Source organism: Hippocampus bargibanti, linkage group LG07 (genome assembly GCF_051943395.1).
Source record: "Hippocampus bargibanti isolate YZ-2025 linkage group LG07, ASM5194339v1, whole genome shotgun sequence".
Taxonomy (NCBI): domain Eukaryota; kingdom Metazoa; phylum Chordata; class Actinopteri; order Syngnathiformes; family Syngnathidae; genus Hippocampus; species Hippocampus bargibanti.
Window position 1 is genome coordinate 21,592,543 of NC_142740.1, and position 70,077 is coordinate 21,662,619.

Genomic DNA, 70,077 nt, shown 5'->3' on the forward strand with positions numbered 1-70,077 from the left:
TTCCCCCAGTCTTCTTTTCCCCGTCACGTCTCTTCTACGGACGTGAGAGATGGCGTCTCTGGATGAAGGGAGACCAGATTGAATAGACATCACCTCACGTCACTCAATATGAAACTGTTAAGGGAATTTACTCCAGGAACACATTGTAAATCCCCTTTTATTTTCTTAAACCTCTGTTTCATTATACATCCGGTCAAGGCGTCACATCCGCTGAGCTTAATAAAAGCTCTCCCAGCTGCTACGGCGCTCTCTCTCGCCCCTAACACGACTGCGGGAGCCGGGCTGTGATTCCCGCTTGATTTTTCTATCAATAAACAAACCTCACAGAAACGTTGGTTGTTTTATTTCCACAATCACATTAAGTTGTTGATGAAAACATGGACTGTTTTCGTGGTGGTTAAACTTTTACGATAGTGTAACTTGATGATCATTCTGTCCCCATATCAACTCTTGACGCATGCTTGTCATGTTCGCACCTTTCCAAATACTGTATAACCTCATTCTTTTAAAATTAAAGGACAACCGACGTGTCCGGACAAGTTGTGTCCATAATTTGTAAAATGGCTTTGAATGACTTCTACTGAGCGTATTTTACAAAGATTCCGAACGTTTTAAGACTCGCGCTGAATACTCCGGAAGTCTTGTTTTTGAGTTGGTGACGAGTCCGTATGTGACGTCACTAAAGGACCGTAAAAAAGATGCATTCTCGCGGCCCTTCCATCACGGCAATGTATTTTGCTGTACTTGTTTGGTCTGAGGACCTCGTGTTGCACCCAAAATCCGCCAGAAGGCCAGAGGAGGGCATCCAAGCGCCATATAAGGAAGTTATCAGCCTGTGGAAACGGAGGTGGCCACAGGAGTTCGCCATTTTGTGCCTCCTTTTTTGGTTGAGAGATTTACCCCCAATGTTGCCTCAAAATGGCACCAATAAATTCTTTATTCGCTTGCAAACGTATGCTTTTCTCTTATCTATTCATAACTGGATGTGTAACAAGAAAGCATATTCTCCGAATCTGAAGCCATTGTTTTGATTCTCAAGCAATGCAAGACGTCTTGGCGTGATGTCACGAACTGGGGGCGGGACTTTCTGAAAATGCCCAATTCGCAGCTCAATTTTTTGCAGATTTTGGACACTTTAAGTCATTTTTATTGGTGTTTTGCATTTGACTAAAAATATCATACTGCGTGTTTTGGGTATTTTAGATGCTATAAAACGTTTTTCTGATGTCAGTTAAAAAACAAAAAAGTGATGTCGGTTGTCCTTTAAGGTTTTTATTCTTTTTGGACTTCTGTTGTGCCTATTTTACTGTTCTTTTTGTTGCTGTCACATGACTTTATTCTTGTTAAATGCAGTTTTTCACTGGGATGTTAATCTGTGTTTCAATTAAAAAAATGTATGTGACAACTTCATTTAAATGAAATTGACTTTGGAAAACGACACTTTTCCTTCTAATATTATAATCTCTATTGGTAATATTTTAAGGTTAATCCTTGCCACCCTTCCTGTTTGTATTTAATTTACTACTGCTACTAGTCGTAGTAGTAGTCTGTTGTCTGTTTTGCTGCTCAAAATGCTGATTGTGCTGAGCATCACCACCTCTAAACAAGATAAAAAGCGTAAGAAGCAAAGGCTCCCTTGACAGATCTGTTAAGCTTTTTATTTTTTTTCTTAAATAAATCTAATAACTTTTACGAATACTTTTGTTGTTTGGTTTCCCTGGACAAGACTTTCCAAGGAGAAGCAGAAAAAAAATGTTCCACAATGAGGATGCTAAACAGCTGAACGGCACATCTGGAACAGTGGCAACAAGCCTGAAAGCTGCTGGAAAAAGGTGGAATGCAAATGGCTCCAGGTTGAAATGATCCAGAAGGATCACATAATCATAACGTGTGCCAAAGTACAAGAACAATAAATATGTTCATAGCGCGAGCTTGATTGTTTGGATTCTCAGCAGCAAGCAGCTTCAGAACACAGTTGAGACTTTGCAATTGACTGTGGACAAATCTTGCCTTATGATCGACATTCTCCTGTGCACTGCAGAAACAACATACACCACTAACTACTACTAACTAGCAAAATCTAGAGGGAGGTGGACGGCGATACAATGGACACACGTACCAAAGGTTGTGTGCAATTAGTACTAACTTTGTCAAGGGATGACAATTGCAAGCGTTGATGTAAGTCAGCTTCGGACTCCCAACGTCGTTTTATGGAGAGGAACATCTCATGTGGTGGTCCTTTATTCCTCCACAGGCGAGCACACCGCAAACTTTCTGGAAAAAAAGCAGAACAAGGCGAGAGCTTGTGTGCGTGTACGTGTGTAGGCCGACACACATTACAATCAAACATCTTTGCCCAAAAATCCTTTTCCCTCTGTCTGTCCAAACAACAGTTACATGGCCCCCACCTCCTACGAGCAAAATGGATATTTAACCTCTATTTCTTTGCTTTATTAAAGAGCATACATGAAAAGCCAACACATTGCTGTTCAAATGTGAGGTTTGGGTTATGTTTAAAAAAAAACAAATATTGTACAACTGTTTTTTTTTCCCACAATTGACATGATCTGTAAAACTATTTTTTTTCCTGGCAGTTTTTCATAACAGGATGTGGCATTTAAGAAATCAACCAATCACATTCAGGAAACAAAGAGAGTAATCATATAAGCCAGGGGTCAACCAATAAACCAATGGCTCGCGAGCCATATATGTCTCTTCTGAAAATTCCATCTGGCTCGCTGATAAAACTAAATATATATTCTTGCTTTTTCGCTGTTCATTTCTTGTTTGGGCGGCAGTTGGCGGGAAGTGCCATTTTGATTGGTTGATACTGACCTAAGGTTGATGTTCAAAGAACAATTTTGATTGGATGATACTGACCTAGTTGCCGTTCATGTCAAACCAGGTAAACGGCTCCTTTAAAAAAAGTTGACGAGCATCATACACTTCAGGTTGAATGGGACCGAAGGATTCACCTTTGTGGAGAGAAAATGTTCTGCCGTGGTTCTAATTTGCAAAGAAACAATACCATGAATGACACAGTCGAATCGATGAAACAGTCGAATGTCAGTGGCACTTTGACAAGCCCCATGCTAACGTTAGCATCAATATACTTCTGCATGTAAGCTAATGAGCTGTGTGCAGTTAGCAGTAACTTCGCATATGGACTCGGCAAATTGACTTTCATTCCGATCTTTTGGCTGGATTTTTACCATTCACGTGGAACGGAAAAAAACAATATTAATGGCGAGTGTTATCACAAAGTTATTTTAAATAATACATTCTGACATTTTGTTGAAATCATGTGTGTGTTTGCGTGCGTGTTTGCATGTGGCTCTCACTGAAAAACATTTCTAAATACTTTACTTTTATGGCTCTCTTAGTCAAAAAGGTTCCCGACCCCTTTAAGAAAAGCTTATAATATACTGTAAGCTTTTTTAAAGGGATGGGGAACCTGATATTCTAAGCTTTTTTTAAAGCCCTCTGCTTATCCGAGGCCCGGGGGTTGGGGACTGCTGTTGTATGGTGTGACAAAAAAAAAACATTGAATATTGGCTGTTAAAAAGTTCAACGTTGGTTTCATTGAGCGATTACAAATGTCGCAAACACAGGGTCACAAGTTACAGAAAGGAATACACGGTTGAGGACTCACATGACTTTAGTTGGTTTTACTTGCGTTCTCAAACAGATGACAAAATACACCCCATTTCGGCGCTGGAGCTCATCGGACATATTGCTGGCACATTTGTGGACAATTATTTCCATCCACAAAGTTATTTGAAATGATACATACTTAGCGACTTTCAATTCAATACAAAAAGTCACGCGAACATTTTGTTTTTTTTGGACATAATACAAGTATGATATGATATGGTCGGGCGGTTATTTTTTCACAAAAGGGACTATATGGCTGTGCTTCACACTCATGAAGTAACACAATTCATCAGTTTGTGTACTTAAATATACAGTGTTACCTCGGCTTACGAACGCTTTGGTTCCCGAACTTTTCCACTGACGAACATTAAATTTGCGAGAATACAATCTTGGCATACAAACTAGTTTTCGGCGGACGAACCAAACCACACAGCGCCACCCACGGTGGCTGGCGGACTAGGTTTCGGCGGATGAACACCAAACCACGGGTCGAACAGCGCCACGGTGGCTGGTGGACTAGTTTTCCACACCCCAGTGCAGATGTGGTTTGTTATCGAGTGGAGTACTTTTGCTATTATGGGACCGAAAAAGACCCCACCACAGGCTCGTGTTAAGCCGAAGATGACATTAAAGAAAATTACGGATGAGCAGAAGGAGATCATCGAAAAAAAAAACAGTATGCTAAGTTGACCATTGCTACGTGTAGCTAAGGGTGTTTCTGTGTTTAAGCAACAGTGTCAGGCAATAGAATAGGTTGAAAAACTGTTGATTTGGATTAACGAAAAGCAGCTAGCAAGGGACAATGAGTGTTGGTATCATCGCTGAGAAAGCACAGCAACTCCACTCAGATATCATCAAGAGGCAACTACATCAATGACCATCACAAACGTAAATGAATGACTTTGTTATACAGTACAATTTATTTCTTTAATTACAATACAATAACACATTTATTATACATAAAACAAGGTATATTTTGTGTAGTTTTAAGGCTTATTTAGTAGAAAATTGTTTTATGAGGACCTGGGAACGGATTATTCAAATTTTTAATGGTGTCTTATGGGAAATAAATATTCGGCATACAAACTTTTTGCCTTACACACCCTTTCTGGGAACCAATTACGTTCATAAGCTGAGGTATCACTGAATTGAAGTCCAGCTATAATGTTGCTAATGATATACAATGACATACATGTTAAAAAGAACAAAAGAATACACACAAATTCCATTCAAGTACCGGTGAACAATGTCAACATTTGTGTATAGTGTGTGTATGTATCTCTCTCTTGCTCACACACACAAACACACACACGCACGCACACACGCATACAAACATGTTTTTTTTAAATCCCAACTTGTTTCATTTTCAATGGAACACAACAAGGACATAAACATGTATGAGACTAGCACAAAAGATTGGAATCTGACTTTTGACAATTTGACAAAAATATGCCAAACAGAGACATTTTTTCTTTCTTTTTTTTCTAGTCAGACTTCATGTTGCAATGATAAACGCTCACTTAAAAGCGTCGGTCGTAGCCCTTTTCAAGACGACAAATCAAACTAAATGACATAAAATGAATTTCAAATGTGTGGACAATATCATGTCTAGAAGTTGAATGCTTTTGTCATCTTACACACACCCGCGCGCGCACACACACACACACACACACACACACACACACACACACACACACACACACACACACACACACACACACACACACACACACACACACACACACACACACACACGCGCTTGTACATACACACACGTCTTACCCTGAGGTAAACACTGGTGGTCACGTAAGACAATCTGATTTGTGCAAATTAAAAGTTTGGAAAAAAAGGTCCAACGTAGGAGTCAAATATAAAAGCGATTTTCTCGGTGAGCCGAAGGAGCTCATCAGGTTTCAACAGCCTACCTTTCACTTGCTTGATTTAAGGTCGGCATCCAACGCTGGGCCTTCACTTTCATGCTCAACCTATGCTTACAAGCAGGCATTGCCGAGTCCAAAGAATTCCATTTGATGTCAAACATTGGAATCAAACGGAAAGGGCCACCGAGCAGTCCATCGTCAAGGTCTCTGGGGATCGTAGTGCTTGTAGCGATTCAGCTTGTCCGGGTCGTTGGAGGCCATGTGGGTAAAGTCCTGGAAGATGTCCTGGTAGGTTTCATCTCCTGCCGCAAGTAAAACACAAACAATTGCCTTCAAAGAATGCAGAAATAATGTCACGTTTTATGTTGTCATATGTGGAATATCTGGATCGAGATATCTATTGACAACGACATGGTTGTGGCTTACCACATGGATAAATGTAAGTGCATCTATATATTTCAATATGGACATGAATAAACGAATGGAACAGAGACACAACACAAAAGACTCAAGAAATGAAAAAAACTATATCAAAGTAAATGCCACAAATAAATATATATGTATATTGAGAAACAAATGATGAATAATGACTGACTGACAGCTACAATTTAGGACTACGCATCCTGAAAAAAAGCTATGGCCGTTAACCCAATGCCCTAAAACCCACTTGGTAGCACCCTGCGTGTAAGGTGTCTGATTTGCCATCAAATATTGGCTACGTAAAGCATCATGTCTCACTCCCTGAGGCAAATTTGAAAACAGAATACACTCTAAAGATCAGTTTCAAGGCTTTTTTGGGGCGAGGATCTATTGTGACAAGCCCTTTGAGGGACTTCAACCAAAGGAGTCCGAAGGATCAGGTCATGTCAAATCGCATATAATGTTGATGATGTATGAAATTTAGAATTTGAAACAAAACTGCCCATATCCTACCCTCGAGTGCCTCTTGTAAAAACGTTGCCATTAAAAGCCATTGCAACAAAGTTTGAACGTTTAAGTAAGAAAATATCACTCAAAGTTAATATTTTTTAAATTGTGAGTTAATCTTCCAAACTTTCCTCACAAAGTCAACCATCAAAGTGAAAAGAAAATAGATGGTTTGAAAGTGGAGTCACTAAATTGCCATGGTGGTGTGAGGTTTAATTGGGATCGTGCTGACAACACACTTGTGAGCTTGTTACCACATAGGCTTAATCATGCTGATGCGGTGATACCAGAGCTAGTGGAGCAATCAGGCCAGTCATAGACCATAATCAGTAAGGACAATAGAAGTAATCAGTGGAATAGTCCTCTGTCCCCCCCCCCCAACCTTAGAGCAGGGAACTATCATAGCAGAGGGACCTATCATAGCAGAGGTCTGGCACCACCACCTCTGGATCGATCGATCGATCGATCAATCACTCTATGCATCAATCAATGCATCAATCACTCTATGCATCAATCAATGCACCAATCACTCTATGCGTCAATCAATGCATCAATCACTCTATGCATCAATCAATGCACCAATCACTCTATGCATCAATCAATGCATCAATCACTCTATGCATAAATCAATGCATGAATGCATCCATCAATCACTCTATGCATCCATCAATGCATGAATCCATCCAACAATGCACGAATGCATCCATCAATGCACGAATGCATCCATCAATGCACAAATGCATGCATCAATGCACGAATGCATGCATCAATGCACGAATGCATTCATCAATGCACGAAAGCATCCATCAATGCACGAATGCACGCATCAATGCACGGGTGCACGCATCAATGCACGGGTGCACGCATCAATGCACGGGTGCATCCATCAATGCACGGGTGCATCCATCAATGCACAGGTGCATCAATCAATCAATGCACGAATGCATCTCTCTATACACGGGTGCATCAATCAATGCACGAATGCATCTCTCTATGCACGGGTGCATCAATCAATGCAAGAATGCATCTCTCTATGCACGGGTGCACCAATCAATGCATGAATGCATCTCTATGTCCCTCCCTCCCCCTCCCTCTCATATATATATAGGGCCAGTGGTGCCAGCAAAATTTTAGTTCGCTGACGAAACCGCTTGGATGAGAAGCGAAACGTCTGACACCTTCAGAGAAGTACAGATGACGGCTGAAGAAACCTTTTCATCGATATATCTATAATATATCACATCAAAGTGAAAATGACATGACATGAAAAAATGATCAGACAGCAAAGTAGATGGGGGGGACAAAAGAGTCATAATTTAGACGAAGCGGGAGGGAAAAGAAGAGTCAGCCATACCTGTCAGAGCACCAGCGTGGCTGCACATATGAAAGTGAAAGCAGGCCCAGAGAGCACAAAAAATGGAGCAGAAGAAGCAAGAAGCAAGCAGACACTCACACATAAGAAGTTAGCTTATTGTTTTAAAAACTGTATTGAGTTTAAAGTGCAAGCTTATATTGACAACAAATACATTTGGGGTATCACACCAAAAAACAAAAAGGCACAAATTCCAGAGTGGGATTTTACACCAATTGAAACAACCAAAAGCTCTTTCGCCATTCAAAAGCATTTTGCCCCCCAAAAGGAACTATTTCTCAAGTTGAAACCATATTGACTTTGATATAGGTTCAAATGTGTTGATTGCAGATGAAGGTGAGCAGACAAAAGAAGTGATGAGACGGCTTGTCTCTAATGAGCAGCGTCGTTCATCATCTGATTGAGCGATTGGCGAGGAGGCCCTCATCTAGCGAATGAGGAAATGAGGATGATGGCATCAAATCACTTGTTGGTCTCCCCTTTTGCGTGATTGCCCACTGCTCTTGAGATGTGCAAGCACCAACAGTCAGGAGTCAGAAATCAGCAATCAGCACTCATTTTGTATTTTTAACAGCTCACGCTAAGACATGACTTGGCTTCTGTCGGGTCACAAGTCCAAAAACTGCTTCTCCCCAAAATGACACGATTGCTTACCTAATTCACTGCCATTTTATTCGGGAATTGAAAATATGACGTAGAGCGCCATTCCTGAATTTGTTCGGGTTTTGTTTTTTCATGCTTGGGTGACGATGAAGCGCTGGCCATGGCAATGTTTTTTTTTCTTTTCCACAAGGGGCAGCGTTCCCCTTTTTTCCATGTTAGCTCTTTGTTCCAGCTTCAGCTGTTGTTAAAGCGCTATATAAACCAATACGTCTGAATTCAAGTGACAATGACAAAAACCTTGGCACTGGAGTGGACACATTTTTGCACAGTGCAAAGGCATTCAACAGTGCAGTACCACAGGGCGCTGCAGCATTATCATCAACTAAAGGGCCAATGTGTCGAAGTTGGGGAGGTCCTCGTGCAACAGTCATTATTTTTTATTACTGTGCAATATTTGAAAGAAAGGATCATTTGACTGACAAAGCAACTAAAAGCATAATGAGGACAGCCACTATAGATACGTAAATGGACACTTCAACGCCATATAAAGCAAACAATAATCAAGTTTTCTGATGCCGAATCAAAATGCATACCTATGCCAGTTCATCAACAGAGGACAACCCCCCCCCACCCCAGAACAGACTTGGAGGCTTAACAAAATGTTCACACATTTCTGTCATTTGGGGGAAAAAGATTTACAGACAATAATTTGTGTGTGTGTGTGTGTGTGTGTGTGTGTGGAGGGGGGGGGCATCCAGCATCCTACACGCTGCTCCTTTAATCAAAGTGCTTGTGCGCTATCCAAATATTTGAAGCTGCATGGAACAGCAACAACAGATGAAAACGGGGTCCATCTCTTGTAACTGTTGTGTGCCGCCATCATTTTTCACTATCAAAAGCTTAATTAACTCCTGATTAGCATGAAAAGCAACAATCGTGACTATCAGTCATTTTTTACAATTCTGGATTTCCTGCCATAATATTTGGATTAGCACAAAGAAACGCTTCAGATTTTCGACGCTGTCATATCATCACAATCAGTGAAACTTTGGTTCAACATTCGTTTTTTTCCTGTTCAATGGCAAGCATAAAAGATATTTGTTTCCATGTTTGAAATGTTTATACACAACAGAATTGTTGGAAAGAAAATAAGAGATTGCTGCACATCAAAGTCGCAACAGAAAGATGCTTCTTGTATGGACATTCAACAACAAAGTAGCATTGGGAGATTAACTCATTCACTGCATTCCCAAATGTATTCGGGAATTGAAAAACGTGACATGGAGTGCCATTAGACTCCAACTGGAGTGCCACTGGAGTGGACACATTTTTGCAAGACTGGCAGTGAATGAGTGAAAAGACATGTTGAGTCGCAAGCAAACAAACAAAGAGGAACTCTCACTTAAAAAAATAATGCCCTAGTATATACTATAATTGCACTACAGTACTAAAATGGAGACGTATTTGCCGAAAGACTGAGGTGACCATGTCTCTTGTGGGGAGAGACGGAGCAGGAAATGTAAAGAAGTAATCATGGAAAATCAGAAACTGTGACCTCCTCGAATTTAAAGGGAAGATGCAGGCAACCTCCATGTAATATTTGAGAAAAGCTTTTCATAATGTTGCCACCAGGATGTATTTCATCACAATGAGCGTTCTGCGTTGAAACAAAACAGTGCGGCACTGCCACTGATGCTGAACCATCCCAAGGCACAGGCACTGACTATTGTCCATTAATTGCAAGTGTCTCAACAAGCAAAATCCCTCCAATTTGTACAAAGCATCTGAAGAAAGAATTCAGTTATTGAAAACTCAAACTGCGACTCCTCAGAAAAATATCTTCGAAGTAGGCCCTGTATCTCCTGGTAAGCCCTCCCCACCCAATCCAATCCCATTTTTTGTGACACACTAGTACTGTGCATTAGGTATCATCCAGCTGCAGACTGATAAACTCCTGCATACACCTCCTGTACTGCATCTCAGTAGGGCCATTGGTGTTATATTGACCTGTCTGGCTGTAGGGACCCTCCGCTTCGCGCATCTCCTCATTCATCTTGGCCAATCGCAGCCTGCGGAGCAAGAAGAAAGGAAAGTTAATGGCATGAGAAGGATTCTGATCTGTGATCAACATTCAAGTTTCAGGCAGCTCAGCTTTGCGTATGAGAGCTGATTCTGACTCTGACCATATAGTGACACCTTGTGGTAGATTCATGGCGATAAGGAAACGGACAAGAGATTAAAATGTGCAAGTGCACGAAATTGGTTTGAGGTAATGACGGTTAAGACTCATCCAGCTGTACTTTTTCAACTTTGCTTGTCTTCATGAGGGTTGCGGGTGAGCTGGAGGCTCTCCCCCATAACCAAGGGCTTAGAGGCAAGTTTGTCATCAGACCAGTTCACCTCTACGATACACCTCATGATTTGGCACCTTTAGATTTTAGTGGTAACAACCAGCTCACAGTGAGTCGCAGTTCATTGCAATGATGGAAAGAGAACCCAGAAAATCATGTGTGGTGTTCTCACGGTTAAACAAAACGAATTAGATTTTAATGCAGTTAATGGAAAATATAAGGACTGTGGTGAAAGTAAAAAACTCACAAAGTAACGATGTCTGCGTTAGCCGCTTCCACTGCGATGGCCAGCGGGGTTTTTTCTTCAATGTCTGCAGCGTTTTGATTGGCCCCTCTCTTCAAGAATAAACACACTTGCCTGAAAGGGAGACGAAGTCAATGCATACTGTGCCATTGTGTTTCATTGATGAGACGGAGAGTGCCGATGACCAACCCTGTGCGTCCCAGCATGGTGGCGTGGTGAAGAGGTCCTCGACCTTGAGCATCCTGCTGATTTACATTGGCGGCGTTTTGGAGCAAAAACTCGCAGGTCACCAATGAGCCCTGGAATGAAACATCAGTCAAACTGTATTTGTTCAGAAAAAGACTGTATATTATGCATAGTATCTCTATTTATTGTATGTATACAACACACACACATACTATTTATTAGTTGTTAATTTATTTGCTAATTCAGATGTCAGACTCAAATTGTAGTTCAACGGGTTGGTAAAGCCTGCTTACCCCTCGCACGGCCATGATGAGCGGTGTTCTCTTGTCGTCTTCGGTGTTGACCCAGTTGACTTGGGCTCCGTGGGCCAGTGCCTCAGCCATGTCAGGTAGACTGCGAGCACATGAAGCCCAGTAGAGCTGAAGACCTGAACTGTACTCCTTGGGTTCGTAGAACACTGTCTCCTTACAAGGAGATGGCGGCGGCAAGGTGGCTGGCATGGGCATGGGCGGAGTCTCAGCAACATCTTAATAATAAAGGTAGTAGATCAACATTGACCCTTTTCAAACTGAATGAATGACCACATCGTATGGCAGACAATTCTATTTTCTAGCCAAAGTACCATATTTTCTGGTGTATAATGTGCACCAAAGTATAATGTGCACTCCCACTGAATGGTGGATTTTCAAACTTTTTCCATATGCAGTACTGCATAAGGCACACTGGAGTATAAGGCGCACCTTCAATGAATGTAAATACAATTTATAAATACAAATAATATAAATATGTAAACGTTTTCCAAATATAATGCGCACCACATTATAAGGCGCTTCTGTAGAGGCTGGGGGTTATGCACTACTTCTACGGGGAGAAATGGGGTCGATGGCTGCTAACAGTAGTTGAGAGACCTGTTGTGCCTCAATATTACTTCACATAAAAGCCGCACCTGCGCATAAAGGACAGGGTCATTTTTTGAAGAAAATGAAAGCTTTTGGGCGTGCCTTATACACCGGAAAACACGGTTGATGACACAGATTTTAATAAAAGCTTTTCACCCCACAATTGGATGTTTGTAAAAATTGAAACCACCAAACATAACTTTTTGCTTTCTTAAAGTTCAAGTGGATATGGCTCTAGTTTCGGTTCGAGATGATGAATCCGTTTATCAGAAGACTGCATTTTATTTATTTATTTTCACCTGTCTCGGCCAAACTACTATTGGAGGGGGTGGTGGCCAGCATCTCCCTGCTGCCATCAGCACTATGCTGGATTCCACTGTCGGCGCTTTTGACTGCGGAGAAAGAAATAGACCATCAATGTATGTAAAACAACTTAAAAAGTTAGATTTGATTTACCTAATTTTTAATGTAATGACTTGTTAGAACTTGCTAGAATACCCATCATATTTTGTACCTCTGTTTTTAAGACAGACTGAGTTTTACCGCAATAAAAAATGGTTTGTTGAGTAATATGATGCTGAATACTCGCTTGACATATGTGCTAATTGAGTCGCGATTTTATGATTAGTCATCTTGTGTAATCATAGGTACCTATGAATAAAACTGTGTACATTATTCTAGATATTACAATTGTAACATGCACAGGAAACATAAGATGTGTGAGGACACATTTCAATAATTCGGTTTCTAGATACAATACAGATTGATTTATATTGCGCTTTAACAACAAGCGCTTAGATCACATCAACATAAAAGACACAGTGTATATTAATCTGCGAACCACCGCCGTGTGTGAGATCATTCCCTCCCCCAGGAAAAAGACAACATGGAATAATTTTCTTCCCACAAAGAAATCCTCAATTAGTAGAGTCTGGGAGAAGGAGGACAAGGCAAAAGGGTGAAGGGTTGTTAGGATAACAGCCTCCAATTTAGCGAAAGTCAAATGGACAGATGGGATGGAGAAGCAGGCCAGACTATAACACTGAATACTTACGGCTCCTGAGCTTGTTGGAGTTGTCAAAGTAGGAGAAGAGTGAATGAAGCTCGTCAGGACAGAAGAGAGAGTCCCGCCGGGCCTCCGAGCCACTGGCAACAGCTATGCAAGGGATGATGGAATTTGGGGCATGGGATATTTGGTAGCACAGGTTGAAGGAGGGCAGTTGGGCATGGGAACGGCGATTTGAGGAAAGGCAGTGGAGCAGGGATTAGTCCAGTAGCAGAGAACAACGAACGAGAGAGAGAGAGAGAGAGAGAATCAGAGAAAGGCAGAAATAGTTAAGAGTAGCTGCTCAGCTGACACTGGAGGAGTCAGACTCGAAAGAGGCAATGGGAGGCAAACACAGCTGAGACATATGCTGTTCACAGGGAATATACACTATGCCAAAAGGCTTGTTCACAGCAGTGCAAAAAAAGCACACAGATTGCAGGGAAATGGGACAGGCTGCGATGAGGGAAGGAAGAGTGACTCTTAAAATGTGGTGTCATCATTTCTCTCACCCACAAAACCGTCACGACACTCAAATCGCCAAGTTTGACAAAAGGCTTCAGAAACAAGTGGTAATACACTCCCTCCAAGTATGAGTCGCCGCTTTCAACTCGTGATTCCACTGACCTGATTGTCGAGATGTGTTGGAACCAGGTCGCAGTTTGGGGGTAGGCGGCGGCGGTCTTGGGGGAAGGTGCTCAGAACTGCTGCTAAGTCTCTTCTCTTGTTTGCTGAGGGACACCACCTTTCTCTGAAGCTCCTCATCAGACGGCCTGCGCACGAACCTACGATCCACATACTTGGCTTTGATGTAGGCCTCGACTTCATGTCTGGGAAAGGAGAATAGCAAATGACACAATTGGGAATCCTTCAAAATTTGGTTAAAACTGGCTGGTGTGTGCTGTATCATTGGTTAATACAGCCTGAAATATAATAGTGACCCATAAATATTATCCAAATATGCACTCTAAGGAACTTTGATCAGCATAATGTTTGTCTTAAAAGATAGTTACATTCAATATTTTAATTTCACCTAAGTACAGAATGGGATTATTTTTCATTTTGTTAAAAAAAATATTAATGCATAATTCTTTCCCAAGCAAACTATACCTTGGGTCTCCTGGCTGTGGTTTTCTTGCTCCCAGTTCCTCTCGCCGAGCATCATATATCTGGTTAATAACTCCATTTCCAAGTTCACACATTAGCTGTGAAAGATGGGTTAAAAGAGAGAGAAGGAAAACACACTTTAGGGTTGAACAGATCCTGCAGACACTTGAAGAAAGAAAAAAAAAAAGAATGAAAAGCAAGCAAGAAAGAAAGCTGATTGAAAATGCATGCAAAGTAGTTAATGCAAAGTAGGAACGGTGTATGGTAAAAGGGTATTAAGCATTTGTTGATGAACACTGTCCTTAAAATACCTTAAGCAGTTCTGGCTCCCATGAATCCAAAGTCAGTGACCGGACCTTTGAGAAATGAACTCCCAGACTTCTGCACATGAAAAAAATTGACACCAAGTGATTACCTCTGTTTGTATGTTGAAACTTCATTGGTATGAAGTCTAACACGCCTAATAATACAGTTAATGTGATGCTCTACTACTACTACTTCTTTAGTTCACATTAATAATACTTGTAAGCAACTAAATGGGCTCCCTCCAAACGCCATCTTTTGGTATGATTAAGTTTTATATTTGCCGTCATTCACTCCAGAAAAACCTTTAAAATGTCTGTATTGTGATATTGTTACCTGTGAATTCCAGAGCATTGGATACAAAGTGTGATGCCGAGATTGATGCTGGCCCAACGTGGATCTGGTTGGCCGCAGTCACAACAACAAGCGTTGCCTGGAATGGTGATAACTTTCTGCAGGGCGCTCTCCCCTTTTAGTGATCTTTCCTTGGGTTCCCCGCTCGAGTCTAAGCTCCCAGTTGATGTGGAAGACTTCCTGTCCAGCTTCTGTGTCAGTCACACAGCAAAGAAACAGTTATCTTATTTGTTGAAACAGTCCTCACCGAATCATGACACTTCAAAATTGGTGGTACACAAATGAACAATTATGCAAATGAACACACGCTATTATGAGGAATATCTTAAATTTGAGAAGTACAGATTAGTCAATAAAATGTGCTATTGATATTATTCCAACATTTTCCATTCCACCCAATGTCAGCCAGGTGTATTTTAAAAAAAGCAAATGTTCCATGCAGTCTGCCTTTGTGTTTGTGCGTGTTTACCTCTGTGTCATCACCCTTGTCGCGGAAGGCAGTGGCGATGCTGTTCTGGACTGCTTTGATCCACGCCTGTCGCAGCTTCTCAGAATCTGCTTGCATCATGCAGCTCCTATTGAGGAAAAGCAAGCGACGCATAACTACTACCTGCTTCATGTGCACGGGCGTGTGTGTCAGTGTGTGCATGTCTTGTGGTAGGATGTTGGTACATTACTGATTTTACATACTCCTGTGCTCATTATTATTGACAAAGTAACCACATGTACCTCATTAGTTAATGTGGCGGTGCAGTCTTTGTGTTCTGTGCATTTTATTGTGTGCACTTACTTGGTGGGTGACACCACTTCGAAACAAAAGCGGCGCTCTAAATCCTCACAATGTTTGACCGTGCATAGCCTCAGGTCTTCCACGACCACCGTTGGGTTGTCCTGGAGTAACATCAAAAACAGTGGGTCCTCCAAATGTATATTTATTTCACTTGATAAAGACGCCCTGGTTGAATCTATAAAAGTCACGTGCAGTGATTTGATGATCTGTCACACCCATGCTAAAATTCAAAAAGGGCAATGTTATTCTCCCTTCACATGAAACCTATAGGTGATAAATGTGACCGGTCACACAAACTGCCAGTTTGGAATGGTATGTAACATCGATTTAGTGCTGAAAGATTCTGTTAGTCTAGAAAAATGATGTGTATATGTACTTGATGAGGTGGGCCAGCGGGGAGTCACTTGACATACCTTGAATTTCTTCTGGTAAACCAGCTGATTGTTTTGGATGGAGAACCACCGTCTGAAAGATTATCACAAAAATGTTAGCAGACTGAAATCCATAAGGTACTTGATCGGTTTGCTCTCTTTTTAAAAACAAAGGCAAATTAATGTCAATACCGTTTGGGTTAATTTGGCCCTTATATGATCAATATCAACACCCCCCTAAAACATAAATAAGCCTCGTCTCACATCCCTGATTCATTACTATGTGTCCATATTCGTATGATCTGAATTGGTCCCGTCATACCGATTCCATGTCTTGAAGGCATTGCTGGCCCTCTTAAAAAGATAACCCTCCATGGCGATGCCATTCTCTGCATCCACGTTGTATTCCAACTTGGTGTCGTCAGTTGAAAAGTCCTACACGAGGCGGGGGTTGGGAAAGGGAAATGATTAATTAAAATCAATGCAAATTAAGAAAATTAAACACAACAATAAGACACAATCGGGGGAAACACTGGTGGAACCGATTGCTTTCAGGTGATGAGTGAGGCTGCATTCTTCCCAAAGACAATCAAGAAGTGTATTGAGTTGAGTTACCCCCGAATGTTGAGTGGTGTTGATGGTCACATCGACCACAACACACACACACACACATACACACATCTTGTTTTGAAGTAAAAAATGTCAGGTCTAAATTTGATCCCTTTGATTTGCCTTTAAATGCACTCTTTCTCTCTGAGGTGTGAAACAATTATAACTCAACACTACATTGTTGGCACAAAATATGGACCAAAGTATACACCTGCAGATGGCATAATTAGAGAAAAACAAATGACAAAACTAAATCCGAAACTCTCAGCCGTTGTTATTGCTATGCAATTCATGGCACAGTCAGATGCAGCCAACCAAAAACAATCGGCTGTGTGGTCAAGGGTTCGTATGACTATCTCAGTGCTCTTTTGTTACACAGTGATACAACCCCTCCAGCTTCATGCGCTTCAAATGACACTGAACACTGGCATGCATGCATTGTGTGTGATTATGCGCATCCTGGAGGACTCAGTTTCCATCAAGGGCAAGCGACCTGTCAGCCGATCACGGCTATGACAAGCTACACAACTCATGGACAGAAATAAACCTGGCCGTGACATCTACCTGAAGTTAAGACTTAGGGGGAAATATGGAGTAAGTCTCGCATCTGGAGCGTACATACCAGCATTTACTTTCCATTGTTGGAGCAAATACTAATAATCAGGGATTTCCTACAAAATGTTGGATTCAAGTGTGACGAATGTATATCACCACCAATTCTTTCAATTTATATTGAGACCTCGCAGTGAGTGGTGCAATTGCTGGAAGATAATTCCATGAAAGTAACGTATAATTAGCGCAGAAGTGAATATCATGGTCCGCATGACACACAAGAAACAATTCAGGTTTATTATTGGGTGCACAATAAAGGACAGCAATGGGAAAAGAACTACATCCATTCAACCTGCCAGCTCTTGCTTAAGATGAGACACAAACTCAGCAGGTGGACCATGACTGAAACGTAAAGTTGGTCTGAGTGAGGAGGCTACTCAAAAAGTAACGTCAAAGTAAGTTTTAGCCACGTACACACGTACTTGGATGCACATATCACTAATAATTGAGATTAACAAAATAAAGGCATGAAGTGCAACACTACTTCTTACTTCAATCCAATGACATGGGTTCACAACAGCATGGCAAAAAAAGATGCATCATAACAAAATGCCAAATGAAGACATGATTACTTGGAGTACTCTTCAATGAAAGGGCAGTCGTGGGTGCAATCAGGTAGACAAACACTGCAATGCAGTCTTGGCTGGTTAGTAGGGCCACAGTGAGAAGATGCCAAAATGACACGTTACAAAATGAAACCACACAGAAATCAATGCGGTGATACTACGTACGGAGGATGACCTCCAAGCACAAAAGTTTCGGTGGTCTGAGTCGAACTCCATCATCTCCTAAATGTCACACAGAATAAAGAAAAGAAAAAATGTACTTCTTGGCCCAGTTAAATAAAGATTTGTCGATAGAAGAGATAATCCAGGTTGAATGTAAGAAACAAATATATCAACAGTAATGGACACAAACAGGCTCAGAATCAAATGTGAACAAATATGTACACAAATGCACATTGTAGCCTGACTCACCAGATCCCAAACATAGTAGAACCGACTGAAAATCTTCATTTTCAACAGTCCTGTCAAGTATGGAACATCTTTTGCTACATCCTCATGGGCTCAAAATGTCTTGTGCATCAAAAGCCTTCTTTTAAGTGGAGCATCTCTGTGCAGTACAGTATAACAATTTCTGAAGCAAATATAACTCCTCCTTTGGCTGTGTGTGTGTGTATCAAAGCCTGCGCCAGCCACTGCTACTGATCCTCCTCTTGAGGCCTGATGCTCTCAAGGTCACTTGTGCGCCTGTTTGTGTGTTTCTGTGTGCGTGGGTGTGTTGGAGATCCGATATTAAAGGGGACAGTGCTAAACAGCTCTGTCATCAAACATTTATATGCTATTGAGGTTAGTTGCTACACAGGCAGCCTTTCCTCAGTACAAGCCGTGAAAAGCCCTCATGAAAGCAGTCATGCTATTTCCCCTGTGGCCATAATGTCTTGGGTGAGTAATGCACACAGTGGGAATGATTCAGAAAATAGTGGAAGTCCCTTATTTGAACTTTTCATTATTGAAATATTTGGAAATAAAACAAAGGCACTTGGGTAGTGATAAATATAATATATTTCGGGTATGCACGAACTGTTTAAAGTGGAAGTCAACTCAAACATGTTCTTTACATTAGCATGTTTATGCAGCCCCACTAGCCAAAACACGGAATTCAAATTACTATTGTGTTTGTGGAATATGTAGGCAGCAAAACCTGTCCACTCGCTTTTATCCATCTCAGTGGTTAGCTATTTTGCTACTCGGTGCTGACTGAAAATGTTATTAGTTCGCTGACAAAGCCTCTCAGATGAGAAGTAAAAGATTAAAAAAAAGATAAAGATAAAAAAAAATAAAGATGACGGCTGAAGAAACCTTTTTATCGCTGACTGAAAATGGTATCTCAGATGCTCAGGGCTCTGATAAACGAATCACGGCTCACCTATTTTCTGAGCGACATTTAAAGCTAAACTCTGATTGGTTGTGACCAAAACCTTGAGCAACTGTCCTGAGACGGATAGAAACATTGTGTAAAACATGCTGTAGTAGAAATGTCCTAAAAAATGAATCAAATTTGGTAATAAAATGATAAAAATATGAATTGCAGATGTGTTCTGTTGATGCCTGTGGTCTACATTTTAGAAATTAAGGCAAGGATGACCAAGCATTGCTTACCTGTAAAGCAGCCTGAAGCAAGAAGAAGAAATTGAGGAAAAAGAGGATCGGACATTTGGTTAGAAGGGTAGAGGTAGTGTGTTGGCAGACGGATAGCATTTAAAATGGTAAAACGAGGAGGAGAGATGTTAGGGTACAAATATAACCTGGCAGAAGAAGAAAAAGTGGACAACACACCATTTCGAAGAGGACACATTTCATTCATGTTGCAATTATTTCACTGCTGTTTCGGTTACTGAAGTCTATGGTTGAATGAAATCTTGACACCTCGTTGGACAACAAATCTGTACCTTTTGCTGGATAGTGGAGTGTTTTTGCTCCATGTCCCGCTTCTCTTTGGCAGCATCCACAACCAGCTGGTCCAACTGCAAAGGACAACAAACAGATTAGTCAGGCATGTTCAACCACCATCACACTCAACACAAAAAAAAAAAAAAAAATCACTGAGATTTCACAAAAATGACCAATATATTTTTCACAGCTAATTGTCTAATGTTCAACACAAAACATTTGAAAATAATTTCAACGAAACACATATTCCCTTGAGATTCTCCAGATTGCAGTACTGTACTGTATTAGCTAGATAGCATAATCCCTCTAAGAAACAAAACCAACCCGAGAGCAACTGAGTCATCTTGTGTGAAATCAGGTGGGAAATGAATGATTTTCTTCAATCCTTCAACCCTGCATGTCGATATCGTCATTTTCACAGAAAGGAACAAATGTCTGCTTTCATAGCGAATGCCACAAATGTGCCAGTTTGCCTGAAGTCGTTGAGGTTCAAGTCTATTCATAATTTGTTGCCACACTGTGACCTAAATCAGAAGGCAAGACAAATATATATATATATATATATATATATATGTTCTCTTGTCACAGGTCAATAACAGGGCAAAATAAAGAAAATGTGAAAAAGTGACATGTGAGATATAAGAATTGTTTGACAGCAGTCATTAATATCCTGTTTCTTTTACAAAAATAAAAATTTTGGAGAAAAGAACAACAATTGCCCTCAGAATGGTAATCCGAAAGTTAGACACTAAAAAACGGAAATTCAAGTCGAAAATTGGCTTTACGATAAAATGTTATATGCTCGCCCACGAGTCTCAACATAACATTCTGATTATTAGGTTTGTGGCATACTAACTGTCAGACATTTTTATTTGGCTCAAACTCAAGGAACATATGAATCGGACATCAACGGACAGTTAGGACGGCGGAAAAAATCATTGGCACCGCCCTACCCACTCTCGAGGACTTGCACACTGCAAGAATCCAAACTAGGGCGCGGAAAATCCTACTGGACCCTCCGCACCCTGCCCACCACCTTTTCCAGCTACTCCCCTCAGGCAGGCGCTACCTATCCATGCGCACCAAATCCAGCAGACATTTAAACAGCTTCTTCCCCCAAGCCATTAACTCTTTGAACTCTTTCAACAGTAGCCAAAATGGAACTGTATAGTGCCACTTAGCAGTTTTTTTGACGACGATACTAGTGCAGCGTGTTCTACCGGAAACAAATTCCTTGTGTGTTCTACATACTTGGCAATAAAGATGATTCTGATCGTGCCTGGCCAAATCGGAGTCATTTTCAATCAACAGCTTGAGGCAAAAAGACCGATGGAACAGACAGATGGAATTTACTGCTTAAATTCTTATTTCTGAAATGCACGATTAATCAGAATAGCATTTGTAGACTAGTCAGGGAGTATTGAACATATTTTTGTAAAGAACATTTTTGTGTTGACCTGAAAAAAGTTGCTTTGTTTTTTTGGGGGAGGTTTGCCTGTTGCTTTGTTTAAGCAGGAAATGGGTGGACGGGAGAGGAGCAGTATGATAGCATCAGATGGGAAATATTTTCCTGCTGTCACAACCATAACAACAAGTCCAGTCCAGTCCAGATTGTCTATCTACATACATTTCAGTCAAAGGCGTGTGAAGCTCCTTACATCCCTTCAGAGAGTGACTCGCCTGGAATGTCTAATGTTTTATGGTTACAAACAAACCAATTTTCATAATGACAACACTGAATTCAACCCCTATGCCAACACAAGCATGACTGCTTTGGCCATAGTAAAACGGCAGATGAATTTCCTCGTGCTGTATCTTCACCCATCCACAATAACATAAATAGAATTAAGCAGATTTTTTTTTGGACTGTATTTTCTTGGTTCTTAGTCATACATCGGCAACAGACCTGCTGACAGCTCTTCCACACCTCCCTGCATAGCCGCTCCACTTTCTTCAGCTTCATGATAGAAGAAGGGTAAGTCGTCTTGTCCTTGCTTAACTGTTTGGCTGCTGATTCTCCCCCTTTGTCACTTTCACCCAAATCGAAGCTCAGTGTGTACGTAGCTTTTCGGATTCACTCAACATGGTTACGTTTCATGGTTGACTTGTTCCTCTCCCAATTTTCCTGTTCTGTCCTTTGACTCTCAAAGCCATGTGTTTCCATGTGTGCCTCTTCCTTCTGCGTCCATCACTGTGGAAGATTACACTCCGCCTCTCATGTCTCAACAAAAGCTTGTATTTTCCTGATACCGTTTTCTCTTATGAAGGATGGTTCCAATTTCAGCACATGATATTCAAAAACCACACTTCTGTCATCACTCGAGGCTAGAAGAATATTGTTGAAACTCTTCAGACTTCCTTCACAAGTAAGCCTTGGCTTTCGTTACCACAAAAACACTTGTTAGTCAGTGCTTCTATGAAAAAAATATAACCTTTCATTCTTTTCTTACTCCTTCACTTGATAAAAAAAAATATTTTAGATTTTTCTTTTCCTGGTGTAGTCTCAGAACCATCCGCTAACAATTCACAAAACTTCAACAGGTTTCTTGGGTTTCTCCACTTCCTTCTCTCAGCTGAGTCAAAACTCTAGTGAGACTGACGGTGGGAAAATACATCTCAAGCCTTCCAGTTGCCTTCTTCCTCATTTTGTTTATATCACCATCTCAGTCACACATGGGCAAAGAGGGAGGGCTGTTTATTATAGGATGCACACAGATTCATTTCACTGACAACAAAGAATTCAAATAATACCACGACAAACTAAGGGCCTCATATTTTCAAGAACCCCAATAATATATCTCTGTCTCAGAAACAAATTCAAATGAGTCTGTGAACAGAAATGCAGTTATAATAAAACTACAATCCCCTCCTCTTCCACCCAAAAACATAAGAATGAATGTTGATCCACCGCAGGGAAATGGAATGTAAACATTTTTTATTGTGAGTCTGCTGGTTCACTTGGCATAGCTCCAAGTCTGCATGAGATCTCTTGTACACACTGTTGATTGCCCCTTTTAAGTACAGTATTACATTAAACTTGCAAGTATACTTCTGCACCTCTGCTTAAAAACAATATAAGTCATGCTGTTGTTTTCATCCATTGCGATCCCCAGTAATTATTATACAGCTCAGGTAGCACAACAATTTGTGGAGCGCAATGGATGCACAGTGTTCAGCACTGAACATCCACAAAGAAGACAACCATGCTCCAAAAATGAAATGTCTCACTTTAATGTAACTATGGTACTGATAAGCAAACCATGGTGAGTGAGATAGGTACCACCACGCAATAAGGATCGTGAAAACATACACGATGAAAGGAGTAAAATGGGGTTTGGGGGTCTCTTCCGTAGCCGAGAACAATATACCTGTATCTAAGGCACATGAATATTGCATGTACTGCACGTCTGTGAGTGTGTGTGGGTTTCTTGCACTCTACCTGTCCCCCAAGCTGTTTCATTAGTGGCTGTAACTCACTGAAGAGGTCATAGCCTTGGTGGAAAAAAGTCAGGTGGGCATACATGAAGGACAGCATCTGTGGTGGGGACAGTTATTATCCATTGAACCAAAAAAGGAAGTCTCTCTGGATCTTGAAATGGTAGAAGGTTCTGTACGTACAGATTTGAGGATCTCTGATCTTCTCTTGGACTGTAGCACATTAATCTGAAAAAATATATAATAATACTCATAAAACCGAAAATATTGAGGCAGCATCAAGTGGTTGTGATTGAGAACACAAATGTGTTTTTATACTGACACCAGGGGGAGCTCTGTATGATGGCAGATGATATTGATGTCACAAACTGCTGCAAATGTTTGCCATAAACCATGTCTAGATCCTCATATTCTATTACTTTCTCCCCCTTTACGCATTCTTCACTATGTTTACGAAAATAATGGAATAAGATAAGAAAACATTTATTCGTCTCACAATGGAGAAATTCCCGGTTTACAGCAGCTAAGTTATGAAAGGATGAAGTTACAATAACAAAGGTGCATCATTTTGAAGTCATAATAACATAACTAACAAAATAATTCAACACAACACATAAGACACAGTCAATCAATCGTTCAATGTGAACGACTTTTCTGCATACTCTTTGTTGTATGAAGCAGTTATAGATTAAACAGGAGAGGATCAATGTGTCCCTTTCACCAGTGAATCAGGGAAGTCATGCTGAAAATGTCTGCTACAAGCCAAGTTTTGAAAGCTAACTAGCAGCTGTAGTGCCCATTGACAAAAAAAAGTAGATGGATGTATGTTTCCATCGCCATGACATATTCCGAGCATGATTTCTCACTCGTATTAGTAAACACTACAACTTCAACAAAATGAATACCTATCATGCGGTAGAGTGCAGTATTTCATATTTAGTGAGATCAAACACATCTGAGGCTCATTCTTCCGTGTTCTAACTTCAGCATGTAAAACCCTGACTCAACAAACTGAGCTTTGAACTCAAATCCATGACTGCTAGTACTTGCATTTTCAGAGCGTCTGGTTAAGAAGATATGCATGCCACTACTTATTTGTGTCATTTTAAAAGAAAATTAATCTCCATAGATACATTTATTTATTGGCCTTCAAATAAGATCTTGATTAACTCATTCTCTGCCATTTACAAATTTATTCGGGAATTGAAAACATGACGGGGAGTGCCATTCCTGAATTTGTTCTAGTTTTGTTTTTTTTGTTCGGGGGCCGATAAAGCGCTGGCCATGGCCTCTGGCAATGTTTTTTAACTTTGCACAAGGGGCAGCATTTCCCTTTTTTCCATGTTAGCACTTTGTTCCCACTTCAGCTTTTGTTAAAGCCTTATATAAACCAATATGTATGTATTGCATTGTATTTTGGACAGCCACCCTCATTTCAAGCTCATATAACTCCTGATCCATATAATTTAGGAATTAACTCATATTTTTCTGATGAAAGAAGAGAATCTGAGGTGTATTATTTATATTAATATAGATTTTTTTGTTCTTTCTCATTTTTTTCTGCAAGCCCTCACTTCAACCACTTCAACCATTTCTTGTTGTTTGTTTTTGCATTACTACATTACGTCACTTTATATACGTCACTACCTCACTTTACATACGTCACTACCTCACTTTACATACGTCACTACCTCACTTTACATACGACACTACCTCACTTTACATTCAGAAATTACATGTATTGTCTGTTGTCAATTGTATGTATTTTTTAGCCACGTTATTAGTGCCTTGCACGTTGGGTCCGAGAGGACATTAATTTCATTTGTGCTGTATGTCATGCATATTAGCATATTTGACAATAAAGCTGACCTTGATATTAATATGCTTTCAGAGAAAACCGTCTTAATAATTTGATTTCTTGTCAGTGAAAAATCACATTGTCGATGAGTTATCATACCACTGTACCTGCAAAACATAGTCGAGAACGATGTGTCGGAAGCACTTGCGCGTGGCAGTAAGGATGTTGGTAGCCTCTTCCACTTCATGCTGCTTGTTGCGGGGAGCCTGGGCGTTTTTGATCAGTGCTGCTTCCTTTTCTTCACTTACTTTGTCAAACTGCTTCTTGGCTTCTTTAAACTTACGTAGGTCACTGACAATTGAATAGGGTGGAAAGACAGGTAGAGTTTTAGGTGGTTTTGCCAAGGTTTTCGAAAAAAGGCAAGTGAAAGTAAAACTTGAAATGAAGCCAAGTTGTCATTAATTTTAACCCAATGGTTAAACACTGATTAAATATTCGCAAAGAGCCCATGCAGTCTTTCATGAAAATAATGAAGCCGTGTGTCTAAGCGTGTCGGCAGTGCACACACTTAAAACATTCTCGTGTCTTTGGGTTTTGAGAGATTAAGTCATATTTGAATCTTTCAAAGTAGTGGGTAATTATGGAGAACCGCACTTCCCTGTTTTATCATAAAAGGCATATGACTACTGATGTGGGTGTTAAACTCTGGCGAGCCAGGGGCAAAAAAGGCTAATTCTTAAAAATGCAATTAATTTGGGTTAAGATATCTTGCTTCTTCAAAGTACAAACTTATCCGCAGTGCTAAATTTGGATTATAAATCTCCATGGAAAAACACGGAGAGGGGGGGAAATAATTTTGCAACCTCCGTCAGCTCTTTAAGTATACTATCTAACCTCAAATTTTTTCCGACTTGGCTGCAGAATGCCAAATAATGTATCACCATTTATAAAATATATCATCCACAACACGAACCACGAGCACTGGAGCCCCGCAGGGATGCGTCCTCTCTCCATTGCTCTTCTCTCTCTACACAAACGACTGCACCTCAACGCACCCAGCTGTCAAATTCATAAAGTTCGCAGACGACACCACGGTCATCGGTCTCATCAAAGACGGCGACGAGTCTGCGTACCGACAACAAGTGGAGCAGCTGGAGCTCTGGTGCAGCCGTCACAACCTGGAGCTGAACACGCTCAAGACAGTTGAGATGATCGTGGACTTCAGGAAACATCCATCACCACAGCTACCCCTCACACTATCCAACTGCCTTGTGTCAACCGTTGAGACCTTCAAGTTTCTGGGAATCACAGTCTCCCAGGACATGAAGTGGGAGGTCAACACCAACTCTATTCTGAAAAAGGCCCAACAGAGAATGTACTTCCTGAGGCTGCTAAAGAAGCATGGCCTGCCACAGGAGGTGCTGCAACATTTCTACACGGCTGTCATCGAATCCATCCTGTGTTCTTCCATCACCGTTTGGTTCGGGGCCGCCACAAAAATGGACAAAATCCGACTTCAACGGACAGTTAGGACGGCGGAAAAAATCATTGGCACCGCCCTACCCACTCTCGAGGACTTGCACACTGCAAGAATCTGAACAAGGGCGCGGAAAATCCGACTGGACCCTCCGCACCCTGCCCACCACCTTTTCCAGCTACTCCCCTCAGGCAGGCGCTACCGATCCATGCGCACCAAATCCAGCAGACATTTAAACAGCTTCTTCCCCCAAGCCATTAACTCTTTGAACTCTTCAACAGTAGCCAAAATGGAACTGTATAGTGCCACTTAGCAGTTTTTTTGACGACGATACTAGTGCAGCGTGTTCTACCGGAAACAAATTCCTTGTGTGTCCTACATACTTGGCAATAAAGATGATTCTGATTCTGAGAATGCCAAATAATGTATCACCATTTATAACATAAATGAGCAATATTTGAATACTCACTCTTTTACAAATGTTTGAAGTTGGGTCTTGATAGATCGCTGGGCTTGATCGAATAGTATCTGCACAGTATAAAAGATCATGTCATTTACATGAACAAGAGTTGCTTGCAACAGTTGTTCAGAGAGTCCCGAAGATCAAAGTAAGCATTTATTTAGCAGGTGATAATATGCTTGGCAAGTAGTGGTGCTCTGATCGATCAATATCCGATCATGATTTCAGTCGAGAAGTATGTGATCAGTATCTGTCATTTGGGAGATGTTAAGTTGGCATCCTGCAAAAAATGGCACAAAATGATCCCTCATGAGGATAGTCCTTTAAAACGCTTACAATACAGTGACATTGAAATAAACATTTGGTGGAAAGTGGTGAGGTAGAAACTTAAAAGAAGGCAGATGGATCAGTACATCAAACAGCAGCTAAAGCAGCCCACAAAGGGCGCGCCTGTATGACCGTGACAGTCAGAAGGTGAAACAATTAACCCAAAGAATACTATAATTCAAATGAAATCCCAGATTTCAGTCAGTTATTTTATCCAAATTATATTTTCGCATTGATTTTCAATTTTGTTTGGTCATTCGGTTTAATTCTAATCAAAATATAAGTAGACATGTAAACCTGGCAAGTGATTAATTTTGTGTAGAATCAACTTTAAATTTCTTCTTTATACATTTAAAGCTATCCATAACCTTGCGCCCCCATACCTATCTGACCATCAAATTTGTATTCCCTCAGATCCTCTTCCTCCCTCCACCTCTGTGTGCCCTCTCCTGTAAAATGTCTTTGAAAGGCGCTTAAAATGTAATGTATTATTATTATTATTATTATTATTATTTGCAAATAAATCACAATTTGCTGAGGAAAATAATCATCAACCCCTATTTTCCAACATGTTCGGGACCGAACCAGTAACTGAATCAAAATGTGTTTGTGCATTTTTGAATTGGTAATTTCAAATAATATCCAGTTCTTGACAAAAATAATTCATTTTAATCTGATTAATCCAACAACAAAAAAATCTAAAAATACAACAATGAAAAAAGACCCAATTTGCAGCTTCAAAATAATTTTTTGTATGTACAGCTAATCCATGTGATCATTTTTGGTATTGGCAAATCAAATGGGACTCACATTGGCAAGTCACTACTTCTGCATGCCTGACAAAACATTTTTGTTAATTGTGACACACAAGCACTTCACTCTTGTTATGGATTCGATGCAATTTGGAAAGTAGAGAAGACAATACAAGCAGTGTGGCAAGTAGATGCTCCTATTGTAAAACAAAGCACTGTTTGAGTTCATGTGCTTTAAAAGATCGCTGAGTGGCAACAATCGCTCTTGAGAATCAGCTGACGTGACCAGCGCTTCCTCAACAGACTCACACACATCTGAAACTTTTGATCAATTTAAAAGAACAGTTTTAAAGAACTGGGTCAATTATTTGAAAATTTATTGTGTTGAATAATAGTGGTGTGTCTGTCTAAGCTCTCAGTCGTACAGGAGTGGTCCATCGATGAAAAGGTTTCTTCAGCGGTCATCTGTACTTCTTTGAAGGTGGCGGATGTTTCGCTTCTTATCCAAGAAACTTAGTCAGCAAACTAAAGTCTTACTGGTAGTTTAGGCCCTATATAAATATCCCTACTGTCCTGACATGGCGGTGCCGGACTCTGCTATGATAGGTCCCTGCTCTCAGGTTGGGGGGAGCAGAGGACTACTCCCTGCAGCTGCTCCACTGATAGTTCCTATCGTTCTGACTAACGACTGGCCTGATTGCCCCACTTCGACCGGTATCACCTCATCAGTATTACTAATCCTATGTTGCCTAAGCAGGCTATTGTATGAACAATCCAAATTGAACCTCACCCCACCAAACCGGTTTAATGAAGGATTTAGTTGTTTTATGAAAATCGTTTCTTTTGCTCCCCTTTCAAACCAACTATCAAAGTCAAAGTCAAAAAGTCAAAGTCAGCTTTATTGTCAAATATGCTAATATGCATGACATACAGCACAGATGAAATTACTGTGCTCTCAGACCCAGCGTGCAAGGCACTTATAATGACTTTAGCAAACATAATAAACATGAAAATACCAATTTGCACTATGAACTATGTTCTTTCGCTAAGATTTTAACCTCATTGTCGTCAAATGAGTGGTTGCTAGCTTTTAGGTGCATATGTACTGCCGATTGAGGCCCACTAGTATTATCCCTGCGATGTTGATAAAGTATTTTTTTGAGAATGTGTTTAGTCTCCCCAATGTACTGCTTTTTACAATTTTCATTCTAACAATATATTGAATAAACTACATTACTTTGTTTGTCATTTGGCAAAAATTAGTGCATCCAAAAGATGGCTGCCAAATGAAAACAAAGTAATGTAGTTTATTCAATACATTGTAAGAATGAAAATTGTAAAGAGCAGTACATTGGGGAGACTAAACAAATTCTCAAAAAAAGACTTTATCAACATCGCAGGGATAATACTAGTGGGCCTCAATGATGATCAAATGATTGGCACATCGGCCTTGCAGTGCAGGGGTGCATGGTTCGATTCTGGCTTTCCCTTTGCTGTGTGGAGATTCCATGCTGTTCCTGTGTCTGTGTTGGTTTTCACCGGGTGCTCAGGTTTCCTCCCACATTTCCAAACCATGGATGGCAGGAACACTAAATTGTCCCTAGGTGTGATTGTGAGCGTGTGCGATTGGCTGGGAGTTCAAGGTGTTCACTCGTGAAGATAAGCAGATGGAAGAACGGATGAATGAATGAATAATGGCTGATTATTCAATTCGAGAATGTACTGAAGTCTGACATGCCCATGGAATTCAGATGCAGTTTCATACTGTTGTATCAAGCTCTTTTGTCTTCAGCCAGCTATCGACAAGGAATTTTAACGTGGCGTTTCACATGGATTAACCTACCGTATGATAGTTGATCATCTCTTGAAGGCTTTCAGCAAACTTGGATAGACTGGACTATGGAGAGAAAAAGGGAGAAATGTCAGTATGAAACTAGTCAATCAAAATGAGTAAATGGTGACATAAAAAGCAGCAATAATTTGGCGATTCTAACACATTGCTATTCCTCAATCAAATACAAACGAATCATAATATTGCATTTACTTTTGTGAATTGGACATGCGGACCAGACGCCTGCTACTTGTTGGGTGACAACAAATTCACAGCATTCCGGGATATAAAACAAGTTTATTTCGTGTTTTTGCTCAATTGAGTCAAACATATTTGTCACATCTCGTCGCCGTCCTGGGCGCGCCCCGCCCCTCCTGTCACCTCCTCCACTGCTCCCTGGAGACGGCCCCTCCCATCTTCACGCACATGGGTTCCCACAGCTGTGTGTCATTTCCTTGATTGATTTGCCTTCTGACTATATTTGCCGATAGCACAATACCGTCTCCGTCGGAGCGTTCTGAAAGCCACCCGTGTTACTTCCGTGCCGTTACCGATCTCTCTCACTCACCTCATCCTGCTGTCATTTTTTTCATGTGTGCCTCAGTAAAGACTTTTGTTCACGAGTATCTGTCTCGCCGTGTATTTTGGATCCAACCTCCCCGCTCCCCTTTCGTCACTCGAGCCCTGCCCGCAAGCCTCAAGTGACGTGACAATATTAAGCTTTGATGCAAAAGTTAGATCTTTTGAAATACAGTTTCAGTTTAAAAACACAAGAGTCGAGTCAGATTTGGACTCACCTCGATGACTTCATCTTTGGTAGATTGCAGGGCAAGCTCCCGGATCCCGTTGACAAACTGTTTGTTGGCAGCATTGTAAGCTTTCCCAGCATCTATCATCCCAATACACAATTTCACCAGCTAAAGAAAGAAAACATTGTGAAAGCATGAAAATTAGGTATCATTTTTGAATTTAATAATGTAGTATCATGGATGAGTCCAAAACATTGTTAGCTTCTTATTAAAAAGGAACTTGCTTTGTTTTCCTTCTCAGTCATGGGGGAACAGAGATAATTTCACATTATGTAACCGTAAACAGAGCTTGGCCATACACCATACTCTCCCACGGAGATGTCTGAGCAAAAATGAAAGAAACAATCATGCATCCATTTTCTGTGCCAATTCACAGCTTGCCTTGTTCTCATATCAGCATAAGCTGCATTAAATTGTTTCAGAATTGTATAACTACAGTAAAGTCTCGTTATATCGATATTCAAGGGAGTCCGAAAAAATATCGATATAACCGGGACTATCGATATATCCGACCCCGTTTGCATGTAATTTTCTCCGTGCGTGCATAGAAATAGTATCGATATAACCGGGACTATCGATATATCCGATATCGATATAACGAGACTTTACTGTACCTTTCTCTTAGGTGGGTTCATCTATCCATTTTCTATTGTTTAAGGGTCAAGGATACCTAGAACCTGTGCAAGGTAGCTGGTGAGAGAGTACACTGATCATCAGTCAATCATGGGGCACACATGGGAAGCATTTGCAAACTACACATGCCTCATATTTGAATGTCTTCTTGCTAAATTTTGAAAAGGTTTCTAATTGCTCAACTCCTTCCTTCTACCAACTATAAGCTACAAGCTCTGCAAGGATTGACTGTGTGAGCAAATGCCCGGTTGGACACACTGGCGAGGGGTGACAATATGGTAAGGTGTTAAAAATAAACAGAATAATTAACAGGGAGAAATTGTTAGTGCCTCGGGAGAATTTACAAACAATTATGAGAATGTAATCCTATTGTATCGGCTCGTTTTAAGTGTGTTACGACATGTGAATGTGTAGTCGCCACCCTTCAAAACACACACACAAACACACGCACGCACGTGCGCAAACACACCCACACACAGGCACACACTCTAACAGACACTCCTACTCTCCAGTAGATTCTTCCTCTTTATAGCATGAAGGGAAGTGCAGGCTGCACTGAGTCACAGAGGAGGAGAGAGGAGGGAGGAAGAGGAGGAAGAGGAGGGTGAATAAGTCCAGGAACAATGAACATGAATAGTTTAGGCCCAAGGTCTTTCCCTCACTAAACACCGGCATTGCTCTGCTTAGACGACAGATTAAGTTGTTCAATACTGTATAGGGATAACACAAAACCACTCAATATGGAGAATTGGAGTAAAACTAAAAAGGTGAAAAAAGAAAAAAGTAAAATGACAAGTAGGCAAAGGTGTTACTTTTACAATGGTTTTGATTAAAACAAAAATTTTTCAGGCAAGTTTTCAGGGAGTCATATTTTTCAGGCAAATTGCCCTTGAAAGATTGATTTTTCCTTTATACTCATGTGTTATGGGCTCCTCTAATGTGTCTAGACCAATGTTCCCTCTAATTTTTCATGTCTGAGCAGACACACAAGCTCCCTGAGCAACATCAAATGTGTACGCTTTGGCTACATACCAGTATCACACCTGTTGAAAATCTTGGATCATAGCAAGTTACATGGCTTATTAAAAGAATCAAATTACAGCAGCAATTTTTATTAGTTAACTTTTAGTATAACTGATTTGGCCCACTTAAAATAAATAAAGAACAAAAATCTTGTTGTTCATGAGTTGTGCTTATGGGCAGTATGGGCTGGCACATTCGCGCCGTGCTGCTCCGATTGGCTGTGTAGCGTACGTGACCTGTACGGCATTATTGGCTGGACACATGTCACTCATTGAGTTACATTGCAAAATAGGACAAAAACAACAAAACAACAACAACAGCTTTGAGGGAACATTGGTCCAGACACATATTTTTTTGTTTTCCAAAATGTTTTTTTTACATTGAATAAATTGATGAAATAATTGATTCTGAAAATATCAAATAACCCATGGTGGTACTCACTTTGTCGAGCTTCGATTCCAACTCACACACATCCCCCTCCACATCCTCTATGGTAGCTCTGCAGAAGAATGAAATGCAACATTTTTTGCTGAATAGAAATATTAAACAATGCATTGTGAAAAATATTATGACAGTATACTATTATTTTGTTCACTTTTCTAGCATCGGGTTATGTTAGGTTGGATTGGATTGGATTTGCCTTTAATAGTCTCGCAGTGGAGAAATTTACATTTCACAGCATGCATTATTTGTACTACTCGGTGTACCGCATTGCTTTTATGAATTGGATGAGGTCAGTGACAGTCAATGACATAAACGCAGTCAGTCTTTGGGTGCTTGAGTGATATTGGGTAGATTAAGAGCAACAATCTACTATAATAGCAGTGGAACATTTGCCAAACTCCCTGCAGCGGTTGTTTGAGCCGCAACAACAGCCTTCAACATCATCTGGCATCAGAGGCAATCTTGTCTGGTGATCTGATTTTATTAAAGAAACCTTCAATGTGCGGCTTTCAGTGAAAAAATAATATAATACATTATGTACACAAAGCACAGTGACCAAATGCATTGAAAGTGTTGCACTTCCCCAAGCTACCATTGGAATAAATCGATGAAAAGGTTTGTTCAGCCGTCATCTGTACTTCTTTCAAAGTACCTCTACGACTGAGAGCTTACACAGACGCATTGGAATAAATGTATTCAAAAAATGGCTGACTCAAAACTACTCTTCTCTACAAGAATCCTTCTGTCGTTGACACACACTAAATGTCAACAGTTCCGGACCAAAACATGCTGCGACAATGACCTCAAAGCTTGTGAATGTACTGCGACCAGGAATGTAGGCAAAACAGCTATCACATGGATTTAATGTGAAAAACATGCACCAACAGTATGTGAAGCTGAGGTCAACTATACCTAGTGCAACCGTGGAAACTTGCAAATAAATTCATTTGGCCGATTATGTGACATAATTACTGACAAATATTTAGATACACTATACCTCTAGCTATTATGAACCAAGTGTCCTTGAGAGTTTTGAAAGGTACTTAGAAATTAAATGTATTATTATTATTAATACATAGAAAAAAACATTTTAATTCTACTAGTTCAGCGGTTCTTAACCTTTTTAGAGGTACCAAACACAATCAGTCAACATGCACATTCACCAAACCCTTTATGAGTAAATAAAATATCTATTTTTGACAAAATAAAGATCTACAGTATATTAAAAAAACATTTATTAAAAACTGAAAACAACTATATATATATATATATATATACAGTAAAGTCTCGTTATATCGATATTCAAGGGAGTCCGAAAAAATATCGATATAACCGGGACTATCGATATATCCGACCCTGTTTGCATGTAATTTTCTCCGTGCGTGCATAGAAATAGTATCGATATAACCGGGACTATCGATATATCCGATATCGATATAATGAGACTTTACTGTGTGTGTGTGTGTGTGTGTGTGTGTGTGTGTGTGTGTGTGTGTGTGTGTGTGTGTGTATATATATATATATATATATATATATATATATATATATATATATATATATATATATATATATATTTTTACATGTTTTTAATTGCACCACGTACTATCACGATAGTCACACATTGATGACTACATTTCTCACAGCACTTATTGGACAAAGCAATGTCATGTGATCATATGCAGCAGTGATGGCCGAGTGGCAGTTCATAACTAATGATATTTAATCATTTTTAAATAGGCAACATGATTGACGACATAGGCATATGATTGCATTTCCTTGACTTGAAGTAATTGCAGGATACATTTTTAAAATACAATCCTTATTTATTTTGATGTCAATTAAATGTCATTTTTTCCTGATGGGTTAAGACCACGATGTGCCTCATGTGGGTTGCAGTAGAACCAAATGAAGGCTTTCAAAAGACTTTCAAACCTAAAACTTCAAAAGGCTGTGCAACTTCTTATTTGTTGCAGCGTTTTTGTTTTTTTTTAACATTGAGAAATTAGGTATTTTGCAGTAAGTGCAAAACATGTTTGGCAAAACATCTGACTCCAGCACAAGGGGGAAAAAAGACAAAAAGGGGCCAGCAAAGGTAGCTGCAGCAAGGCACACAATTGCAACACACTTCTTTCTAATTCCATTATAATGAACTGAATTCGGTTTTGTGACAGGCTATGCAAGGTTTCCATTTCAGAAGTATCATAACAAAAAGCCAGCAGCAGTTTAGTGGAAGCTCACTACAGTACACAGAATACAGTCTTCTACCTATGAAACTTGAACTTTTTTTCTCTAAGAAAAAACAAATGAGAAAATATTGTATAGAGATATATTGTAGAGAGATATTGTAGTTAGAAAGCTGGCTTGTGAGGTTTGGGCTAGGTCTAGATAAAGATTGAGATGTTGTTTGATGTAGTCAACCGTCCATTGAAAGGGGAAAAATGCCAGCTTTGCAAACCACATGTGCAAGGAAAAGGCCAATTCAGCATTCATGGAACGTTTAGGTCCTGTTCTTTCTAATGAGGTATTTCCTCAAAAAAAAAAAGTGAGATTTTTAAACAATTGGAAAAAAGCGACCATTCCTAAAAAAAATCATAATGAAATCAATCATGAAAAAATGTGTTACTCTCAATGAAGCATGATCTTGCAGTTTCCAACTATACAATTTGAAATGGAAATCAGACCACCCCAGGTAGGTAGAATGTGACAAAAACAAATATGTTGGTTTCAATATAAGAGGGACGGCAAAAGAGACAACAATATAAATCGTGTTGCTTGCTTATTAATGGATGAAGTCAAACGTTTGTCATAATGAGCGTGAATTCAATTGCATCACGTTTGTGTCATTCATTGGTTACTTAAATGTTGCTAATCAATATCCACATTATAGATTGTTAATGGAGGAATTTCCCCATTGTGGGACGAATAAAGGTTTTCTGATTCTGAATGGGTTCTTATGAGGGCCCTGTCTATTTAATCCTATTAAATCCAGAACAAAAACAAGGCACAAAAAGGAATCCCTGTTTGTTTTATGTGAAAGCCAGCGAGTGAATAATAGACCTGTACTGCCATGTTTTGAGCACCAAATTTTGTCTGGCATCCAGTAAAATTGAGTAAGCAGATAACTTCAGACGCTGCCCCTCAGATGAGCAATCAGCATCAACAAAAGGTATTTACATCTGAAATAAAATGTGTTATACAGAAAAGTCGTCTGTTGTGAAAAAAAAATCTTGCTGCAAACATGATTTCGTTGGAGAGAAGTTTCACTATGTGCACTCTGCTTGCAAAATGAGCTTGAAAAACAGGTTTGTCGTGTCAACACAACACAACTGCCACAGTCACCAAAGTTGAGTCTTCAAGCGACCAAGTCAAAACATGATGAGGCTTTTAGGGTGGAGTCTGGCTGCGGGCCCTGGTGACCCGCATCCGGGCAAGGGAAAACAATTACTGTACAGTATTTTAGTATTTTCACTCGTTGCAGCGGCACTGGCCTGGGAGAATAACGAAGGTTAATAAAAAAACTGTCAACGCTGAATTGTGAAAGGAACTCGACAGTATTACAATGAGACCCTGTTGCAAAAATAAATAACAAAATAAAAACAACCCAAACTTGATTATCATGGACAGATAGGTGGGGAAATCGGTGAGTGCAATCCCATGACGGAGATCCTGTAATTGTTTGAAAATGGAGCAGTGATTCTTTGGAGAGGTGTCCTGCTGCTGTAGAATACACTAACGGAGGCTCATCAACCAAACAAAAGCAGGCGAAAAGCAGGAAGATTTGACCAATTCCGTCATACTGTATAACGAAACCCATCCAAATTGGCACCGCAGGTATGCAGTGAGCGCTCAATAATAAAATGAACGAAGGAAGTCGGTGGTAATTAGTTTCCACTTAGCTTGAGTTTCCTTTCTTTGGTTATCATTCTCATATTGTACTCTAATTGGTGGGAAAGCACATGTTCAGGTGTGAGCTAAATGTAAAATCGGATTAGGAAGCATATTAAGCTATTAAATCCACAAATGACATTACTAATTGTATGATATATAACTTCTCCACTGGAAGCATACTCTCACATGACACTACATTAGGTACAGTTGATCAAATGACACAGTGACACTACTTACATGTAAGAAATATTCAAAGAGCTGTGTTTGGCAAGTTAAATCATTAAGTATTACCGGTACTATTGGGGAAGGAGTGGTGGATGCCAGTGCCACAGTATTCCTTAATGAATCAATTAGTTTACATGTATATTAAAACTGAACAACACCTTTTAAACAGGAACATTTAATGACAAATGAGAAGCGCAAAATCATTTTGGCGTTTTTGGCCACGACAATCATCAAGGAGGAGACTGTGCTGAGCGGTTGCACCTTTTCGGCAGCATGAATATGCCAGTACTGTTTTTGAATGGGAGGAATGTCTGAGCCATTTGACTGTCATCGCTGGACAGCTCTGGGGCCATTGTGCTTTTTTGCGCCTGTAATGGGGAGCATCTTCACAACCCCGCTTTGTTCAGCGGAAAGGTCGGTGCTGTTGGACAGTCTGCGGTTGGATGGATGCATGGAAGGATTAAATGATGGTAAATAATGTGAAAAGGACAGTACAATATCGATCATCCAGCAGACATTTAAACAACTTCTTCCCCCAAGTCATTAACTATTTCAACAGTAACCCAAAAAGAACTGCATAGTGCCTCTTTGCAATTTTTTGGTGATGATGCTAGTGCAGCGTGTTCTACTGGAAACAAATTCCTTGTGTGTTATACATAACTGGCAATAAAGATGATTCTGATTCTGATTGCAGGCATGTGGACAGGGTATACTGGGTAATGGGTTGGGACCACTGATCTAGAGTGTTCTTTTTTTGTTTTTAATTTAATTTTTTTGAACAGTTAGAAAAGGGAGAACATGGTCACACTGAGCATCATCTGGTCAAGACATCAAAACAAAACATAGATCACATGACCATCTCAATAAGACGTTTTACATTTCTTGCAATTCTGCTGATGCAATGTCCTGTTCACTATGCCGTATAAGAAAGAAAAGTAAAACAAATAATGAAAAAAAAAATCAGAAAAAAATAATAGTAATACAAATACAAATAATGAATAATAGTAATTATAATAGCAATCATTAACAATTTTGATCTTGAGTGGATTGGGGTTCATAGGTTAACTTAAATATCTTTATAAGCACTTAGGTTGCTGTAAAATTTTCCTAGGTATCCCATAGTCTCTCAAATTTCTCTCGCTCGCCTCGGACAATGAAAGTAATAATTTCACCCACCACCTTAATCCAGTCATTGACTGTTGGGGGTTCTTTTGTTAGCCATATCCTCGTGATTGCTTTCTTGCTTGCTAATAGCACGATGTTGTATATGTATTTCTGGGCAGAATTAAGAATTAAATCAGATTCCAGACCCAGACACAGGGCTTCGAAGGTTGGAGGAACCACTTTTCCCACAATCCTACCCACTGTCATTCTTGTTTCTTTCCAGTATTTGGAGATGACCGGGCATTCCCAAAAAACATGATAATGTGAAGCTTTGTTGTTGCTACAGGTTCTCCAGCAAGCTGTACTTAATCCTTGCGCATGCCCTTGAGCCGGAACTCTAAAAAATCTAATGATGTTCTTCCACCCAAATTCTTTCCAAGAGTGGGAAGATGTACAATTCCATTGCTGTGCTATTGTTCTTTCCCATGCTTCTTGTTGGATTGTAATGCCTCCCTCCGCCGACCATTTGTGCTTTATATATGTTGTTTCTCCTCCTTCCAATTCCTGCAACTCTTCGTATATATTTGATATCATTCCTCTTCCGGGTTTTGACATATATGTTAATAGAAATACCTTAATTAAACCGAAACCACTTTGTTGGACCCATCCTTTATGTAAGTTTCTCTCTAAGTAGTGTCTTAGTTGAAGATATCTATAGAAGTCGTGATTACTCAGTCCATAGTTGTTTCTCAGGTCTTGGAATTGTCGTATCCCTCCTTCCTCAAGGAGGTCTCTGTAAATCTTTATCCCTTTTCCAACCCATTTTTGAAAGCCTGCATCCGTTCTGTATGGTATGAAATCAGAGTCAAATCCAATCCATTTAAAAAGTAAATATGGGCTATTGTCTTTATCTTGTAATATTCCATGCCACACCTTGATTGAAGTTTTGATCCAAGGGTTGACACTTTTAAGATAATTGGTTAATCCGGGGTCTCAAATAATTGCTTGCAATGGAATATCACTTGATATCTGGCATTCTATGTCTTTCCATTTCGCCCTATATGATGGGTTACAGATATTGACTAAAATATTTGCCTTATAATAATTCATCATCTTTGGTAGGGAGAGGCCTCCCTTGCTTTTCATCAGTTGTAGTCTTGTATGGAATTCTAGGTCTCTTCCCCTTCCAAATGAATCGTGATATTACTTCTAGAGTGTTCTATTAACCAGCATGACATGACAGCGTGAGTAAAGCTATTTTATGCGAGAAAGCACGGCTAATTCACGCCGTCATCGCCATGCGCCAACCTGGAAGTTTGGCGCTTTTTGAGGATTTTAAAGCCAGTAACGGATGGTTCGAGAACATCTGAGGGTGACGTGGAGGAGATGGCTGCAACATCAAGTGAGCTCATAAAGGCAATGTTGTCAAAGTGGAATGATGTGCAGGCTTTTACCGAACAGTTCCATCCAGAAAAGACTGTGGCTATGACAATCATCAACATGATGAACGATAATGTGATGTCTCAGCTTCGTAAGACCTTACAAGTTAGAAAGCAACAGGTGTCAATTAAGAGGTTTTAATGAAGCAAAGATGATGAGGAATCTCCAAAGAAAAAAGAAGAGAAGCCACACCAGAGGTTAAGAAACATTTTAATGGTTTCCTATGGGAATTTTTTTGAGATACATACTTTTCGCCTTACACACTCTGGGAACCAATTAATTTCGTAAGTTGAGGTCTCATTGTACTTGGAGAAAACCCTGGCAGACATACTTGACATAGGAAGCGAGCTTCACACTGATGTCCTAGCCAGTCGTCACCATGCCAACCTGCGAGGCAATATCGATCAATCCATCCATTTTATAAAGCTGTTTAACCTCGCAAGGTTCGTGGCCGTACGAGAGCTTATCCCTGCTATCAGGCAGTAGACACCCTGAATTGGCTGCCATGCATGATTTAAGAATGTTTAGGGGGAGGGCGGAATACCTGGAGAAAACCAACCCACGCACTGGGAAAACATGCAAACTCCAACAAGGAAGGTCAGAGTCGGAATCAAACGCAGCACCGATGCACTGTAAGGCCGACATGCTTACCAGTCAACCACCATGCTGGGCAATATGTAGCATTTAAAAAATTTCTCAGACTTGTTTCCCAAAAATCTGATACTACACTATTTTTGATTTTGCGTCGCATACTCCAATGAAATGAAAAATAAAATGACAATAACATATTGAGAAACTTGAAAAAAAGTGGCAATTTAAACACAACACTTCATACACGTTAATAAAACGTTATGTGTTTGACAATTCACCATTGATAAATTAATATGTTAATCCAGATCTAACCACATCTAAGTACCAAACAGTAATTCTGTGTAAGGAGTTTTGATCTCCAACATAGTCAGGATAGCAAAGCATCCTATCCAGGATAGCATAAGCATAGCCTGCTATATGCATGTCATAAATCTGTCAATTTAGAATGGAAAAAACAGAAATAGAGTGTGGTTTATAAACATAGACAGCTTCAAAGCCAAAACGAGGATGAGTGCAAAAACAAACAAAAAAAATTAAGATGATTATGCCAAATTACCACTTAAAAACAAGCATGTATCTTTGGGGGCTCCATATTCTCTGGCATAAAGTTAAAAGCAAACATTAAAATGGAAACAGATGTTAAGTGCGTGAAATCTGCTCCGTGTTACTGGTGTATGGCTCATTCTTTCACCCATTCTCTTCTGCTGTGTCCTTCTCTATGGCCAAAAACAAACGGTTGTGTGCTGTCGGGGGGGTTGGGGGGGAGAGATGAGTCAAATATGGTATGAATGGAAAACTGTCCGTAAATAATCTGTCTCACCTGAACACATGATGAACCTGCATTAGCGGGATGAAAGCCAAATGATGACTGCACTAATCGGGCTAAAGGTCACCAAATTCATGGATGAATGCCTATGCAGCATTCTGGGAAATACAGTACATTACGATGACATTGAAGATCAGCGTCAACAATATCATGGACATTTATGAGAAGCAAATGACATTGATATAAAATGACAAGAGCAATTTAAAACACCTGTGTTGTTAAAGCATTGCATTGAACAAAAAGACATTTAATAAGATATAGTTAAAGTATTCGTCTAATCAGCTCTCAGGCAATAACCTGCATCTGAACATTAGTCACCTTACGCTTTCCACTTCTTCGTGTACATTTGTCAGCTGTTATCCAAGATTTGTGGACGTTTTTTTCCACATCAATGTAAACTAGGGAAGTGTCCACTTGGGGTCATCATGGTGTATATGGCCTAGTGAGTGTTGGATGTCGTTCGCTCAGGTTCAGCATTCTTTATTTAGAGTTCTTAGGAAACAACAGTGGCCGTTGCAGTTTGTGTATTTATTTTAGCTTGCTTCAATCAAGCAACTAAAGGTGGCGATCCTTGACCAGTTGTTGAAGCATTACAATATGTTTTAGCTAGTGGTGTTACCCTATTTTAAGTAAACTGATATTTGCATTACCTTGTGTCAGCAATTGTAGATATGCTGTTGCGCAAGACAGCTGAACTTAGCACGAGAAAAACTGCACTTTATCTTCTTCCTGAATACGTATGACATGGTTCAAAACTTGGAACATCTGTAGTTTTTTTTACACCGTCCACTTTCGACATGAAGAACAAAGCACAATTAACTAGTTTTCTGGGCAGGGTAGGATAATCTGTTCACGTGGCACAGGCAGAGATGCTCAGGTAGTGTCATACTTAGTGTTTTATTTTGATTGTTTTATATGATGGCTCTCCCATTCATCCCAGCAACTTTATCATCATCAATGTGCTGATGAAACCTCCTTTGCCCAACTTACAACAATGACTCAGCATCCAGGTATGAGGTCAGGCATCTCAGGCAATGGCGTGAAATTAATTATCCGGACCCTAATAGCAGCAATGATAAATAAACTGATGAAGCATCAGTGACGATGGATATCAGGAAATCCAACCTTCTCTATATCGATGGCAAGAAAATGAAGATGGAAAGCATCCAGTTGACATCTAAGCAGGCCTCATCTGGTACACCACCATCTCCCACAAGGTAGGGAAAGTATACCAAAAACTGTCCTTTGTCAGGAAAGTATGCCAAGCCACGCTTGCCCAACACGAGCGAATAAACTTCCACCATGGAGAGCCTCCTGACCTACTGTTTAACAAGTTGCTGTGCGACACATATGTTGTGAGGGATAGGAGGGAGCAGGTGGTGAAAGCAGCAGTGTGGTTGACTGAATGTTCACTAACCAGCCTCAGAGATTCTTCAGCTGGCAGAAACCAGCTCACACCTGCAGTGTTCACAGTTTTTGTGACTTTAATACTCAATGTGTGTCCATAGGAAGTTTCAGTACTCCATTGTAAATCAAGGACTACTTCATTGGAATTCCTATTAAATCCACAAAAAAGACAGTTTGATTAACACACATCCTGGAAAGGATTGTTCGTACTCACCTTTACATTCAAAACTACATAATATCATATATATAATCCACAATAACAGTTATTATTCTTGACTTCCGATTTTAAAACTACATCAATTTGTTGTGTGTTGTGTATGTAATATGTGGAAAGCATTAAACAATTAATTGGTTTCCAAACATTCAGAATGGCCCCCCAAAGGATACAGTAACTGCAATGTGGCTCATGACAAGAATGAGTTTGACACCCCCTGCTTTAACATCTGTTCCACATTTGTATGACAAATGCGGAAGTTGCAGTATCACAAAATGAGGAGGCCAAGGAAGATATGTAATGAGGCGGTTTCTCGGATGTCTGGGAATAAACAAGTTTAGATCTAAACATCCCAGTTCTCTTTACAGGTTCTGCACGCAGAAGAAATTTGGCTGCAGCCAAATAACATAACCCTGCTTACACATTGGATGGATGGATGGATGGATGGATGGATGGATGGATGGATGGATGGATGGATGGATGGATGGATGGATGGATGGATGGATGGATGGATGGATGGATGGATGGACGGACGGACGAGTGGACCGCTTACACATTGGATGGATGCATGGATGGATGGATGTATGGATGGATGGGTGGATGGACGGGTGGACAGATAGAATATGTCCAGTCCTTATACTAAGATCGCACCCTGATCAAATCGGGTGACATCATACAGGATGGGTGATATAATGACGTGAATGGCAGACGGTGATAATTTTGGAGCCTAACAGGATCCAAAAAAATGCTACTAATTTGCTGAATGCGATTTCTGTGCATTTGTGTATTACAATGGTAGGTGGCTGGATAACTTACTGAGAGGTCTTTCCACCAAATGCAGTCTAAATTCATGTGAGCATATCCAAACAATGACAAAATCTAAAAGCTGTAAACGTAGCCAAACTTGAAAGGTGCGGGTGTCCATTCTGGTACAATATGAGCACATCAGAAAGTGACACTGAATGATAAAGAGGTTTATTAACAAGAGAAGACTTAATCGGTTATTACGATAATCTATTTGGTCCTCTTTACATAATTGACCGACATTAAAGAAACATACTTGCTACTATGGCGACTACAACATATTGCTCTGTGAGTTTGTTTTTCCTGCCTGACCGACTGGCTTCAGCTTTCTTGAGAGACCAAAAATAGCAATGTGGCAGTCGTCAAAGACCATGCTTTTTAAAAGTGCTGAGCACAAAAAGATGTACATTACGTTGATTACAAACGCACATTGAGGGGGTAATGGGCTCGCGTTAAGCACGCACCCAAACACACAATCGGTTGTCATCGCTCACCTGAACCGAGGGGAGTCCTTCAAACATTCTTCGAAATCCACCGTTATCTTCATTTTGCCGCGTACTTGTGACTCTTACTCCCAATCGCCGTTTGATTATGGGCAGTAATCCAGGGTGAGCCTTTGAGGCTAATTAGCTTGTTTGCTAACGTTGGTGTGGCGCTACACTGCGCAGTCCGACCAGCTGGATTCTGCCTACGTCCGTCAAGGCTCTGCTAGCCAGCTAGCCTCAAAAAACCAACAGCTACGGTTTACAAGGGACACAAATGTAAACATAAAGAGCGCAAGTGTAGAGCGGAAAAGCCGGAACCCAACGCGACTATTTCGGACAGGGCAGTCGATCACGGGAACTGAAAGAGTCGCCTTTAAAACACACTCATGGCAGCCTTCGGGAGAGAGAGGCTTTGACTCACATACTACGGACTCTTACGGAGATCGTGTATACACGTAGGGCGGGATTCGACGCAACCGATAGGCTCAGGTAGACATTGCGTATGTTTTAATCCACAATACAAATGATTGAAACGCCATTCAGCAAAATATGTTTTGAAAAGTAACAAATGAACAACATGCGAGATTAAATCACACTCACAAATATTTCCTTTTGTGTTTTTTTCTTTCGTTAAATTAGTGAACGGATAAAAATACGTATTTACAAAAATGAGGAAAATAAAAACAAGTGACCACCCCTGTAATAGTAATCCAATTTTTATTATACATGTGTGTGCGCGCGGAGTTTGCATGTTCTCCCCGGACCCGCGTGGGTTTTCTCCGGGTCCTCCGGTTTCCTCCCACACTCCAAAAACATGCATGGCAGGCAGATTGACTGGCAACCAATTCAGGGTGTCCCCCGCCTCGTGCCCGAAGACAGCTGATAGGGTCGAGGGGGTTGCTGGAGCCTAAGGAGGAATAAGCGGTACGGAAAATGAGATGAGTGTGTGCGCGCGCTTGCGTGCGTCTTACGGGTGAAGCCCGCATGACAAGAGAAATGAGTTGTTACTCGTCTTGTTTATAATCTTTACACCCAGTGACAGGTACTTCCTCAACCGTTAGAATTACTCGAGTCCCCCTCTCCTTGGCGTACGAATCCATTAAAAAGATTGTCTCCGTTCAATTTAATTGTATTTATAATGAAGGACAAAATGAAATGTGTTCATTTTCACGGTATGGAAGGGAGTTCACCGTTTCTAGAATGAACGTTAATAATCCAAGCATGAACTCGGTCGTGCCGTTTATCCTATTAGTTGCTCCGAGCACTGGGGGACAAATCCAATATGGTGTTGAGCAGTGCCACCAACTGTCGCGTAGATAGATTACATGTGTCGGTTTTAGTTAATTCTCAGTCATTGTACCAAACCATCATGCCTTTTCCAACGTCACAACGATTCCATGCTTATTGTCACCTTTTGCCTCTCTGGTACAATTCTTTGAGTTAATAAGGACACACAGCCCAAAGAAAAAGTAAAATTGGATTTACTACATTGCCTTTTCTGTCATTCTGTTTGACCTTAAACATGGCGAGGCAATTAATATGTCTAATGTCTTCTACAACTTTTTCAGCGTTGGATTTTTGTGATGAATAACATGGAAAGTGAACACACAATAATTGGCATCCGGAGTTTCGGGGCCTACTTGTGATAGTAGTTTGGATTCTCATTGCAAAATAGGTGTAAACAATCAAAACACCGGGCAAAATCAAGACAAAAAATTACTTTCTTTCTGTTCATACTTGGTGAACAAACATTTCAATCAACTAAGCAGTGAGCATGTCTGAAAAAATATTTTTCCTGAGCTTAGTTTGGGCAAATGGTCTACGAATTACGTATTCCATTGTGGCACAAAAATGGGCAATGCTAAATTCAGAATGACCAGAAAAAAGTGCAAGGGTGAGTCTTTTGAAGTCAAGCTGTTCGGTAATGTATTTGCATAATATAATGTTCATAATATCACCAGTCAGAACAAAAATGTAATGAGTCGATAAAAATTATTACAAGACACTGTCAGGGCTCCAACATAACTGTCACCCCCATCCCAATATTTGAAATTATAATTTCATATGAATAACCAAAAATAAACATTGATTAAAGTATTCATCAGTAGCATATTTTTTCCCCTCCTGCTTGAAGACTATTTATTAGCAAAGCACAAAATGAATTAGGCCATTCATTGTATGTTCCTCATTTGAATTTACAGTTAAAATGTGTAACTTGAAGATTAGACGTTGTGGAAAGTCAAACTGATCAAAGTGTAGTAAACACAGCATTTATTCAAGGTGACAAGATAGCCTTGTGAAAGAAACACACAGTATTCCTCCGACATCTGACTTCCAATGTACATGCACTAGTTCAGTGTTTGTGTGATTTAATACTGTTCCGTCCTTGAATGTTAGACATTTTTTACTCCACCCAAAAAAAACGGGGACCTGGACGAAATCTGTTCTGTCTTTTGCGCGAATTAGTTTAAATCGCAGGGGAGAAAGAAAAAAAAGCACAATACATGAAAACATGCTTCTTTAAAGAAAACCACTATTGTATATCTTTGATTTTTTTTAAATAAAAGGTCACTGGAGAGGTGAGAGATATTCTTAAAATTAAAATTGAGGTTTTGGTGCTTTATTAAGAGACAAAAATCAAGAAAAAGAATCTGGATTAATTAGCTTTTAGAAAAGTCTGTTTTTGACTGGTTGATCTGATACTGCAACATCCACAATGTCTAGCAGTTATGTGCATCACATTACACAAACAACATCAAAACAAACCAGAGCAGTGAGTCACAGATTTGAAGTCCATCTGAACTGCAGCTGGCACAAGAACAGTCATTAGAGGGGGTTTGCCTTGCCTCACTTTCCAGCACGAGGGCTTGTAGCAATAGAGCCCCCATTCATTTTCCTCAAAGGCCTTCAATTCTTTTATACTCATTCAGTATACTGTATTCAGTGCACGCCAGTGTAGCGGGGAGGGCGATGGGGACCTCCAAGAGATCATGGAAGGACCTTTCCACGAGGCTTGAGGTTCTCTTGCCCCATTTTGGAAGAGTGGCGACTAAGGTTTCGACTGGCTGTTCAGTGGGACTTTAATGGGTGAAGCGGGGTGTGTTGTTTGGCCCGACATTGAAAACACGTGGCGCAGCAACATCGTCTGTTAGTGTGGTGAGCCGACACATGAACTGGAGTGCGGAGAGAAATCTCATCTATGAGTCCTGAGAATCCGCTAGAGAGAACAAGACAAACATAATATCCTGAGGGAAACTGCATCCAACAAGACAATAAGGGCCAACAACGTATTTACATTACACACCGAACATGGACCTGTTAGTGATAAAAAGAAGACTAACGACATACAAAAGATTTATTGAAGGGGAAACTGTGTCATTATATCAGAATAACTGGTACACTGTAGATCCAAGTACCCAATTACGATTCAATACAGTAAACATCTATTTACATGTATTTGACAACTTTACACAACTTTTCACATTCATAAATATGGCTGCGATTCCACTGAAACGAAACAACCTTCATGCACAAATTCTCAAATTGTAAACAAAAGGCATGAAGACAAACTTTGACCCAACCCAAATACTGTATTTGATTACCTTCCTGGGGTGGGTCAACACTGATTTCCTCAGCTTCTTCCATTTCATCCGTCATCTCCTCGTCTTCGTCCTCGTCCTCGTCAAGCTCGTTGGCGATGAGCTGCCGTGCCAATTTAATGTTGAGGCCCTCGTTGTAGTGCTTCTTCCTCATCATTTGAAAATGTTTCTTTTTGGCTGTGAAGGAATAAGGGAAACATCAATGTAAAAAGAGGAAATAATGACCATAATGACCCCTGATAAAATATAACAATAAGATTAACATTTTTCCAGAAAGGACCCGCCCCTCAGGAAATTCTCCATGTGGAGTGTCAAAGACTACCATGGAAAATGAGTCTTTTGAATATTTAATCTGCTGACATTATCATCATTACCAAAAATTACATTTGATTAGAAAAACAAAACAAAAGTCATGGTAGAATTGAGAAAACCTTTTCTATGAGAATACTTTCTTTTTTTTACAAATTTACATACCTGGCTCTGACTAAGTGGTCAAAAAATTGTAATTGATATTTTCATCTAATTATTAAGTGAATTCCCTTGAAAATCAATTACAATGAATGAAAGTACCCCAAGAATTGACAAAGTTAGAGTAATTGGAATATCTTTAACAGATCCACGGCAGCCTAAACTTTAGCAAAAAGATGGACCCCAAACTTTTAAGAACTGTTGAAAGACCACAAGAAAGTAAATTCCAATGGCATGTCACGACATTGTTTTGAGATTTTAATCCTTAAAAAGATTAAAGAAAACTGTTGATTCAGCCTCACTCAAAAACAACTTTAAAAATCTCATTGAGCTGACAATTCATCTCATGAGAAACCATCCGCCAAGTTTTAGTCATTTTATTGTTGCTATTTGCCCCCCGTTTTTAATTTATGTCACATTTAGTGTTTACTGATATTTTATCATGGATAGTATAATGTCAAATGCATTTGACCGCATGAAATAAAAATTGTGTAATGGTTAATCCCAATGGCGACAATTACATTAAATAATGAGGGTGAGGTCTAGCAGATGTCTTGGCTCACCTTGTTCCTCAGGGGATAGCTCCTCTTCTTCTTCTTCACTACTTTCCCCTTCCTCCTGCTCCTCATCTTCCTCCTTCATAAATCGAGGTTCTGAGCCTTCTGCTGCTTTCAGCCTTAACAAAAAGAGGAGGTCTTTACGTTTATTACCTTTAGACATTCCATAAAACCTCATCTGCAAATATCTGGTCAACTTTCAAGCAGGCCATATTCGGAGGGAGAGCAGATGGGGAGAAAGAGGAGGATGACATTAGGGGAAGAGAGGGCAGGCACTGAGAGAGAGCAGAAGAAGCAAGCGTGTGAGCGAGTACTCGAGCATGAAGCAAAAATAAGAGATTTACCATCTCTAACATACAGCAGCAGACAAAATAAATAATTGTTTATGGCTGAGTGAATAGTTGACAATGGCCGTGGGGGGAAGCGCCCATTTACTGTCCTACTCCTTTCCAACCAGGCTGGCCCGTTTCAGCCTGTCAGTTTAAAATCTGATCTTCCCACAAGATCAGAATCAGAATCAGAATCATCTTTATTGCCAAGTATGTAGAACACACAAGGAATTTGGATGTGGACAAAGTCAAGTCAATAAAAATGCACCTTCAGATAAGGCGCATCTATGAGGAAAAAAATACATTTTGTTGGATGACTGAGTGGACATGGTCATCAGTAACGGCAAGAGGAAATGAGCAGCAGATATTGAGAGGCTTCAACAGGAAATAGCAAAAGGAGGCTAACTGGGTTGCTAACCTGGAGCTAACCACCATCCTCACTGAGGCTGGTCTTATTCCAACATCAACGCACTTCCATTAGAAGGCAGAAAACAAACATTTCTCTCCTAACACACAAGCTACAAAAGTAAGGATTCCTCATGCAGCCAACATACTTGATGAGATCAGTGAGCATCCAATTTTTTTTATACATTTCAACCGGGCAAATGACAAAATCTGAATTTCAGGGTGATAGGATGAATGCAGCATGCTGTCAATCTGAGGAATCCACACAAGTTCAACAAGCAAGCATTATCTGACAACCAAACGTCTCTAAAAACTACAATTCTTACTTCGACGTCAAGTCATCTACTGGGAGTGCACTCCGACCTTCTGAGTCACTCAAGGCTCCCTCATCCTCGTCATCTCCAAGCATCCTAAAAATAAGCACAAAATCTTGATAGACACGGCAGGTGAAAATGGTGTTATGTGATCATCTGACAAGTATTCAATCCACATTTTTCAGTGAAAATATTTTTATGATAAACAGGTGAACCTGTTGAAAGGTGTGCTGGGCTCGTCTATCTTCATCAGGCCGTAATCTTTGTCTGCTGGGTGGTATGTGGCCAGGATATTCATCTCATCCCACTTCTGGCTTTTCTTCCTTTATATATAAAAGGCCAGTGCAAAAGCAGTGAAAGGTAAATCAAAGATGACTGCATTGTGACCATGACACGCCGCAACCAACCGACATCCTCAATCACAAAAGATCTTTCCAGAAGTGGAAGCAAACATATTTTAAGTGGGGCTCAGTGTGTCCCAGTTTTCACGTTTGACTGCATTCATTTGGGAACACTTAAGACCAACCCTGTGAAAAATATCATGAGGATCCATTTCCCAATCAATACAAGAAATAAACGAACGTTACAAGTACAGTAAAGTCTCGTTATATCGATATCGGATATATCGATAGTCCCGGTTATATCGATACTATTTCTATGCACGCACAGAGAAAATTACATGCAAACAGGGTCGGATATATCGATAGTCCCGGTTATATCGATATTTTTTCGGACTCCCTTGAATATCGATATAACGAGACTTTACTGTACTATGATTATGATGATTGAGTATTTGGAGATGACATTAGTTTTGCAGTAAAGTGGAAAACATGACTGTCAAAATGTAAAAAAAAAATAATGTAGATTTCAGCCCTTAACTTTGTTTAAATGGCTTAAACTGTGACTGTCAAGTGTACTTGAGAGTTTTGAAAGGTGCTTATAAATAAACATTAGTAGTATTTGTATTAGTATTAGTAGTATTATACTACTATTATTCAAAAAATAGCAGGGAACTCTCCGTCCCAGTCAACAGCATGTTTTAAACAAAGTGATCGCTGTACTTTGAGAACAAACTAAACTATCCAAAATTTCAGTGCCACTGAAATGCTCAGCATCTAAATCCATTTTTGAATGACTGTGTCGGAATTTGAAAAGTGCTCATGCCGATTAAGCTTCAAAATTTGAAATACCAGTGCCAGTAATCAATCTGGACGATAATTGGTATCTGACTATTTCACATGTTTTGTGACACAAGTATTCCTAAAACATGTATCATGCAAAACATATCGTTCCACATTCCCCCTGTTAATTTAATGAGTAATGCACACAATCATCGGGCTATCAACCGAAGTTCATATTGAGACCAAGACCATGTTTTGTTTCAGTAGCAAAAGAACTCAGTTAATTTTTGCTCCGTCATAAATAACATGCCGAACATTTAGAGGAAAGACTACTGACCACAGCTACAAATAAATAGAGGGTCATATCCTGATGACTTTACCAGAGCTGGTCTACAGCTGGTAACATTTTGCTTGGAGATAACTCATTAAATAAAGTGAGTCATGAGAGAGAGCTGAGCAGCACGATCAGGTGACAGTGAGGAAAGGTGCTCCCCTACTGACTTCTGTGAAGCGAACCCATCAACAACATTAGTGGGCATTAGTTTATGTACTTCGGAGAGAGCAACTGATTCAAATATACTGCACAGGAAAGCTCACAAGAATCAAGTGATATGTATTTGGCGAGGTGTGGTCATAAAACTGATTTCATACTTTATTGTAAAGTCTAACGTTTAAGCATTTTTTTCATATGCACAGAGCACAGTTGGACATGTCCTGTGCGAGTTGGACTGGTTCAAATTCAGTTATTTGAGCCGTTTTCGGTTTCTTTTGCCATGTGATATGCAGTGGAAATGATTGGCAGTAAAGTAATATTTGCAAGCAATCCATTTATTGCACTCTTTGGGTGGGACAACTTGGAGATTTGCTTCTTTGTTTAAACTGTACACAGGAAATCTGTATTGTTTAAATTGGGATAGCTGGCCCAGGATATCCTTTGGTTGTAGAATGAGAAGAGTAAAGGGTTTTGCTCACCACGACAGACACATGGGCGGGGAAAAGTGTTGAAGCTGTTGGATAACTCAATCAGCATATAAGGCAGTTATTGTTGAGGCAGGAACTGGGAACGCTCATGTTGGATATCGTTCCCCACTCCCCAAAAGGTTATTGCGAGTGTTTTTCGGCTGCCAATAATATTTTACCCTTCATTCTGTGGGCAGATGCTTTGCCCTTTCTTTGGCTTTTTTGCATCACTTATTCAAAAAATTTGGAGCTGCCAAATTTGACATCACAAAATTTGACCATATCATTAGCCTCAATGTCCTGCACCCTCACTTCTGATTGTGGTTCAACAAAATTGACAAGATTCAGAGCATATGGTTGGATCATTTACATATGAGAAAACTGCCTATGAATAGATTTGGTTCATACCAGGGTGATCTCAGTGTTTGGTGCTCGGCTCCACTCCAATACCCTTCTAGACAATTTTTCCCTTTCCCTTTTCACTCCGTTACAGAGGCTATTTCAGGATGAAAACAGAAAAAGCTCGATTCACTGCAGGGAATGGAATTCACTAATAGCTGTCGTTCCTGGCCTAATTTTACAGAGTGCTGCTTTGACATTATGAGCTGCTGTCTCGAGCCGCTGTTTCAGTTAGCAGAGGGACACGAGTGTAATCTAATCACAAAATGTCTGATAGAGTGACAACTAGTGCAGCTATTGTGCAAGTTTCCGACATGATTTGGCAAACAAGTGCACCACAAAGCACACAAATAGGATTTGAAAATTCTGTCATGATGATCCACTTTATTTGGTCCATTGTGAGTGCCACACAAAATTATTGGACCCCTAAAACTGTGCTGTCAGGAGAATTTACAACAGGCCTCTCCATCTGTCCATCCATCAACTATGATGATTTTTGGAGGGCTAAAACCAGCAATTGTCACATAATTTTAAATTCAAGGAAGAGTAGACATCTTTGTTTCTAGTTTGCAAGAGAAGAAAAAAGATGGACATAAACAATGTTAAGCATCATTTTGTTTATACTGGTGGCTTGCTTCTAAGAGGTCTGGTATTGACCAACGTTTTGTGGACTTTTCCATAAAATACAATAAAAGGACAGTAGTGACAACATGTTCATTTTATAGCATTTTTTATTAAGTTTTTTTTTTTTTGAACAGCAAACCCATTCTATCGATGCATCCTTGATATTTTGTTGTTTGTGCTGTCCATGAACAAGCAAGCACGTTTGCCCCTCTGGTCTATGATCTCTGATGTGTCATATCTACCTGTTGTTCATATCAATACGAATGACAGTAGATCCACTTGGTTCCCAGAATGCATTGCATGGTGCTATATATTGAACGTTTAGGTTTATAATGTACATGTGTTTATCAGGTAGTTCGATTAATGCATGTCTTATTTATACATTTCACATGTTAAGATGGACAGCAATGTCAACTGCTAGCACATACACCTCAGTGCAGAGGTGACGGGCTTGATTCCAGCACTAACCTTCCTCTGTGTTGCGTTATGTGATATATTCTCAAAAGAGATGTTCACATTTAGCCACATGTTCCTCAGTGTCGCTGAAATGTAAAATAAGGCAATGTATATTTGCAACGTAAAGCCTACTAAAAAAAGGGGGATATTGGCAACACTTTTTTGTGGGGTGGTTGGCGGGTTACTACTTCTTTTCCTTTCGGCTTTTCCCTTCAAGCGAATCAGTGTCCTCCATCTTCAGAGGTTTGATTCGTATGTTTGTTTTGGCCAAGCTTTTACGTCGGATGCCCTTCCTCACACAACCCTCTGTATTTGTCCAGGCTTGGTACCGGCACAAGAAGACACTGGCATGGGTCCCCTTGTGGCTACAGACCAAGCAACTCTATGAATTTAATCAAGATTAAGATGCTCAGTAAAAGGCTCCCAAACACGAAATGGTCATGGGCACAGCAACGTATGTACCTCAAATGGTACATACATTATTTAATTAGTATTTTTAATGAAAAATATATATTTTCGGTCTAAAACAGGTGTGTTAAATTATGTATTGGTGTCCATTAGTAACTCGGTTTGACAATTGAGATGGGTGCAACATGACAACTGTACAGGGTATTTCAGACAATATGGGGGATCAAATTATATCAAATAGTAGGCAGGAAAAGTGACCTCCGACACGCTTCGTCTCAATATGAACTTCGGTTGATAGCCCGATGATTGTGTGCATTACTCATTAAATTAACAGGGGGAATGTGGAACGATATGTTTTGCATGATACATGTTTTAGGAATACTTAGAAATAAAGACTGGCGAAGAATAATTGCAATTATAACACACGTCTGTGTAAGCTCTCAGTCGTACAGGAGTGGTCCATCGATGAGAAGGTTTCTTCAGCCGTCATCTGTACAAAAGTGAAGGTTTCGGACGTTTCGCCTCCTATCCAAGAGGCTTCGTCAGCGAACTAAAGTCTGACTGGTCGTATCGGCCCCATTTATATATCCCTAATGTCCAGACCTGGTGGCGCCGGACACAGCTATGATAGGTCCCTACTCTCAGGTTGGCGCGGGACCCCCCCCTGTGGCCCCACTGATTGTTCCTACATTCCTGACTAACGATTGGCCTATTACACCCACTCCCCCCGGTATCACCTCATCAGCATAACGACTATAAAACGACTATAAAATTTTGGCCTCCATTCTTGCAAACCGAATTAGAAAATCCTTACCGCATATAATTAGTGAAACACAGTCAGGCTTCTTGAGTAAAAGACACATTGCCAATAATGTTCGTCTTGTATTGGATATTCTTGATTATCAGGAACTTATTAACCACAATAGTTTTATTTTATTTCTCGATTTTTACAAAGCCTTTGACACCTTGGAACACCGTTTTATTTTTCAATCACTTAATAAGTTTGGTTTTGGAAACTACTTTACTCAGGCTGTTAAGACACTGTACACCAACTGCAACTCCTCAATACTGCTTAAATATGGTACGTCCCCTCGCTTCAACGTCTCCCGTGGCATCCGTCAAGGTTGTCCCATTTCTCCCTATTTATTCTTACTTTCAGCACAAATTTTATCACTGTTGGTCACTGAAAGCGAGGTCCAAGGGATTGAAGTAGCGGGAAGGCAGGTTGTGATTAGCCAGGTGGCAGATGACACCACACTCTTCCTGAAAAATCCTGAGCAAATTCCAAGGGCCATAGCTCTGGTTAAAGAGTTTTCCAAAGCGTCAGGTCTTTCGCTTAATATAAATAAATGTGAGTTGTTAGCTGTGAAATCATGTAATGAATCTATGCTATACAACATACCTGTTAAAAATCAAGTGACGTACCTAGGTGTTGTCATAGCCAAAGACGACGAAGAGCGTTGTCATTTGAACCTCGATCCAATAATTGATAAAACCAAGAAGCGCTTTAATCACTGGTTACAAAGGGATCTATCACTAAACGGAAGAATACTGCTAGCAAAAAGTGAGGGAATCTCTCGGTTTGTATATCCTACAATGGCTTTAAATGTGGATCCAAGCACATGTAAGACAATGGACAAAATAATGTATAACTTTGTATGGAAAAATAAAACTCATTATATAAGAAACTCAGTCATATCCAGGACGGTAAAGGAGGGAGGCCTAGATTTTTTGGACTTTACTTCTCTAAACTATACGTTTAAGATTAACTGGCTGCGTAATTATCTGTGTAGCCCTGATGCAATCTGGAATTTCATTCCAAAATCCATGTTTTCCCGACTTGGTGGTCTGTCTTTCTTGCTGAAATGTAATTATAAGGTTGAAAAATTGCCTGTTAACCTATCAAAATTTCATAAACAAGTTTTATTAGCCTGGTGCCTAATGTATAACCATTCTTTCTCTCCGCATTCATGTATGATCTGGAATAACTGTCATATTTTGTACAAAAACAAATCACTGTTTTTGTCGAGATGGATTGACTGGGGTATCATTTATGTAAAGCAACTTTTTAACACAAACAATATTTTAATGAACTATGCTGAGTTTCTCAATACGCATCAAATCCCTGTGACCCCTAAGGACTTTGCCATCGTTATGGATGCCATCCCAAGTGGTATCATAAGCCTGTTCAAGGGTCACTCCGCTACTCCCGACAGACCACCGCCAATTCCAGTGACAGAAACTGCCCTGGGGAAACTCTGTTTCTCATCAATTGCTCGAAATCGGAACCGTGCAATTCGACATTTGTTTCAAAAATCCTTTGTGACGGTTCCCTACGTTGTTCATCACTGGAGAACGTATGTCCCAAATATTCCATGGGAAAAGGTTTGGACCCTCCCATATAAATTTTTCATCACCAACAAACAAAGAGAAATAACATACAAACTTTTGCACCGTTGCTATCCTGTTAAACATAAGATACGGTCCTTACAGGATATATCATGTACATTTTGTGAAGCTGAGCCTGAAACTGCAACTCACCTCTTCTGGGCTTGTCCCGAAACTACTCGCTTCTGGAAACACTTTGTCAAATACGTTCAATGTAAAGTCACTTCTCTGTTCATATTTCATTACAAAGACATGCTGTTTGGATATTACAACAAGACCAACGATAAATATTTTATTATTAATTTATTAGTTTTTCTTGCCAAACATCATATTCATAAATCTAAATTTTGTGGGAGGAAACCACTATTTGTAATATTTCAAAATGAAATGAAACTATATCAGAAAACAATTCAACCATCTGCCGACCCAAATGCTATCAAAACACATGATTTGTTGATGAAATATGGCATAGGATGATGTGCTTGCCGAAATCATCTGGTGTCCCCCCCCCTCTCTTTCTTTTGTCAATTTCACTATGTTGTGCAGACTCGATGGAATGTTAAAACCCCTGGCACCCCCCTTCCCCCGCTCTCTCTCTCTTCTATTTTGTTCTTCTCTCCTCTTCTTTCTTCTTGTAAAATGATTATCTGTCAGGAACTTCTATTTCCTGTGCGATCAGGTACTGTCTCATACGCGATTATGTCACCTAATGTATGTTGCCAACTATTTGGAAAATATCAAGTATGCAGAAAGATTTGCTGAGACGCACCTCAGATGTACTTTTAGAAGCTCCACAAGCTATTCAAAGCCAATGGTTTTGTTTACTTTTGTTGTGTTTTGTTTGCAGTGTTGTTTGTTTGTTTCTATTACTTTGTATGTTTGCATGCCATTTGAATTAATAAAAAAAATAAATAAATAAATAAATAAATAAAAAAAAATAAAAAAAAAAAAAAGCATAACGACCCTCATCAGCATTGCGAAAGTTGCCTAACCTGTTTTGCCTGAGCAGGCTATTGTATGAACGATCCAAATTGAACCTCACACCACCAGACCGGTTTAATGAAGGATTTTGTTGTTTTATAAGAATCGCCTCTTTTACCGCCCTTTCAAAGCATCTATGTTCTTTCGCTAAGATTTTAACCTCATTGTCGTCAAATGAGTGGTTAGTAGCTTTTAGGTGCAAATGTACTGCCGATTGAGGCCCACTAGTATTATCCCTGCGATGTTGATAGTCTTTTTTTGAGAATTTGTTGAGTCTCCCCAATGTACTGCTCTTTACAATTTTCATTCTTACAATGTATGAAATAAACTACATTACTTTGTTTTTCATTTGGTAGCCTATCTTTTGGATGCACTAATTTTTGCCTTAACGTGTTTATCGGTTTGAAATAAGTAGGAATTTTATGTTGCCAAAGGACTCTTTGTAATTTTTCAGAAACTCCTGCAATGTACGGTACTGCTACTCCTCTCCTTTTAGAATCTTGAGAATTATTGGTTTCGTTCGCTATTCTTTCTTTCTGACATTTGTTGAATGACCACTGAGGGTACCCACAGTTAGTGAGTGCTCTCCTGATATGTTTTGACTCCTTTTCTCTACCTTCAGTGCTAGTTGGTATTAGTTTAGCCCTATGCTGGAGGGTTCTGATAACTCCTAGTTTATGGTCTGGACATTAGGGATATATAAATGGGGCCGATACGACCAGTCAGACTTTAGTTCGCTGACGAAGCCTCTTGGATAGGAGGCGAAACGTCCGAAACCTTCACTTTTGTACAGATGACGGCTGAAGAAACCTTCTCATCAATTATAACACACGTACATAGTATGCTGAACATCGGAGAACGAGTGCACCCATCTCAAACAAACCATCCGAACACGAAATTATTCCATTTTGCGAGTTTCACGTTCGCAAAGTTACGCTAGTATGCGCTAACAAACGTGCTGTCGTTAAGCTAGCTGTCATTAATGTAATCCATTCATACACACATCCGAGAGGAGGCGGAAGGGAACACTCACTGCTGGTCTTCATCGGAAAGGCCGATGGGTTGTTCGGGTTTGACTGCCAAAAAGTCGCCAGGAGCAGGTTGAATGCTGGCCGCGTTATTCTTGTTTTTCAGTATGCCTTTTATCGGCCGCGGAGCTGCCATTCCTTCACCCACGCTGGCTGTCAAGGGAGGCTGCTCGCGCAGGTGTTGATCCCCGGCTGCTATTTCCCAACTCGATTTCTTCCTTTCAATCTTCAAAGAGAGAATCAAACATGCTCTCTCACCGGTTTTGAGTACGTTCAGGAAAGACCTGGATTTGAGCCACAAAGTAAGAGCACATTTCTGCTCCGTCTATTCAAGACTGACGCTATCACAACGTTGGGAGCGGGTGTACGCTAGACAACCTATCGCGATAGTTTGAAAACGGGATCGCCGTGTGACATTTAGTGTCCCCGGACAATATTTAATTACATGCACACTTAATTTATATGGCGTTTCTTTTCTATTTGTGAAAGAAACACTGGCCACGTGTCTTTAAAAGAAGTACGTACTGTAAAAAGCCATGATTTGAAATGCTGATTCTCACAGAAGTTGCAGGCGTGCTGGTCGAAAGTGTGTTGAGGAAAATAGATGGATGAATATTTTCAGTGTACAACATAAAGCACAGAGTGAGAAAAATGACCACATTATAGCAGAAGAATTGCGAAATGATGGGCCACACGGTGACATAATCAGTTTCCTATTTGTCAATGAGAATGCGGTCGCCACAATCTAAATTTGGTAATTCCCAACCACTCCTGATTAAGATCATACACCAAGATGGTGATTCCCAACCAGCTGTTCTCTAAAAGATCACAGGTGTGATTCAATTTCGCTTTAATTACAATACAATACAATACAATACAATACAATACAATACATTACATTGTGGCGGGCACTAGGACCAGGCATCTCACCCAGCAGGTGCAGGGGAGGGGGCAGTTCATGTTGCATGTATTGCACTGCTTTAGCTGTTCAGTTCAGATCCACTTGTTCGCCGTTGGAATAAACACGTCTCCACATATTCATCGTGTGTGCTCATTCCTCAACGGCTACACTGGTGACCCCGACAATGGAAATGTTCATGGCAACGGACGAAGATGTTTCTTCTACGGCCATGTCGCCACGACCGGCGCCCAAACTCGCAGCTGCCGCCTACGCCGCGAAGTTGCCCGAGTTCTGGCACAGCGACCCGGCTTCGTGGTTCCAGCATGTGGAAGCACTTTTCCACCTACAAGGCGTCATGACAGATGACCTAAAATATTACATGGTCGTGGCGTCCCTCGACCAACCGACAACGCATCGCATGATGCAACTTCTGCGCGCGCCTCCACGATGCAGGAAGTACGACGCGCTCAAACAATGGCTGCTCCGACGGTTCACGCTATCGGCCTCCGAGAGAGCAGACAGACTTCTTTCGCTTCCCGGACTCAGCGACGGAACAGCAGTGGATCTAATGGACAAAATGCTGTCGCTGTTAAATGCGGATGATGGCGGATTCCTTTTCCCCCATATTTTCCTTCGCCAGCTACCACCCGAACCCAGTCGGAGTGGCGTCGCCGTTTACTGGTTTGTTTCTACATGTGCTCCAGTTGCATCTCTGTGCGTACAGCCACCACTAGAGGGCACTGGAAGACTTTGAAGTGAATCCGGCCAGCTGAACTGCGTCTACCCTCTCGAAAATGGCGTTAGAGGAATTACAGTTGGACATCAAAGGCAAGTTATTTGGACTGAATTTTCAACAGTTGTCAGAGTTATGTGCTGAAATCCAAATATCTGGACTGGAAAGAGAGCAACTTACAGGAAAGACTCGAGGCCAACTAATTAATATTGTGTCAACCTACATTGAAAGAGCTGAATTAGAGCTAGAAGATGGAGGAATGTCAGATTTGCTACGTATAAAGGACTTGATTGAAAGTATAAAAGATTTTGAACCAGGAATAGCCAAACCAAGTGAAAAAGGTCGGGATGCAGTGCGAAAGAGAAGCATAGTGCCCCCAGACACTGCCCCCTGGCGCAAAGATTTCAAAATATCTGGACAAATAGGTGAACTCGGACAAAAAGATAAACTCACATTTCCTAATTTGGTCAGACAGATAGAAAGTGGGCTCAGTAAAGGCTACCAGGGGGATGAGATCATCGATGCAGTGGTTCGTGCCATAACACCAGGTCTGCAGTTGAGAAGCTACCTCGAAGGGAAAGAAAATCTTACCCTAACTTCTTTACGAAGGATTCTCCGATCTCACTATCAAGAGAGAGGAGCCACTGAGTTGTACAAGCAGCTCTCATCGGAAGTGCAGACTAATAAAGAGTCCCCACAGAAATTTCTACTGCGTGCAATGGATCTTCGTCAAAGGATTCTTTTTGCATCTCAAGAAGCTGAATCAGGGGTGAAGTATGATCCCACGTTGGTCCAGAGTTTATTCCTGCACACAGTTCTGACGGGGTTACAGAGTGACAATGTAAAGAGTGACATGCAACCTTTCCTCCCGCTAACCACCACATCAGATGAAGTACTGTTAGAAAAATTAAACATGGCATGTGCAAATGAAAAAGAGCGACAGGAAAAAAAGAAAAATGCTGCTGCACGGGTGACAACGCTGAACACTGTCCAGGTAGATGACACACCAGTCCCGATTGGGAAGAAGACAGTTTTAAAGCAGAATACTGTTACTGTGCCGAATGAACTCCTTTCAGAGATCAAAGAGATGAGGTCAGAGATGATGCTGTTAAAAGAGCTGCGTGCAGAAGTGTCCCAGATCAAAGAGACTATTCAGAAACCAACAGCCACTTCTCAGCCCACCAGCGGAGGACCTGAACGCCTGCCTGACCACTACCCTGAACAGGTCGCCTTCACTCCACCTTCACAATATCAGGTAGATCCACCAGCCAGGCACTACTACACCCAGCACTCCCCATCAGCTCTTCAGCAGTACCACCCAGCACCAGGGCCCAGGCCGATGAGGGGGGCAGCACAGTTCCAGCAGCGGTTCGCCCCTCCGCAGTACTACATGCCCCGTCGCCCTCAGCCCAGGTGTTATTCTTGTATTCAGACAGGTGAAGAATATTGTCAGCACTGTTTTAAATGTGGCAGTAGTGAACATTTCAGAGCAGGCTGCAAAGCACAGAACTCAGCTAGGAACCATGCTTTAAACTAGAAAGGGTTACTCCAGTGGGACATGGTGTGACCACAGAGACAGATAGGTCCCAGTGTTACAGTGGTGCTATGAAAATGGAATGTAAGCCCCACACACGTGGCCCCGTTCAGAAGAGACATAAGCAGTCATTTGTCGAGCGTACAGATAAGACAACGCATCGCATGATGCAACTTCTGCGCGCGCCTCCACGATGCAGGAAGTACGACGCGCTCAAACAATGGCTGCTCCGACGGTTCACGCTATCGGCCTCCGAGAGAGCAGACAGACTTCTTTCGCTTCCCGGACTCAGCGACGGAACAGCAGTGGATCTAATGGACAAAATGCTGTCGCTGTTAAATGCGGATGATGGCGGATTCCTTTTCCCCCATATTTTCCTTCGCCAGCTACCACCCGAAGTGCGCGCCGTGCTCGCTAACTCGACGTCCCTAGTCACCGGCGACTATCGTGGCTTGGCGGAAGAAGCAGATCGAGCGCTTCTGGCGATACGGCAGTTAGCCATGAAAATTGATCCGACCGTCGTGGCCGCAGTGGGATCGCAGAAGCGGCGCGGGAAAGCCACCTGCTATTTCCATCAGTGGTTTGGCGCCAAGGCTCGACGCTGCGCACCTCCCTGCTCCTACGAGACGGCGGGAATTTTCAACGCCCAACACCCAGTAGCAGCCGTGGGCGCCAGCAACGAAAGCGAGCTGCTTTTTGTCACGGACTCCTCGTCAGGAAGACGTTTCTGTCACATCTCGTCGCCGTCCTGGGCGCGCCCCGCCCCTCCTGATCAATCTCCACCCCCCTAAGGAGATGGTCGACCTGGACGGCAGACTGTTGGCCCGAGTCACCCACCTCACGGCCCCGCTCAAACTCCGGGTGGCGGGGAACCACGTCGAGCACCGCCAATTTTTAGTTATGCCCTCCCGGAATGCGCCGTTGGTATTGGGTCTCCCCTGGCTCAATACCCACGACCCGTCAATCTCCTGGGAGGGCCCCACCATTCAGGGCTGGAGCCCCTACTGCTACGCCAACTGCCTACGGTCGGCTACGGCAGGGCGAGACGCCTCCCGCGGTGGACCGCCGGAGGCCATCTGCCTCAAGGGCGTGCCACACTGCTACCACGACCTGCGGGAGGTGTTCAGCAAGGACAACGCCCAATCCCTGCACCCCACCGACCGTATGACTGTGCTATTGACTTGCAGCCAGGGGCTCCATTACCGGACTCCAGACTTTTCCACATCTCACAACCGGAACGGGAAGCCCTGAGCACTTACATAGACTCCTCCCTCGCGGCGGGACTCATTAGGCCGTCTCGGTCTCCGCTGGGCGCAGGGTTCTTCTTTATTGACAAGAAGGACGGAACCCTGCGTCCATGTGTCGATTATCGGAGTCTGAACGACATCACCATCCGTAACAAATACCCCTCACCCCTCATGGACTCAGCCTTCACGCCCCTTCAGTCCGCAACCATTTTTTCTAAATTAGACCTCCGCAGTGCGTACCACTTGGTCCGCATTCGGGAGGGGGACGAATGGAAAACTGCATTTAAACACCATTAGGACATTTTGAAATTCGATCCTGGACTCAGAAACCCCGCCGTATTCCAAGTCTGATCAAGCGATGCTCAGGGCCTTCCTCAATTTTTTTTTCGTTTATCTGGATGACATTCTTACATTATCTGGTTCTGCAGAGGAGCACCGGCAACACGTCCGACGGGTCCTGGCGCAGTCCCCAAAACGCAGGGCCGAAGGCCGAGAAGGTGCGAGTTCCATGTCCGCTCGTGTCCCTTCCTAGGGTTGTCGTGGAGCGGGGGCAGCTCCGGTCCGACCCTACTAAGACTAAAGCGGTGTGTTGACATGGCCGATCCCGAATATTGTCAAACAGCTTCAGCGGTTTTTGGGGTTTGCCAACTTCTACCGCCGCTTCATCCGCGGGTATAGTCAGAAGGCACTCCCCCTCACTAACCTCACGTCCTCTAAGATCCCCTTCAGGTGGACGCCCGACGCAGAGGGGGCATTCAACCGCCTCCGTCTTGCCTTCACTAACCCCCCAGTTCTGCGTCATCCCGACCCGGATCTCCCGTTCACGGTCGAGGTTGACGCATCCGAATCCGGAGTAGGGGCCGTCCTATCCCAGCGCTCTCCCATGGACCAGAAGCTACGCCCATGCGCCTTCTTCTCCCGCCGGCTCAGCCCCGCCGAGGCCAACTATGACGTCGGCAACCGGGAACTGCTGGCGGTCGTCCTGGCCCTTCAGGAATGGAGACACTGGCTTGAGGGAGCGAAACACCCCTTCACCGTCTTCACGGACCATAAAAACCTGGCGGCCATCCGGTCGGCCAAGAGACTAAACTCAAGACAGGCCCGATGGTCACTCTTCCTCACCCGGTTTAACTTTTCTTTTTTTTTTTTTTTTTTTTTTTTTTTTTTTTTTTTTTTTTTTTTTTTTTTTTTTTTTTTTTTTTTTTTTTTTTTTTTTTTTTTTTTTTTTTTTTTTTTTTTTTTTTTTTTTTTTTTTTTTTTTTTTTTTTTTTTTTTTTTTTTTTTTTTTTTTTTTTTTTTTTTGGGGGGGGGGGGGGGGGGGGGGGGGGGGGGGGGGGGGGGGGGGGGGGGGGGGGGGGGGGGGGGGGGGGGGGGGGGGGGGGGGGGGGGGGGGGGGGGGGGGGGGGGGGGGGGGGGGGGGGGGGGGGGGGGGGGGGGGGGGGGGGGGGGGGGGGGGGGGGGGGGGGGGGGGGGGGGGGGGGGGGGGGGGGGGGGGGGGGGGGGGGGGGGGGGGGGGGGGGGGGGGGGGGGGGGGGGGGGGGGGGGGGGGGGGGGGGGGGGGGGGGGGGGGGACAGGCACCCAACTACCAGGTCCCGGGGGGGGTCGACGAGGGACCTTCGGCTGCAGGTCTTCAGCCAAGCTGGCCCACGCTTCACGGGTCCCTCCCCACGGGCCACCTAGCCGGCCGGTGGCCCGGTGCCCCCCCGAGATCCACCCCGTTTTCCTTTCCCCAGCATCTGTTTAGCGTGAAATTGTCAGCACTGTTTTAAATGTGGCAGTAGTGAACATTTCAGAGCAGGCTGCAAAGCACAGAACTCAGCTAGGAACCATGCTTTAAACTAGAAAGGGTTACTCCAGTGGGACATGGTGTGACCACAGAGACAGATAGGTCCCAGTGTTACAGTGGTGCTATGAAAATGGAATGTAAGCCCCACACACGTGGCCCCGTTCAGAAGAGACATAGGTCTTGCGAGCGTCAGTAAGAACCGTGTGGCAAATTACCTTCGGTCAGGGAGTTAGTGGGAAAGAAATGTCTTATTCGGTGCTTTTTGGGTAACAAAAGGGTTGAAGCACTCTGGGACTCGGGGTCCCAGGTGTGTGCTGTAGATGAGTTATGGAAACAAACAAACTTACCTGACGTGTCATTGAAAAATGTGAATGAACTTATTGACCCTGATAACACTCTCAATATTGTGGCAGCTAATGGAACGGATATGCCTTATGTAGGATGGCTTGAGATATCATTTAAACTTGGTGCTAATGATCCAGGGCTACTTGTACCAGTATTAGTACTAAAAGGTGACCAGCAACAGTGTCCTATCATAGGGTTTAATGTCATTGAGCGTCTTGTGTTAGATAGCCTCTCTAATGAGTCACAAACAGGGGATACAGAAAAGCTCTTGAAATCGGTTAGACTAGCTTTTCCCCACCTTAAGCGCAATAAAGCTGCCACTTTCATAAAAGCAGTTAGTCTGGGACAAGCACATGAGTACCGTGTAAAAACAACAAATGAGAGATTCACTATAGCCAGGCATAGCTCACTTATTATTCCATGCAAAGTACAGGCTAAGCCCTTTAAGGAAGATGTTACATTGGTTTTTGAGCCAAGTGAAAACCCACAGTGGCCAGATGGCCTCGAGCTTTGTGACTCGTTGGTCTCAGTTAAGGCAGGTTCCATCCCTAGGATAGTTGTTAGTGTCCAGAACCCTACTAATCATGATATTAGGTTTCCAGTAAAGGCTATTATTGGTACAGTGCAGTCGGTAGGGTCTGTCTACCCAGCTAACATATTTAAAAGGGACCTTCCTTCAGTGGTTGTCAATGAGGTCCATGTCCAGAATACCACCATCGCTCTCAGTGAGCAGTGGGACCCCCCAATTGACCTTTCTCATTTGGACGAAGATAAAAGAAAGACTGTTCAGCAGATGTTGAGAGAGGAATCGGCATCATTTTCAAAATCGGACGACGACATAGGGTGTGTGGAAAACCTACAAATGGACATTTTGTTGAAAGACACTGAGCCTGTTTCAAAGACATATATGTCTGTCCCAAAGCCAATGTACAGAGAGGTGAAAGACTATTTACAGGACTTGATAGCGCAGGGGTGGGTGGAAAAGTCCACTTCCTCCTACTCATCCCCTGTCGTCTGTGTCAGGAAAAAAGATGGTACACTGCGCTTATGTATTGATTACAGAGAGCTGAACCGGAAAACACACCCTGACCGGCACCCCATCCCACGGGTACAGGACGTGGTGGATAGCCTTGGGGGTAACACCATCTTCTCGCTGCTGGACCAAGGCAAAGCATACCACCAGGGGTTCATGTCCAAAGGGAGCCGACACCTGACTGCCTTCGTGACCCCTTGGGGCCTTTATGAATGGATTCGAATTCCGTTTGGACTCATGAATGCACCAGCAGCGTTCCAGCGGTGTATGGAACAATGTCTGGAGGGGTTACGGGACGAAATATGTGTCCCCTATCTTGATGACATTCTTGTTTTCAGCGGGACATTTGACAACCACGTTGAGGACGTCAGACGAGTGTTGCGACGTCTCAGGGAAAATGGAATAAAACTCAAAGCCCGAAAGTGTGACCTCTTTAAGCCGGAAGTGAGGTACCTCGGCAGGATTGTCTCTGCTGAGGGGAGCAGAATGGACCCGGCAGATACAGCAGCAGTGCGTGCCCTGAAAAACAAGCAGCCAGGCACTGTCGGTGAGCTTCGAGCCATTTTGGGACTATTAAGCTATTATAGGCAATACATCAAAGATTTCTCTTGTATCGCTAGTCCCTTGTATGCTTTGCTTAAAGCCCCTCTGAATGTTGAGACTCAGCAGCATCAAAGACAAAAATGGAAAGTGAGACATAACAGTGTGTTGAGAGAAAAGTACAGCAAGCCCAGGGGACGACCCCCATCCCCAGGGGCTGTCCTAAGGATCGCCTGTTCGTCCCCCCCCCTCTTCGCACGGAGGTGCTCGTCTGGGGGCACACCTCCAAGATAGCTTGTCACCCGGGGGTCAACAGGACGATCCAACTCATCGCCCAACGGTTCTGGTGGCCGGGGTTCCGGAGGGACATCACCCTCTTCGTGAAGGCCTGCCCGACCTGTGCCTGTGGGAAAGCCTCCCATCAGCCCCCGGCAGGACTCCTCCGGCCGCTACCGGTACCGTCCAGACCCTGGTCCCACATCTCCGTTGACTTCGTGACAGGCCTCCCCCCCTCCCGTGGCAAGACGGTCGTCCTTACCGTTGTGGACCGATTCTCCAAGTCGGCCCACTTCGTCCCGTTAACCAGGTTGCCGTCCGCCATCGAGACGGCTCAACTCCTGGTTAACCACGTCGTCCGTCTCCACGGGATTCCGACGGACATCGTGTCGGACCGGGGACCGCAGTTCGTGTCCAAGGTATGGAAACGTTTCTGTCGGTCCCTAGGGGCGTCGGCGAGCCTGTCGTCTGGATACCATCCCCAGACCAACGGACAGACGGAGAGGAAGAACCAGGACCTGGAGGCGGCCCTCCGGTGCGTGTGCCTCCACAACCCGGCGTCGTGGGCCCTGCACCTACCCTGGGTGGAGTACGCCCACAACTCCCTGGTCTCCGCAGCCACAGGTCGGTCCCCATTTATGTCCGCCTGTGGCTATCAGCCGCCCTTGTTTCCCACTCAGGAGGGCCAGGTGGAGGTCCCGTCTATTGAACATCACCTCAGACGGGCCCACCGAGTCTGGAAGGAAACCAGGGACGCCCTGACACGCACCGCATCCCGGAACCAGCGGGTGGCGGACCGTCACCGGAGACAGGCACCCAACTACCAGGTCGGGCAGGAGGTGTGGCTGTCGACGAGGGACCTTCGGCTGGCAGGGTCTTCAGCCAAGCTGGGCCCACGCTTCACGGGTCCCTTCCCCATCGAGGCCATCCTCAGCCCGGTCTCGGTGAGGCTCCGGCTGCCACCCACCATGAGGATCCACCCCGTTTTCCATGTTTCCCTCCTCAAGCCAGTGGAAACCTGCTCCTTAGCCCCCACGCCCACCCCCCCACCTCCCCCCCGGATGTTGGCCGACGGACCGGTCTACACCGTGCGGGAGATAATGGACTCCAGGCGCATGGGCAGAGGAGTGCAGTACCTGGTCGACTGGGAGGGCTATGGACCGGAGGAACGACAGTGGGTCCCACGTGCCTGGATCCTCGACCCATCTCTCATCCGGGCGTTCCATGCGGCTCACCCCTCCAAACCTGGTGGGCCGCCAAGAGGCGTCCGTTGAGGGGGGGGCACTGTCACATCTCGTCGCCGTCCTGGGCGCGCCCCGCCCCTCCTGTCACCTCCTCCGCTGCTCCCGGGAGACGGCCCCTCCCATCATCACGCACCTGGGTCCCCACAGCTGACTGTCATTCCCTTGATTGTGCCTTCTGACTATATCTACCGATCGCGCCATTCTGGCGCCGTCGGAGTATTCTGAAAGCCATCCTGGACTTCCGTGCCGTCAGATCAGCTGTCACCGATCTCCCTCACTCACCTCATCCTGCTGTCCTTTTTTATGCGTGCCTCAGTAAAGACTTTTGTATACGAGTATCTGTCTCGCCGTGTATTTCGGATCCACACCCCCCCGCTTTCCTTTCGTCACTCGAGCCCAGCCCTCGAGCCTCAAGTGACGTGACAGTTTCCTTGTGGACAGCGGGGCACAAGTAAGCCTGCTGACGCCCACCGCTGCGGACAAGATGGCAGGTGGATGCGGGCCTGCCTAGTGCGCAGCTAACGGCTCGCCCATCGCTAACTTCGGTTCCAAGTCGGTGACTGTGCGTTTCCACGGACGGGAATTACAGTGGAACTTTATTGTTGCCGCGACCACAGTTCCTATAATTGGCGCCGATTTTTTATGTGCTCACGGACTTCTTGTGGACATTGCCAACCGTCGTTTGATTGACGCCATCTCTTTCGCCACTTTTCCGTGTGAGGCCGCGAGGGCTCGGGGCGTTAACGTCAAATTTTAACATCGGGTAACGTTTATGAATGCCTGCTGACCGATTATCCGTCGTTACCACCGCTTTTCCAAGCATATTTAAAAGGGACCTTCCTTCAGTGGTTGTCAATGAGGTCCATGTCCAGAATACCACCATCGCTCTCAGTGAGCAGTGGGACCCCCCAATTGACCTTTCTCATTTGGACGAAGATAAAAGAAAGACTGTTCAGCAGATGTTGAGAGAGGAATCGGCATCATTTTCAAAATCGGACGACGACATAGGGTGTGTGGAAAACCTACAAATGGACATTTTGTTGAAAGACACTGAGCCTGTTTCAAAGACATATATGTCTGTCCCAAAGCCAATGTACAGAGAGGTGAAAGACTATTTACAGGACTTGATAGCGCAGGGGTGGGTGGAAAAGTCCACTTCCTCCTACTCATCCCCTGTCGTCTGTGTCAGGAAAAAAGATGGTACACTGCGCTTATGTATTGATTACAGAGAGCTGAACCGGAAAACACACCCTGACCGGCACCCCATCCCACGGGTACAGGACGTGGTGGATAGCCTTGGGGGTAACACCATCTTCTCGCTGCTGGACCAAGGCAAAGCATACCACCAGGGGTTCATGTCCAAAGGGAGCCGACACCTGACTGCCTTCGTGACCCCTTGGGGCCTTTATGAATGGATTCGAATTCCGTTTGGACTCATGAATGCACCAGCAGCGTTCCAGCGGTGTATGGAACAATGTCTGGAGGGGTTACGGGACGAAATATGTGTCCCCTATCTTGATGACATTCTTGTTTTCAGCGGGACATTTGACAACCACGTTGAGGACGTCAGACGAGTGTTGCGACGTCTCAGGGAAAATGGAATAAAACTCAAAGCCCGAAAGTGTGACCTCTTTAAGCCGGAAGTGAGGTACCTCGGCAGGATTGTCTCTGCTGAGGGGAGCAGAATGGACCCGGCAGATACAGCAGCAGTGCGTGCCCTGAAAAACAAGCAGCCAGGCACTGTCGGTGAGCTTCGAGCCATTTTGGGACTATTAAGCTATTATAGGCAATACATCAAAGATTTCTCTTGTATCGCTAGTCCCTTGTATGCTTTGCTTAAAGCCCCTCTGAATGTTGAGACTCAGCAGCATCAAAGACAAAAATGGAAAGTGAGACATAACAGTGTGTCTTCCAACACACGTATTGAGTGGAGTGATGAGCATCAGTCAGTGTTAGAGCAGCTAATAGACTGTTTAGTTCAACCACCAGTTTTAGGTTTTCCTGACTTCGCGCATCCTTTCATTTTGCATACAGATGCCTCTAACCGGGGTTTAGGTGCTGTGTTGTACCAAAGACAAAATGGCAAACTTCGCGTGATAGCCTATGGCTCTCGGACATTAACTGCAGCTGAGAAGAATTATAATTTACACTCGGGCAAGTTGGAATTTTTGGCGCTTAAGTGGGCGATCACAGACAAGTTTCGTGATTATTTGTACTATGCACCATTCTTCACTGTGTATAGTGACAATAATCCACTCACGTATGTACTGTCGACTGCTAAGTTAAATGCAACTGGGTGCAGGTGGGTCGCAGAACTTTCTGATTTTAATTTTACTGTTAAATATCGTCCCGGTAAGGAAAATGTTGATGCAGACAGTTTATCTAGGATGCCCCTTGATATGGTAACATATATGGAAGGATGTACAAAAGAAATGTCATATGATGCTGTGAGTGCTGCCGTACAAGCGGTTGACCAACAGAACGAGTCTAGTGCAGCTTGGTCTATGGGAATCTCAGCTATGTGTGCCGAGGTGTCACTAAACACACCGATAGCCCCATTGACTGTTGGACAGATCAAGCTAGATCAAGAGACTGACCCCATTATAGGACATATTATTAGATACAAACTGGCGGAGACGAAACCGCTAGGTACTGAACTAAGAAAGC

At 42.2% G+C, this 70,077-nt stretch overlaps 2 protein-coding genes across 6 annotated transcripts; both read right to left on the reverse strand.

Moving 5' to 3' along the window:
* Positions 1-3,653: 3,653 nt before the first annotated feature.
* acap2b (ArfGAP with coiled-coil, ankyrin repeat and PH domains 2b) lies at positions 3,654-44,181 on the reverse strand. Of its 5 annotated transcripts, XM_089001385.1 has the most exons (26): positions 43,743-44,181; positions 32,747-32,804; positions 30,638-30,757; positions 29,853-29,906; positions 26,940-26,998; positions 25,161-25,344; positions 23,379-23,423; positions 23,200-23,295; positions 19,760-19,834; positions 19,470-19,481; positions 18,039-18,095; positions 16,409-16,521; positions 16,129-16,180; positions 15,716-15,816; positions 15,395-15,500; positions 14,908-15,116; positions 14,580-14,649; positions 14,272-14,366; positions 13,789-13,991; positions 13,171-13,272; positions 12,416-12,508; positions 11,511-11,743; positions 11,221-11,330; positions 11,035-11,145; positions 10,444-10,505; positions 3,654-5,836 (listed from the first exon to the last, which is right to left on the reverse strand). In XM_089001385.1, exons 1-26 carry the CDS (start codon positions 43,793-43,795, stop codon positions 5,733-5,735), a joined length of 2,577 nt encoding a protein of 858 aa, XP_088857511.1. In that variant the 5' UTR covers positions 43,796-44,181; the 3' UTR covers positions 3,654-5,732. The 5 variants fall into 5 exon arrangements, with proteins under 5 accessions (XP_088857511.1, XP_088857512.1, XP_088857514.1 ...); XM_089001386.1 differs by lacking the exon at positions 18,039-18,095 and having other exon boundaries at positions 43,743-44,179; XM_089001388.1 differs by lacking the exon at positions 13,171-13,272 and having other exon boundaries at positions 43,743-44,173.
* Positions 44,182-45,822: 1,641 nt separating this feature from the next.
* Positions 45,823-58,150, reverse strand: ppp1r2 (protein phosphatase 1, regulatory (inhibitor) subunit 2). The gene is made up of 6 exons (XM_089001391.1): positions 57,776-58,150; positions 49,621-49,728; positions 49,418-49,501; positions 48,364-48,476; positions 47,336-47,509; positions 45,823-46,950 (listed from the first exon to the last, which is right to left on the reverse strand). Exons 1-6 carry the CDS (start codon positions 57,904-57,906, stop codon positions 46,931-46,933), a joined length of 630 nt encoding a protein of 209 aa, XP_088857517.1. The 5' UTR covers positions 57,907-58,150; the 3' UTR covers positions 45,823-46,930.
* Between the last annotated feature and the right edge of the window lie 11,927 nt (positions 58,151-70,077).

Coding starts and splice junctions, on each gene's coding strand:
- ppp1r2 (XM_089001391.1), bottom strand. CDS start 57,906: ATGGCAGCTCCGCGGCCGATAAAAGGCATACTGAAAAACAAGAATAAC. Junction 49,502..49,620: donor CCCAGCACACCTTTCAACAG/GTTCACCTGTTT, acceptor GCTTATTTTTAG/GATGCTTGGAGATGACGAGG. Junction 47,510..48,363: donor GCTATCCCCTGAGGAACAAG/GTGAGCCAAGAC, acceptor ATTCCTTCACAG/CCAAAAAGAAACATTTTCAA.
- acap2b (XM_089001385.1), bottom strand. CDS start 43,795: ATGAAGATAACGGTGGATTTCGAAGAATGTTTGAAGGACTCCCCTCGG. Junction 16,181..16,408: donor GCCTTCAAGACATGGAATCG/GTATGACGGGAC, acceptor ATAATCTTTCAG/ACGGTGGTTCTCCATCCAAA. Junction 13,273..13,788: donor CAACACATCTCGACAATCAG/GTCAGTGGAATC, acceptor TCCCTTGCATAG/CTGTTGCCAGTGGCTCGGAG.